We start from the raw sequence: 68,230 nt of genomic DNA, 5'->3' as shown, positions 1-68,230 counted from the left end.
CTCCTTCCCATCTCCAATCTCATCATCCATGGTAATCAATGTGACTGGCATGGATCAGTTCATTGATGACAAATACCACATAGTCTGAGGCATTCTGAATATTTCTCCAGGCTACTCTGGTGGATGGCGAGATATTATTACTCTAAAGCTTGGGAGGATGTTTCAAATCCTTTAAAATATTTAGAGTAAGGCATCTATTTAAAAAATAATTCTTTTCCAAAATGGACTACTACCAAAAACATAAGTTTGATATGGCAGATTTAGAGCAAAGAAGATTGCCCTCCATAATGTGGGTGGGCCATGTCCAATCAGTTGAAGGACTGACTAGAACGAAAGGCTGACCTCCCACAAACAGGAGGGAATTCTTCCAGTGGACTTCATCTAAGCTTCATCTGCAATATTAGCTCTACCTGGTTCACCAGCTGACTGCTCACACATGCACACACTCTCTTTCAAATAAATAAATAAAATATCTTTAAAAATCTGATGGTGGAAATCATTTCACAAAGCATACATATGTCAGATCACCACATCATACATTTTAAACATATAAAATTTTATATTTTAATTGTAACTCAACATCAAGAAGGAAGGAAGAGAGTGAGGCAGAGAGGGAGGAAAGTAAAGAAAAAACACCAGATACTCAGGAGTTCTCACCCAAGAGTTTCCAGTAAGATTTCTAAGTCAAGTTCTGAAGTCAACATCTGAGATAATCTACAATTCTTACAAACTGCAACTTCCCTAATTAACTCATGTAGTTCAGGATCTAACTCCAGGGAATAAAGGCTATTTCTCCATCTTTCTCTTGATCTCCCAGTTTCAACCAGCCAATAAACTAACTGCAGGAACTATAATTGCTTTTCTGAGAGGTTAGAACTGAGCTTTACTCTCTTGAACATCATATTTAGTCACAGAGAATGCTCAATTAAGAGAAACTAAGTAACTAGTCCTAAAACCACCCGAAATCTCTCACCAAACTGCACTTACTGAGGATTGGAACATCTTTTCACTGTGGCCAATTGAGACATGGAAGACCAACACTTCAGAACAATCTAAATCTAGGACATTCTGTCTTCCTGCCCTCCTTGTGACTCCCAACTGGAAAAATAAAAGTTGCTGTTTTTCCTAAAGTTACTTCATTGAAGTATTACTTCTTAGGACCTCAGATAAGGTCGAGTAGGAAAACAGCTACAAAATGTCTTCTGTATCAGAAAATATAGGAGCATGGTAATATTTCCTGTGATTTTTCTTAAAGTTTTTTCCAAATGTTTTCCAGTTGCTTTACAGTTTTATTAACATCTCTCACTGGACCTTCTCTCTCTGGATCTCTGAGACACTTCTTTTCACTTTCTCACCTCAACTTCCACACAACAGAGAGACCTTTGCCTCTCAGTGCTCCCTAAACTGTGTCTGTATTTCTCAGTTTATTCAGTTTTGTCCTCCAGTTCTCTTATTGGGTAATAAGGCGGTCAGTGAATAATGCTAATCATTAGGGAAGGGGAGTCCTTGAATATTGGCAGAAAATATTGATGCCCTAAGGTACACTCTCCTTTATCAGGTCCTCAGACATATACGTGCAGAGAATTCATTTTTCTGCTATTATTACCCATTCCCACTCTGATCCCTGCTGAAGAATTAAGGTAAAGAACAATGGGAGACTTATTTATAACAATTCATTCTGGTCACCAGGCCCCTTCTATAAGTACTGAAGTATTTTAGCTTTCTCTTCTCCTAACCTCACTTATCAATTATTTAATTAAGGACCTCAACATCCTCTGAGTTGAACTATACCAGGACAAGTATCAGACACTTATTGAAATAAGTCTCATATTTTGATTATTAGTCCTTAACTACTTGTCACCTTGGAAAACGCTGGTGGTCTCATTAGACCTAACGACTTGACGACTGTTTCAATGTGCAACCCTTATCAAAATTGTCTAATTTTACTTTAGACACAGACTCACTCTGGCATAAACAATCTCCAATGTTGAAATTTCAGTAGAAGGGAAGATGGTGATTATTTATGATGCTACTTAATTTCAACTTTATATTCTAAAGTTGTTAAGATGGTCTTTGAAAAAAATGTGGAAAGCTGAGTTTGCTTTTCTTCTGTGTGCAATTCAAGGAAAATTGGTAAACAGTCTTGGGAGAATCCCTCAAGCTGCCCTTCCTGCCTCTACTTTCTCAGGAACTACTCCATGACTCCCTATATTCACACCATTTTTAAGTCTGGAACCACTCAAACTTCGGCCTGAATTGAATTCACTGTGTTCCTTCTTGGAGGTAAGTGAGAAGATTTTGTATTAACATTTTATCATTTCCTAAATATGAAGATAAAGACATTGTCCTACTTTGAAAGAACGTATCATTTGTCAGAAGATCTATGCTTTGAGCCTGGAGTGAGATGGAACATAGCATCACATGATGTAGCTGTCTCCCTGATAGACTGTGGTGCTTCCATTCCAGGATAAAAGTTTTCAGGCTTTGGATCCATGATAAGCAGCTTCTCTAATATCTTCTGAAGATGCTAGAGTATTTTCATGCTAATTAGTTCTTATAACCAGGTTAATAGAGAGTAAGCATAGAAGAACTGGACCGATTTCTCTCATTTGGATTAATTAAATGAGAAATTAATTAAATTCCAAATTCTTAAAAATGTTCATAGTCTTGACAAGAATGAATGTTGTTCACAGTGTTATTTTGTTAGTATAAAATCCAAAGAAATTGGGGCACCAAGGTGGCTCAGTTGGTTAAGCATCTGCCTTCAGCTCAGGTCATGATCTCAGGGTCCTGGGATCAAGCCCCACTCAGCAGAGAGCCTGCTTCTCCCTCTCCTTCTTGCTGCTACCCCTGCTTGTGCTCACTCTCATTCTCAAATAAATAAATAAAATCTTTTTTAAAAATCCAGAGAAGTTGTTTACTTTCAAAAGTATTTTATGGACTAGCTGAGGGATAATAAATATCAGCCTTCTATCCAACACAACCCCTAAAATGAGTAGGATAAGGCAGTTTAGAATGAGTACCTTGACACCTGATATGGCTGCATTCTGTACCTCAGTGAAGAAACAGAAAAATACTGACACACAGTAAGAGGACATCTCTGAGAAACTTTTGTGACAGTATATTAGCATGTGGTTGGTTTTTATTTATTTTTAAGCTAAACATTAAAACATATTACAAGTTAACAGCTCATACAACTCAGATTTAGTATTGTTCTTTGATTATCATAAAGCATATTAGGTTCCTGGTTTTTAAAAGACTTAAACTACAATTTATAAAATTTATTGTCATTTTTGCTGAATAGGATTAACTTAGATAAGAGATTTTTAAAAAGCAATGTATCAAAAATATTTTAAGAGTTTTATGCACTCAAAGATAAAACTGACTTTTGCAGGTAGTCCTTCTTCACTGCTGAGTCTTCATTAGTTTGAGCCAACCCACTGGACTACAGATTACACACTGGACAGAACTCATAGGTAATTCAGACATATTCTAAATAAAGGCTTAAAGTTTAGCAGTATGTATTTGATAAGCTTAGTAGCAGGAGTAGAATAGGGTAGAGAGGAAGTTCAAGGACTGGCAAATTTACCTTCTGAGCAATATTATACCTTTTATTGCAAGTCCTATGAGAGACATCAAGATTACATTTGTGTGGTAGACACAAAAGGTGGAGATCTCAGGAAAGATTCGGAGTTCAAGGGGCAGATTAGAACACTCTGATAGATAGGAAAGCACTCATGAGGATCCCAGGAAAGGCTGAATCTGACTGTATAACCACAGGTTGCTTTTGATGAGGAGGAAACAGGTTAGGAGGAGTGGTCACACCTAGAAATGCTCAGGTAGGTGCATTCACGCAAGAGTCAACAAAAAAACAATAGAGAATTGTCTTCAGCTGTATGTACAACACACTTACCTTAGTGAACAGAGACTCAAAAATGTTTATTCAGTAACATTATGGATGGATGGATGAGTGGGTGGATAGATGGATATTGAACACTTAAGCAAAGTGTGAAGTGATCTCTCTTAAGCAAAGATCTATAGGTATTAGTGATTTTAGAAGGAATAAGCCCTCCACAGCAAAATGGAGATATGTAGTCCACTTCTTCCCTTTCTCTTCCAATTCCAGGCCTCCTTGATGCTTTGCCCTTGACTACAACTTGAAGTTGACCTTCTAGACCTGGAGATAATCTCCAAGAGTGTTTACTACATGATCTGTTCAGTTTTCTTAATTTTTGTATTTACTTACTTAACAATGATTTATTTAAGATCCATTAAATATTGATGGGCGGTGTGAATAAGAAAATAATTCCTGCCCTCCATGAAACTGCACTGTCATTGTAGACACAAGAAGTGATACTCACACATATCGCTAGGTGATAAAGCAAACTAGTAATACCAAAAATGGCAAAACTTACAGTGTGTTGATGAATTGTTACATGGAAAAGGGAAGCAGGCAAGGTTTTGGGATCTTAGATTAGAGATTAATTAGAATCTTGAATTAGATTACTTAGCTTTATTTTCATCATCTGAAAAAATGTGGTTCATGATGATTATCCCAGAAATTTACGTGAGGACAAAGAAGGGCGTGATCAAAGGACTCATAGAATAGGTGGTAAATAAGGTGGGAATTCCAAGGTTTATTAGATGTAGATCAATTAATAGGTACACAAAATATATCGGCCTGAATCAAATCAGAGAAAACAGGAGTGACGGAGAACAAACAAAGCAATGCTATCTGGCCTCAGCAGTGGGACATCTAGAGAATCCTGGGTGATTAATGCTTTGAAATCCAAACTAGGGAGTTTGGCTTTTTCTCTAAGCAGGTCATATAGTAGATAAGCTCTTGTTCTACATCCAAATGCAACAGATTTATTTCCTTGCTCTTTAAAAAAAAAAAAAAACTGATCAGTGTAGAGATCTAGACAAGTTCTAGGATCACTGGGTTTAAATGTTTTCACCTGTAAAATGAGTTCAGTCTCTTATCTCACCATCCCCTGTACAAACACACACACACACACACACACACACAGTGGAAAACATGCAAGGAATTTATTTGTACAAGGCAAACTTCTCTATTAGCCCAGTTCCCAGTAGGGCTGATCCAGAGCTCAGAGACAGCACAGCAGAGAGCCAGGGAGGAGAAGGGACTCCATGGAACCATTAAAGGGGCTATGAAAATGGAGACCAGACCAGGCAGGAAGGAATATATAGGGAAAGACATAAGGAATAAATAGTAAAGAGTGATGCCTTCTGGAAACTATTATGGAAAGAAGAGATTTATATCTTCTTCCTAATTTTTCTCTAAAGAACAGTGACCGTAAATGGCCTCAGCGAATCACAGCAGAATCACGGAGTTCATCCTTCTTGGGCTGTCTGCTGACCCCTATGTCCAGGCTCTACTCTTTGTTCTGTTCCTGATGATTTACCTTCTGACTCTACTGGGGAATCTTCTGATAATACTTGTGATCCATACAGATGCTAACCTCCACATGCCCATGTACTTCTTTCTGGGCCATCTCTCCTTCCAAGACCTCTTCTACTCTACAGTCACTGTGCCCAAGCTGCTGGAGAACCTCCTGTCTCAGAGGAAAACCATCTCAGTGGAGGGCTGCCTGGCTCAGGTGTTCTTTGTGTTTGCCACTACAGGGATTGAAGCCTGCCTGCTTTCGGTGATGGCCTATGACCGCTATGCTGCCATCTGCCACCCTCTGCTTTATGGCCAGGTGATGAGTAAACAGCTATGTGAGAGGTTGGTGTGGGGCTCTTGGGTCGTGGCCTTTCTGGATGCACTCATGAACATCCTCCTGGCTTTGAATATGGACTTCTGTGAGGCTCAAACCATCCACCACTACTCCTGTGAGCTGCCTTCCCTCTTCCCTCTCTCCTGCTCTGATGTCTCCACCAACTCTGCAATGCTACTCTGCTCTGCCCTCCTGCATGCCATTGGGACATGCCTCCTGATCTTCTTCTCTTATGTGCGCATTGTCTCTACCATCCTGAGCATCAGCTCCACCACAGGCAGAAGCAAGGCCTTCTCCACCTGCTCCTCCCACCTCACTGCAGTGATCCTGTTCTATGGCTCAGCCCTTCTTCGCTATCTCATGCCAACCTCAGGGTCACCTCTAGAGTTGATCCTCTCCATACAATACAGTGTAATCACTCCCTTGGTGAATCCACTCATCTACAGCTGGAAGAACAAGGAGGTGAAAGCAGCTCTGAGAAGAATGATGATAAAATACTTACGATGTCTCAGCACAGAAGAGATATAACATGAAAGAAACAGAACTGCAGCAAGAAATCTCATGATTGACATTAAATTCCTGATTTCCTGTTTTGTCACATGTTGTAATGCATATTGCTGATGCTCCCTTTTTAAAAATTATCAAGGAAAGTGCTAGAAGGTATTTTGCTTGCATGGCTCAGAATCAATCCTATTCAGACATAGAGCACATAAGTCGGAAAATCTTCTCAGCTTCATAGATTTAGTTAATAATGTGTCAATTCAAGGTCCACATTTTTAAAAAAAGCATTCAAATTAGAGTGGATCCTAAAATGTTTTATGTTCTGAATGTTTAATTTGAATTACTGTGTCTGGGGAAAGATTTTATAGAAATAAAAGATCCTGGGTCTCTGAGAAATGGATAACAAAGACTTGGGCTTTACAGGGTGAAGGAAAGGGTCATGGGTAGTGGTAAGATCTCTGGAAATAGGCAGAAATAGAAAGTGTGGTCAACAGAGGGAAGTCACAATTTACCAGGCATATTAGTTCTCTGTTGCTTTCCGTTATTGCCATAATCAGTTATCAAAAATTCAACAAATTAAAATAACATCTAGTTATTACCTTATAGGTCTCTAGGTCATAAATTTGAGCAGACTCCCTGGGTTCTCTGTTTAGGGTCTCACAACACTGAAATCAAGGTTCTGGCTGGGTTGGGCCCTTCTCCACAGGCTCTAGAGATTCAGATTATTGGCAGAATTCGGTTTCTTGAAACTAGGTCTGAGATCCCCATTTCCTTGCTGGCTGTCAACTGAGGACCATTCTCTCCTTATTAGGGCCCCTTCACTTCTCACCTGGCCCTCTCCATTTTCAAAACAGTGCATCACCTACTTCTCACATTCCAAATCCCTCTCATGTCCCCTTCTGCTAACATCTGGAGAAAACTCTCTGCTCCGAAAGGGGTGTGATTAGATTAGGCCCACCAGCATAATCTCATATTTTAAAGCCAATTGATTTGGGACTGTAATTATATCTACAAAATCCCTTCATAGCAGTCTCTAGATTCATGTTTGAAGAACCATGGATCAGAAATCTCGAAAGGCCATCTTTAGAATTCTGCCTTTCAACCAAGTAAACATATAACACTCCTCCTACAGGAACAGAGTACAGCGGGCAGTAAAGCTAGAATGAGGAGGAGAGGGGAGGAGCAGTGTGGAAAGGGAGAGGACTCGGTACCAGCAAATAGTGATACAGGGAGACGGGGAAGAAATCAGTCTGGAGAGGAAGATCACTGAGAAGCTGTCAAATACAGAACATCTGTTTGTCCCAGAATATGGATGGATGCAGGGAATTCGCTGCATCCATCCCTGGGATTGATAATGAAGAAAGACTTTTGCTCTGGATTTAAATGAAACCAAAATACACAAATATGTTCTTACAAAAGGCCCATGATGACCTCCTTCCACTTTGGAGGACTGTAAGCCCTGTGGTCCTTCTTCTCTGTCTGTATGCCTCCCTCTTCTTTATGTCCCTTTGTTCTCTTGGTGCCCTCAAATGCCCTTCTGCAGAACTCCACTGATTTTCCACTTAAAGGACATTTGTCTAAGCCATTTTTGCCAATTATCAATTCTTCCTACAAAACGTTCTCTTTGGATCTATAATTGTCAAATGTTAGGTTTTCATATAAAGTGAACATGTTTCAGCCCATTTAAACATTCTGTTTCATTTTAGACCTATTTTCCTGTTTAGCTTCTTGCTTGAGTATTAGAAATAGTCACTTTTGACTGCACTATTATCCAAAATAACAATATTTTATAACAACCTCAGCAGAGGTAACATAGAACTAAGAAACTTTAGGTGTTCGTGACTATCTCTTGTCTTGCAGTTCACAAAAGCACAGCAAGAGTTAATATGTTAAAATTTTGAAGAGTACACACTTGCATGAAATACCTCATTAAAATGTACAGCTAGTGATTTAACCAATTTATAAGTTTCTCTTTGTTATCATTGATAGGGAAGAAGCATCTTGGACATGAGATTGTTAAGCTGTCTCTGAGAAATGTCAGAACTTACTAGGTTGGCAACAGAGGGGCAGAAGGAAGTATAGAGGGAGAGTTGTATGAGGATGTTTTCATACTTACATTTTAATAACTGTTAACGTATATTAGTCTCTTTGGGCTATAGGAATACATTAAGTGATTCAATGGAAACATACCTCCTTGCTAATTGAATATTATAGATTGGATGATGAATTCTTTTAGAAGCATTATATGTTGTGTACTCTGTTACTTTATGTCTCAGTTTTATTTTTTTTTTTAATTTTTTTATTTATTTATGATAGTCACGCAGAGAGAGAGAGAGAGAGGCAGAGACACAGGCAGAGGGAGAAGCAGGCTCCATGCACCGGGAGCCCGACGTGGGACTCGATCCAGGGTCTCCAGGATCGCGCCCTGGGCCAAAGGCAGGCGATAAACCGCTGCACCACCCAGGGATCCCTATGTCTCAGTTTTAATTGAACATTAAGGGAATGCAGTATTTTAATTGTAATTCTGCCAATATCTTTATCTAGAAGCCTGTTGCCATTTTTGTCTTTTATATTTTTGTCGCCAAGAAAGGCAGGATTACATTTTTTTTTTTCAGATGGAGTTGGTGTAGTGTATTCTTGGCTATCAAAATACTCATAGTTTGGGGACTTTGACATGATAAATATTCATGGTGTGTAAAAGCATGATACACAACTGTATGATCTTACATTAAAATGCTTACTTGTATAGATAGACACACACACAGGACCTAGAAGTCAAACTGTAAACTGCTTGTGATTATGGATGACTTTGTTCTTTGCTTCTTGTGTTTTTCAGTTTCCTTTTATGCACATATTAACTTTTTAAAAAATAAATTTTTTTAAAAACCTAAAAAAAAGGAAATACCTCATTACCTCATGCATACAATGTAAAGAAAGTGTTTTTTATTACCTCTTTCTAATCAGCATACTCAAAAGCATTTTCTCTAACCTACCATGCCACACTCCTCCAGGATACCATATTTGTTTTTATTCAATAACTTTAATGTGCTTTGGTATGTATTATGTATAATGTATGCTTGATATCTGTGTAATATATATACATGTATTTTTTTGTTTTCCCCTTTTTTATGTATTTTTTATTGGAGTTCTATTTGCCAACATATACTATAACACCCAGTGCTCATCCCACCAACTATCACCTGCAGTGTCCATCACCCAGTCACCCATTTCCCCGCACACCTCCCCTTCCACTACTCCTTGTTCATTTCCCAGAGTTAGGGAGTCTCTCATGTTTTGTTACCCTCACTGATATTTTCACTCATTTTCTCTCCTTTCCCCTATAATCCCTTTCACTATTTTTTATATTCCCCATATGAGTGAAACCATATAATGATTGTCCTTCTCTGATTGACTTACTTCACTTAGCATAATACCCTCCAGTACCATCCACGTTGAAGCAAATGGTGGGTATTCCTCATTTCTAATAGCTGAGTAATATTCCATTGTATATATATGCCACATCTTCTTTATCCATTCATCTTTCGATGGACACTGAGGCTCCTTCCACAGTTTGGCTATTGTGAACATTGCTGCTAGAAACATCGGGGTGCAGGGGTGCCGGCATTACACTACATCAGTATCTTTGGGATAAATCCTCAGCACTGCAATTGCTGAGTCATAGGGCAGATCTATTTTTAACTCTTTGAGGAACCTCCACACAGTTTTCCAGAGTGGCTGCACCAGTTCACATTCCAACAGTGCAAGAGGGTTCCCCTCCTCCACATCCTCTCCAACATTTGTTGTTTCCTATCTTGTTAATTTTAGCCATTCTGACTGGTATGAGGTGGTATCTCATTGTGGTTTTGATTTGTATTTCCCTGATGGCCAGTGATGTGGAGCATTTTCTCATGTGCTTGTTGGCCATGTCTATGCCTTCCTCTGTGAAATTCCTGTTCATGTCCTTTGCCAATTTCATGATTGGATTTTTTTGTTTCTTTGCTGTTGAGTTTAATAAGTTTTTTCTAGATCTTGGATACTAGCCCTTTCTCTGATATGTCATTGGCAAATATCTTCTCCCATTCTGTAGGTTGTCTTTTAGTTTTGTTGACTGTTTCTTTGGCTGTGCAGAAGCTTTTTATCTTGATGAAGTCCCAATAATTCATTTTTCTCTTGTTGCCCTTGCCTTCTTAGATGCATCTTGCAAGAAGTTGCTGTGGCCAAATTCAAAAAAGGTGTTCCCAAAATCCTCTAGGATTTTTAGGTATTCTTCTCTTACATGAAAATCTTGCATCCATTTTGAGTTTATCTTTGTGTATGGTGTAAGAGAATGGTCTAGTTTCATTCTTCTGCATGTGAATGTCCAATTTTCTCAGCACCATTTATTGAAGAGACTGTCTTTTTTCCAGTGGATCGTCTTTCCTGCTTTGTCGAATATTAGTTCACCATAAAGTTGAGGGTCCACTTCTGGATTCTCTATTCTGTTCCATTGATCTATGTGTCTGCTTTTGTGCCAGTACCACACTGTCTTGATGACCACAGCTTTGTAGTACAACCTGAAATCTGGCATTGTGATGCCCACAGCTATGGTTTTCTTTTATAATATTCCCCTGGCTATTCGGGGTCTTTTCTGATTCCACACAAATCTTAAGATGATTTGTTCCAACTCTCTGAAGAAAGTCCATGGTATTTTGATAGGGATTGCATTAAACGGGTAAATTGCCCTGGGTAACATTGACATTTTCACAATATTAATTCTTCCAATCCATGAGCATGGCATATTTTTCCATCTCTTTGTGTCTTCCTCAATTTCTTTCAGAAGTGTTCTGTAGTTTTTAGGGTATAGATCCTTTACCTCTTTGGTTAGGTTTATTCCTAGGTATCTTATGCTTTTGGGTGCAATTGTAAATGGGATTGACTCCTTAATTTCTCTTTCTTCAGTCTCATTGTTAGTGTATAGAAATGCCACTGACTTCTGTGCATTGATTTTGTGTCCTGCCACCCTGCCGAACTGCTGTATGAGTTCTAGCAATCTTGGCGTGGAGTCTTTTGGGTTTTCTATGTATAGTATCATGTCATCTGCGAAGAGGGAGAGTTTGACTTCTTCTTTGCCAATTTGAATGCCTTTTATTTCTTTTTGTTGCCTGATTGCTGAGGCTAGGATTTCTAGTACTATGTTGAATAGCAAGCACTAGGTGTTATACCATATGCTGGCAAATCAAACTGCAATAAAAAGATATACAAAAAAAAAAAAAGAAAATGAAGGCCAGAAGAAACAGTTAAACTTGAATGGGATATTTTCCCAGGTTTATTGAGATATAATAGACATACAACATTGTGTAAGTTTAAAGTGTATGACATATTGATTTGATACACTTATATACTGCAGTTTGTTTACCACCATAACTTAGCTGACACCTCATAACGAGAACATGTTGACCAAAGGGTACAAACCTAAGCATTTTTATGGAAAGACAGGAAAGTCATGGAAATATATAATAAAACAAAGGTGAGATACATATGGTAAATGGAAATGGGGAGATGGGGGCTGGTAATTAGCAAGGCCTATTCAGATTCCTCTCTGTGTCCCTTCATCTTTGGAAATAAGGTTGCCCCTTTCCTCCAAGTATAGGGAAGTCACCTCTCACATGAGGGTTTTATGATTTGCTTCAGAGGGAGGTCAGAAAGTGCTTCCCTACACCGGCCATTTCTCAAATTCCTTAGCATGAAATATTCAATATTCCAAGGGGCTCTATTTTGAGAGAGTGACCTCATCCTAGGCTAAAACCTCAACACAGAAGTTCCATACGACCATACTGAACAGAATCATCAGAGGCCCTCACAAATTTCAACTTATCTAGTTAATGAGTCTCAAACTGGACTTCAAGCTATGACTTCAGGGAATAAAGAACATTGGCTCCTTCATCTTCTAAGTTGCCATGTTCAGTCAGCCAATTACTGACTGCTTAATCTATATATACCCAGTTCTCAAGAGTTTTATGTAAGAATCACTCAATTCCCAGACTCTTTTATGACAGTATTTAGAATCAGAGAGGAAATTAAATAAAGAGGTGCCTGTGTAGCTGGGCCTATGACCATTGGAAGGAAGTTCCTTACACGTAGTCTTACCATGTAATGAGTAGGAGAGAAAGGCAGGACCAAGCTAGAGCTCAGAAAATGCTTGTCTTGAAGCTTCTACCTTTAAGAGTATCTAGGTCTGGGGTAATCAGTTTTCTGTTGTTACTATGACTTCCAATTAGATAGATAGATAGATAGATAGATAGATAGATAGATAGATAGATATAAATAGATAAATGGATTGGTTGCTTTTCCTTTAACTAGGCTACAGAAGTATTGATTCCTATGGGCATTGAGACCATACCAGTCCAGATGAGATCCCACCATGAAAAGACCAAAGCGACAGGAAATCTTCTGAATCAGAAAAAGCCTGGAACTTGGTAATGTCTGCTATGATTGCTCTGAAGTTCTTGTCTCTTTTTTCCTGGCCCCTACCTCTCTCTCTCTCCTGATCCAACCTTCTTTTCCTGTCTTCTCATTAACTTTCTGCCTGCTGGAGACTGAGGTCCCTGACCTAGGAATCACATTTTCCATAAAATGGGGCCTTGGTCCTAAGAAGCTACATGGAAAGAACTCTCTATCCTCAATGAGTTATGCTGAGCTCTGGGATCTGGCATATCTTTCATCCTAGTCTCAAATTCTGCCCTGGCTTACGTTATAGCCAGTGAAACCTGGGACCAGTAGGTGGAAGCACAAATGTCAAGGTGGATGGGGATAGTGGATAGTACACTGGACTAGACAGCAGATAATGGCAATTCTGAGGAAACGCTCTTCTTCTAGAATGCCAAACCACATATACTATTAAAAAGTTCATTTTTCTGCATAATAATTCCCCTTGGCCCCAGTAAATACTGATGATGTGAAGCACACAGAAAGAGGGGCAGGATCTGAACAGGTCTGAGGAAAACTATCTGGATTCAAAAAGTTCTTTTCAGTTCTCTCCTATTTTCATCTGTCTTCCCCAGTCCAGGTGCCTGTCTAGATATCCAGGGTCTTTATACCACTTACCACTGAGTATCCAAATTCCTACCCTGCATTTGGTCATACAGAACATCTCTATGTTCTCTCTATAGAGGAAACACTGCACTTCTCTCTCATCTTATTCTCAAGAAGATTCATCAATCACATCATTTGTTCAATTAACAAACACGTACAAAATTAAATGTGAGTGAGGCTACCAAGACTTTAAGCACTTTGTATTATATGTTTTTTGGCCCTTTCTCCAAGGAATGACCTCAGATACCTGTTCCCTTGGACAGGATATGACAATGTCATATGCAAAGTTCCTGAGCCCAAATTTCGGCTAACTCATACTATCTCCATGATCCTGACAAATTTACCTAACTTTTCTGTGTCCTAGTTTCTCATGTATAAAAAAGGTATGTGTCAGTAATGTTTTATTAACAAATAGAATCACAATAAACAGACTGCTTCCTGTCCCACTGTGGAGTCACATGGGCCCTCATTGTAGGACCAAAGTTCAGATTTTGGATCCTTAAATGACACTTCCCAATATCCTCTGCAGATGCTGGTATGTTCTTAAGTGCATGGTCAGAAACACATAAAAACAAGGTGGTCAGGTATACTTTAAAAAATACATGTAGCGGTCATTAGAGCATGTAACTCTTACTCTCAGGGTTGTGAGTTCAAGTCCAACACTGGGCGTAAAGCCTACTTAAAAAAAAAAGTATGTGTAGAATAATTGAAGCAATTATCTGTCTAATTCATTCAGAAAATTCCAAATACTTGGAGAAATTTACAAATTCTAGAAAAGAATGATCGAAATTAATTATGATTGTTTGTTGTGATTGTTATTTTGCTATTGAAGATAAGCAGAGAAAATATTCATTTTGAAAGAACTTGACAAACTCAGAGATGAGACAGGCTCCTTAAAATAGACTTTTTTTCCTGCAAGTTTCTCTCATTGTTTACTGAATCAGAGTTAATTTGGGCCATCCTAAACTACAGATTCCCCTACAGGACAGACTGAGACATAATCTAGATCTAAGTTCTAAGTAAGATCTCTGTGAATAGTCTGGGGATCTCTGTGAATATTTAATATTAATAGTGGAGAAAAGACTTCTCCGCTTTTTTGTCCAAGTAAAGAAAATGACAAAGACTGGAAAGTTGGCCTAGTTTTTCATGAATTTAACTTTTTGTTGTGAGTCCTTTGGGCAATACGAACATCAGACTCTGGTATCAGAACAAAGCTAAAGAATAAAAGGTAGGCTAAGAGTTCAAGGGACTGGTCAGAAGACTGTATGAAGTTACCAACCAAGGGGTGTTTCATAAAGAAGCATGACTTGCATGTATAGTGCCATATCAAGTTTCAAATTAAGCATAAGGAACTAGTCTAGAAAGATAAGTCATTCCTGGATCCTGGACAAGACTGACTTAAAATTTAGAAGACACATTCATTTGGGGAATATAAAAATTAGTGAAAGGGAATAAAGGGAAAGGAGTGAAAATATCAGTGAGGGTGACTAAACATGAGAGACACCTAACTCTGGGAAATAAACAAAGGGTAGTGGAAGGGGAAGTGGGCAGGGAAATGGGTGACTGGGTGACAGGCACTGAGGGGGGCACTTGACGGGATGAGCACTGGGTGTTATACTATATGTTGGCAAATTGAACTCCAATAAAAAAACTAAAAAAATTTAGGAGACAAATGTGCATGCATATAAGAGTTCAACATATTTGTGATGTGGTCTTCTCTAAGCCCAGCATACCCCAACATATAGCTGGCATCTTATGAATGAATGATTGAGTTATGGAAGGATAGATGGAAGAATGATCAAAGAATAAATATATAGAAGACTAAGTTCATGGAAAGGATATATTAAAGAACCAACAGGTAAACTAAATAAATTAATGAATGGATAAAAAGATGTGGTCTATATATACAATGGAATATTACTCAGCCATCAGAAATGATGAATACCCACCATCTGCTTCAACGCGGATAAAACCGGAGGGTATTATTATTATGTAGGGTATTACTTCACTGGAGTGAAGTAAACCAATCAGAGAATGACAAACATTATATGGTCTCATTCATTCGAGGAATATAAAAAATAGTGAAAGGAATTAAATGGGAAAGGAGAGAAAATGAGTGGGAAATATCAGAGAGGGAGACAAAACATGAGAGACTCCTAACTCTGGGAAACAAACAAGGGGTAGTGGAAGGGGAGGTGGGCGGGGGGTTGAGGGGACTGGGTGACGGGCACTGAGGGGCACTTAACCGGATGAGCACTGGGTGTTATTTTTTTTAATAATAAATTTATCTTTTATTGGTGTTCAATTTGCCAACATACAGAATAACACCCAGCACTGGGTGTTATTCTGTATGCTGGCAAATCGAACTGCAATAAAAAAATATACAAAAAATAAAATATGATTAATTAATTAATTAATGTTCAGAAACATGGGTGAATGAACAGGGAATTTCATGGTTTTTAGCCTTTCTAGGTTGAAATGGGATAGTAGGCATGGAATATATGTTAAGTACACCACTGGTTGCTTAAAACTGTACACACACATGCAAACACACATACCATTTCTTTGCTTCCTACTTTGTTGTCTTCTTAGTGCTGAACCTTTACCAGGCTTATGAGTCTGAAGACTTTTCTAAAGAAGGTTAGCTAAACAGTCTGTTCAATTCACTTCTTTGCTTTCTTTTTTCATCCAACAAAAAGCGATAAAGGACCCACCATATGTGCTTCTCATTGGGTGAAGTGTTATGGTATAGAGATACCAAGTAATTTAGAGCATAATCACCTTCATCAAAGAACTATAATATCATTGCTTGAGGGAAGAAAAGAAAAATAAAGAAACATGGCATAAATATTCTAACCACTAACTGTCAAAACAAGATGGTGATTCAGCAATGGCATAAAATGAAGAGTCGCCAATGGTGAGTTAATGAATTAGCACAGAGCGGAAGTATAGCAGGTAAGGTCCTTCCGGAAGAGTGTTGATGTAGGATTACATGAAATTTGGTGAGGAGGGGCCTGTGAGAGATAAAGAGGAGGAATCAGTATTGGGTCAGAAAAGCCTTCAGACAATGATCCAGACGTGACCTTGGCAACAAGAAAGACAGAAGGAAAGCAGAATTGTCTCTAAGAGCTTCAGACTGCAATACAGATATGAGAAACATTCATACAAGCCAGTGGGAGGTCTGGAGCAAAGACTGCCCCTTAGAGAAGGCGTGCTCAGTTCACTGACTCCCTGGGAACAGTTTGGCCTCTGCTAAAGCTGCGGTTAATCTCAAAGGTACTGCAACTGGATTCTGTCCACTAACTGGATCCATCACTGATGAATGTTAGGTTCTTTCTTTAAGGTAGACCCAAGTGAAGCACCTCCATGGCTGCCACAGGAGGAGACGGGCATGACAGGAGGAGATGACAGGAGGAGAGCTAACATGACAGGAGGAGAGCTAACACCCTTGAAAAATACATAAGAAAAGGGGAGGCAGAAGTACCAGATGAGAAGCAATAGTGAAAATGCAGGTGAAAATAAAAATAATTAAAATTAAAAAAAAGAAAAGTTAAATGCAGGTGAAATCCTGATATAGCCACGGATTAACTCTGGCAAGGCAAAATTCTAGATTTGAAAAATTAGGATAGAATGATTTCCCCAAAGTGGCTTGTGAAATTAAATGAGAAAATGTCAAATTTTTAAGAGTGCCAAAGACATATTAGGCCCTCAGTTAAAAAAAAAGAAAAAAAGCTAGTTGTTATTATCATTATGTACTATGGGAGTTCAGAGAAGCAAATGATCAAAAAGGATCTCAATAAGAGATCAAAATTAAGATGGGGTAAGATAATAAATAAGATTTCAATTAATTACCCTAAAGGCAGGGCATTTCAAATAGAGCAGATGCTAAAGTAAAAGCAGAGAGAAAGTTATTCCCAAGGGGTGCTCAGGAGCAAGTACACCTTTCTGCCCACAGCAACGAGACCAAAAGAGCTGAGAACAACCATAACATTATCTAAATGCCTTATGATGGAGAATTTGAAGGCAGGCCTTGAATGAAAGTCACTGTATGTAAGAAAGACCTGGTGTCTCAGGATCCTGTAATAGTCTATGTAGACAAATGATGGCATTGAATGAGTTACATCATTTATAATACTTTTTTTAATTTGCAAAAAAAAAATAGTTGCAATAATTCCCTTATTCTTTTGTCCCACACTCAACACTCACACACACACACACACACACACACACACACACACACACAATCATCTTTCAATCTTGTCCCAAAGGGTCAATAATATATGTTAATGTGTGGTATCAATGACAAAAAACTATAGAAAGACAAAATGATACTATTTAAAGCAATTACGAATCTTAGGAGGGTTTTGAAATGGGGTAAGAATAGGTTGGGAAAATGGAGAAGAGAAGACAAATGCTGAAAGAGCCCCCTAAAAATTCTACTACAATGTGTAAAACGTGTCCAGAACACTGCCGACAAAGCAGTGCTCAGCTGAAGAACATAGAATAAATTAGTCATGGACTAGGTCTGTACAAATTCACAAATTTCCTCAGCAGTCTTTAAAGTAAAATTAACAACTATATGGCAATATCATAGAGACTTTGAAACCAAATACTAGACAGGGAAGAGGGGATTCTAGATAGTTGATAAGGGCATATGTGAAACCTAAATAATTAAGAGTGGGAACATAAAAGGAGGTCCCTAATTCTGTAATTGGGTGTAATCAAGACAAGTTTTGAGTCCATCCTATATTTATTTCTAGGAAACGTGCTCTCTAAATGGCCTTGAGAAACCACAGCACCAGCACTGAGTTCATCCTCCTCGGGCTGTCTGCTGACCCCAAAGTCCAGGCTCTGCTCTTTGTGCTCTTCCTGGGGATTTATCTCCTGACTGTGATGGGGAACCTGGCAATGCTGCTGGTGATCAGTGCTGATTTCCACCTCCACACACCCATGTACTTCTTCCTGAGTAACCTGTCCTTCCTAGACCTCTGCTTTTCCTCGGTCACTGTGCCCAAGATGCTGGAGAACCTCCTGTCTAAAAAGAAAATCATTTCAATAGAAGGATGCCTGACTCAAGCCTTCTTTGTGTTTGACGTTGGAGGAACAGAAATTTTCCTGCTCTCTGCCATGGCCTATGACCGCTATGCAGCCATCTGCCACCCTCTGCTCTACAGCCGCATGATGAGCAACCAGCTGTGTGTGAGGCTGGTATGGGCTTCATGGAGCCTAGGTTTCCTGGATGCAGTTATCAACATCCCCCTGGCTATGAACTTGAACTTCTGTGAGGCCCATACCATCCCCCACTACAGCTGTGAGCTGCCCTCCCTCTTCCCTTTGTCCTGCTCTGATGTCTCTACCAACCTCACTGTCCTGCTCTGTTCCACACTCCTGCATGGCTTTGGTACATTCTTCCTGATATTCTTCTCTTATGCACGCATTGTCTCCACCATCCTGAGCATCAGCTCCTCCTTGGGCAGAAGCAAGGCCTTCTCCACCTGCTCCTCCCACCTCACTGCAGTGAGCTTCTTCTATGGCTCAGCTTTCCTCCGTCATCTCATACCAACCTCAGGCTCACCTCTGGAGCTGATCTTCTCCATACAGTATGGTGTGATCACTCCCCTAGTGAATCCCCTCATTTACAGCCTGAAAAACAAAGAAGTAAAGGCAGCTCTAAGAAGAACCTTGGGAAAGTGTTTGCAATGGCACAGGTAGCAAACTACAAAGAGATGACCAATTAGGAAACAACTACAGGCTTCAGGATATCTGTTGAATTGATACTACAATCTTCCTGATGGTTTACTGTTTTAGATCCTAAAAGATACCAGAGAAGAGCTTATGAAAGAGGCACAGAGGGGCACCCGGGTGGCTCAGTCAGTTAAGCATCTACCTTCAGCTCAGGTCATGATCTCAGGGTCCTGAGATTGAGCCCCCCTTCCAGCTTCCTGCTCTGTGATGAGTCTACTTCTCCCTCCCCTCTGCCTGCTGCTTCACCTGCTTGTTCTCTCTCTCTCTCTCTCTCTCTCCCTCTTTCTCTGTCTTTCTGTCAAATAAATAAAATCTTTAAAAAAAGAGAGAAAAGAGGCACATAGGTACCTTGAGCGTGGGGTCAGGGTAGGGGAATGTGGTTCAGATTAAATCCTGCTCAAAGGCAGATCATGGAATATATACTCATGTTGATTAAAAGTTTTAATCATAATTCATTCTTCTGTTGTTTCATTGATACTGAGTAAAACAATGTGTGTGTATTGGATTATTTTTTAGGATTAAATGTACTGAAAGGCACTGAACATTGTAAGATTTACCAAAAAGTGTTGAATGTCAGGAAAGAAAGTTGACTTGAGGTCTGTGGAGGCAACTGAAGAGGAAGCTTTGCAGTTAGACAAAAGTGCTAAAATTCTGGACAGCACAATTAGCAGGTCATTGATTTGGGTGATACCAAGAACTCTATTGTTCTGTTACTTGGAAGTTGGAACATGAGGGAAGACGTCGCTCATTCTAGGTAATACAGGAAAATGTAGCCTTCTGCAACAATTCACCTCCTTCAAGCTTTTTTTGTCCATTTAGTCCATTTGGGGAAAGCAAGGGTTTTGAGTCAATTGTTTTGAAGTAATTTCCTTTTCGTATATTCTAGCATGGGTTTATGAAATATGCAATATATATATATATATATATATATATATATATATATATATATATAACCAAATCTGTATCTTCTGAGAAAATTTTCTATACCATTTATGACTTTCCTCAAAATAGATTGTTTTAAAATGTGGTAGCTTATACTCGTTCAATGTTATTTATTAACATAATTAATGAAACCCCCAATAATACATGTTATTGATGAGGGACAGGAGCAGGAAAATGTTTACCCTTAGCCAGGAAGGCTGATTTACAGCCTGCATAGTTTCAATAAGTATCAGGCATGTTCTGGTTACTACACTCTTTTAGGGTCTCACTACTGCTTATATATCTCACAGATAGTTAATATTGAACTGATGATAAGCATCAGAAGAATGTCACAAAAGTAGTTTTATGAGTAGGAATTTAAACAAATTTGAAAAAACTTTTGTAACCTGATACTCCCTGCAGGCCCTCTTCCCTTTGGTTACTAAATAGATAACCACCAGCCTCACACACCAAAAGTACAATTCTTTCTGTCCATGGGTCCTGTCGCAGTGCTACTTAAATAAACTCACTAAGTTACACCATACGATGTCTCAAGAATTCTTCCTTGACTCGCGTTAGATGACCCCACATCATTTTGATTAATAGGTTAAAATACAGTAGTTCTATTTTACTTCATTTTTTCATAAACATATGTTATCATAAAGCATATCAGGTACTGAATCATGCAGTAATTAAGAACACAACTGCATTTCCAATTTTTTTAAAAATTTAATTTATTTATTCATGAGAGACACAGAGAGAGGCAGAGACAGAGGCGCCATGCAAGGAGCCTGACGTGGGACTCGATTCCGGGTCTCCAGGATCACACACTGGGCTGAAGGCAGCGCTAAACCGCTGAGCCACCTGGGCTGCCCCAATTTTTTAAGTTATATTAAAGAAGCAGATAGGTTAAAGAAAAGATGGTAGTTATCAAAAATAATTCCATCACCCATATTTGGGTATACTTTCTTCTACTGTCCTTTGCACATGAAGATTTTAATGTAATCCATTTACCAAGTAGTCCCAACTCCATGGCAAATACACATGAAACTGATTTTTTTCTAGTTACTTAATTCAACTGGGATCTATAATCTCCATTTCCTTACATTTAAAGATATATCAGCAGATCCTTAATGTTCTGATCACTTTGTTTAATATATGCACATTCTAATATAAGACATATATCTCATTAAAGTCTCACTCCTCTCCTTCTCCAAATGCAGGTTTGAGCTGGGATCTCACAATTCTGAAGAGGCTTAATCTGGCCCATACACATCCCCTCTACCACCTCCTCAAGGTCAGTTCTCCCAATCTGGAGGACAAAAAAGGCAGAGGGAACAAAAAAAAAAATTCCTGTAATTTGCCCTATTGTTATTTTCTCACTGTTGATTGTCACTTATTTTCTAGTTATCAATGGCTGACCGCCCCCCCAAAAAAAAATAAAAAATAAAAACAACCTCAGGACAGACTTTATACAAACTGGCTTTGGTGGAGGCACATGGGAATTCTTTGTAAGATCCTGCTAATCCTTCTCAGTGCCTCACTTCTTGGCCTTTTGGCTAAGATCAAGTGTGATCCGCCTCTGCAAGTTCCCTGACTCAGAAGACTTGACTCCTGTTCACTCTCCTCTCTCCTGCCTCTTCTTCTATACCTGCAGCACCCCACAGCTCCTTGTTGCCAAGGGAAACTCCCTAACAACCATCCTAGATGTGACAATTAGGGTCCAAAATCAGCTTTCTACCAAGATGACCAATTGACTCCCCCTGCCAAGGAAATTCATGTATCCTTGCCATGCTAAACAGTGGATAGGCTGGCTGCTGTATATCTACACACACACTCACACCTCTCACACCCATCCCACTCCCACCCCCATCTGTCAGCTTTTCCAATTCTTCTCTCTCTGGCTCAGAGAGGCATAGCGGAAAGATCAGCAAGTCTACTTCTGAAACATGTCTAACAGGACTGAGATCTCAGTCTCTTCCGCTTTGCAGGCATTATCTGTTTTTGTGAGCATTTCTCTTAGGACCCCATTCATTTGGATTCTACAAAAGAAAAGCAATCCTTCCTTCCCTCATGAGAAAAGAAGGAAATGGCTTCTCACAAAAACACTAAACTTCCTGGAAAGGCCAATGAAATGAACACCCTCTCCAATTTGTTCCAATCCCAAACTTTGTATATAAGCAGGGAAGGAGAGGGTTTATTATAACTAGTAGTAACAACATAGGTTCTGCTATCTCTTACTAAGCCTTGTAAAAGGTGTCTGATGCCATTATTGGTAGATATTACCAAATGTAGGGTATTTATGCTGTGGGAATATAAACTTGTTCAGACACTATGGAAAACATCACAGAGGTTCCTCAAAAAAAGTAAGAAGACTGCTAACTCTGGGAAACGAACTAGGGGTGGTAGAAGGGGAGGAGGGCGGGGGGTGGGAGTGAATGGGTGATGGGCACTGGGAGTTATTCTGTATGTTAGTAAATTGAACACCAATAAAAAATAAATTAAAAAAAAAAGAAAAAAAAAAGTAAGAAGAGATCTACCATATAATCCAGCAATCCCACTCCTTGATAGATACCCAAAGGAAATGAAAATAGGATATCAAAGAGATATATGCAATTCTGTGTTTACTTCAACATTATTCATAATAGCTAAGATATGGAGGCAATCTAAGTGTCCATCAAGAAATAAATTGATAAGGAAGATGTGGTATATGTATACAATTGAATGTTATTCAGCCGTAAGAAAGGGGCATCCTGCCATTTGTAACAACATAAATGAATCTTGACTACTTTGTGTTAAGTGAGATAAGTCAGACAGAGAAAGACAAATACTGTATATCACTTATATATGGGATCTAAAAAAGCCAAAGTCATAAAAACAGAATAAATGATGGTTCCTAGAAGATGGGAGCTTGGGAAATAGGACAGATGTTATTTAAAGATACAACCCTCTGGGGTACCTGGCTGGCTCAGTTGATAGAACATGTGACTCTTGATCTCAGGGTCATGAGTTCAAGCCCCAGGTTGAGTATGGAGCCTACTTAAAAAAAAAAAAATTAAAGATACAACCTTGGGGCGCCTGAGTGTTTCAGTCGGTTAAGAGTCTACCTTCACCTCAGGTCATGGTCCTGGGGTCCTGGGATTGAGCCCCACATCAGGCTTCCTGCTCAGCAGAGAGCCTGCTTCTCCCCCTCCTTGTCCCTCTGCCCCTCCCCACTGCTGTGTTCTTTCTTTTTTTTTCTCTCCTGTCAAATGAATAAATAAAATATTTTTAAATAAATAAAGATACAACCTTGCAACAAGTAGTAAGTAAATCCTAGAGATCTATACACAGTACAGTGAATATAATCAACAGTATGGTACTATAATGTAACATGACAGAGGTGCAAATTACCACTACAATGGCAATAATATTACATAAATGTATCAAAGTAATATGTTGTACACTTTAAATTTATACAATGTTATATGTCAAATATATTTCAATTTAAAAAATAACTCCTAACAATGATAACAAAGAGAAACTTATAAATTGGTTAATTCACTAGCTGTACATTTTATCATACATTGTCACCTCAGGACATCCAAAAAGCTTAGATGTTGCAAAATAACGAAACTTCTCCACAACAAACACAGGTACTTCATAAAAACATACATATAGACCTATGGTTATAACCTAAAACTGTCTTCTAGATGTGGAGATACTAGCAAAAAGCCCTTCCCTTCACCCCTCCTCTGCTCCCTCCACCATATTAACAACTAAGTATAGGACTACATCTAGCTCTAAGAAGTGGATTAACAGACACTCCCAGAACAGTCCTTCCTAAAAACTAACAAAAGGACATTTATAAAGGGATTATTTTACTACCTCTACTTTTAAACAGAATTTTAGTCTAAAGACTCAAGGGCACAGAACCCTTCTCTTCTCACTTCTTCCCTGCCCCTGTCCCCCAGTGAACAGTCAGCATATTCTCCAAGACATCAGGTTTAACAATTCCATTCCCAAAGTAACAACCATTCCTGTAAATTAATACTTAAAGGGTGTTGTTACTTTAACTCTCTACTCCTAACATGTTGTTCTTTTAGAAGCATTATATGTTGTGTACTCTGTTACTTTATGTCTCAGTTTTAATTGAACATTAAGGGAATGCAGTATTTTAATTGTAACTCTGTCAATATCTTTATCCAGAGTCCTGTTGCCATTTTTGTCGCCAAGAAAGGCAGGATTACATTTTTTTTTTTTTTCAGATGGAGTTGGTGTATTCTTGGTTATCAAAATACTCATAGTTTGGGGACTTTGACATGATAAATATTCATGGTGTGTAAAAGCATGATACATAACTGTACAATCTTACTTAAAATGCTTACTTGTGTAGATAGATACACACACGGGACCTAGAAGTCAAACTGCAAACTGCTTGTGATTATGGATGACTTTGTTCTTTGCTTCTTGTGTTTTTCAGTTTCCTTTTATGCACATATTAACTTTTAAAAAATAAATTTTTAAAAAACCTAAAAAAAAAAAAATAATAACTCCTAAAAAAAATAAATAAATAAAATTAAAAAATTAAAAAATAACTCCTAAAGAGCAGATTGGTGATTGCTGGAAGCCAGAGGGTAGAGGGTGGGCAAAATGGGTATAGGTGGCCAAAAGGTACAAATTTCCAGTTATAAAATAAATAAGTCTTTGGGATGTAATGTACAGCCTGGTGACTATAAGAATACTATATTGTAAGGGAGCCTTGGTGGCTCAGTGAGTTAAGCGTCTTCCTTTGGCTCAGGTCATGATCCCCGGGTCCTGGGATCAGCTCGCATCAGGCTTCCTGCTCAGTAGGGAGTCTGCTTCTCTGTCTTTCTCTCCTTCTGCCCCTCCTCAGTGCTCATTCTCTCTCTGTCTCAAATAAATAAGTAAAATCTTAAAAAAAAAAAAAAAGAATACTGTATTATACATTCAAAAGTTATCGAGACTAGATTTTAAAAGTTCTCAAGGAAAAACATTTTTTGTAACTATATATAGTGGGACGTCAACTACACTTATTGTGGTGATCATGTTATAATATATATGAATATTGAATCATTATGTTGTACACCTGAAAAAAATGTTTCATGTCAATTATATATAAAGTAAAAAGGGCATGTTGTTTAAATTCCAAATGTTTAAGCTAGCCACAAAAAACACGAGTCAACAACAAAAAAAAAAAAAATACAATACCAGATGGCTTCACTGGTGAATTCTACCAAACATTTAAGGAACTAATGACAATTCTTTTCAAACTCTTCCCAAAAAATAGAAAAGGAGGGGATACTTCCACATTCATTTTACAAAGCCAGCATTATCTGATTCTAAAACCAGATAAAGACACTATAATAAAATTATATAGATGCAAAAATCCTCAACAAATATTACCCAAAAAATAGTACATATATTCATCTACACACACACACATATATATATACACACACACACACACTACAGAGAGAGAGAGAGATTTAAAAATGCTTTTCTTATTCTCCAGTTTCTACTAGCCTAATAAAATTCTCTTTTAGGCTTTAAATAATTACTTTAATTCAGAAATTTCAAATAGTCCCCTGTGCCTCTTACTGTTTACCTTTCTAGTTAACTGAAAACTGTGTTAATTAGTGAGTCCAGAACTTGGTTTCAGACTAGACTTCAGAGAATACAAAGCATTGGCCCAGCTTCCCCTGGGTGCCAAACCCAGCCTACGGCTGCATAAGCACAGATGGCCTCTGATTGGTTCTGTTAGATTGTTCTTTCTTTATGTATTATTCTTAAGACAGTATTTAGAATTTCAGAGGAAATAAATGAAGAGATGGCAGGTTACTAGATCTGATGATGTGAGGAAGTTTTAATGAAGTATATGCCAGTTGGAAATAGGAACTTCTTTAAAGATATTCTTGTCCTTCCATATAGTGGCCTGCATTGCAGAATGACACTACTCTAGGCTAAGGTATTCAGTAAATAATCTTGATATCCTGGCATCCTCAATGTTTCTAAAGTTTGAACTATTCTGATGCCTATTATCCACTGACAGCAAGAAGAAATCGCTATCTGTTCTGTCAAGGGTCAGACATAGGTTCTCTTATGGGGAGACTTTACCTATGATGTGTCTATTTGAATGGGAAAGCCAGAATACACAAGAGCTGCCTCCTCCAGGAAAAGCCAAGAGCATGGTAATACCCTCCAACGTATTGGATATCCCCCATTTTTTCCTAACAAGTTCTATATGTGTTTTAATTTTGCTCACCATGCTCCATCTTTACTCCATCTGCAGAACTTCCGGATACATCCTACTAGTACTAGATCCTGAGACTCCTGTTCAACCCATTCTTCTTTCCCAGCTTATGATGGAAACTTCTCACCCCTTCATAGGCCACCTCCTTCTCTGGATTGGCCCCTGATGTCTCTGTTAATGTTCATTTGTCTCAGATGCTTTGGAAAGATCTTAGAAAGATCTGTCTTCACTCCCTTATAACATTGGTGACATGGACATCTCAAGCATAGACATAAATCCTCTTATTTGTCAGGATCCCCAAAGACTGCAGAAAGCTGACACCTGGAATGAAATATCAGAAATAGATGTTGACTTGTTGAAGCTACTTATTTCCTTGCTTGCACAGACTTCTAGTTGTATTTTTTCTATTATTAGAACAACCTTTCCATCTAGTCACCACTATGACAATGTGAATAGTGTGAGAGATACTGGAGAGGACAGCAATGAGAATAGTTTCAAGTGGATTAAATTGACCTTTGGTTTCCTCCCGCTTCCAGCACTGATATCCTTCTCCCCTTTCAAATTCTTCCTCATGAATATAAGGTCAGGACATGGCATGCAGCCCCAGTAAGCCTCAAGTCGCTTGGAAACTGACCTTCCAAACCACCCTTCATTCACTTCTTTCCAAATATATCCAAAAACCAGTGTGGTTTTTGGATGTGTCTAGAACACTTCTGATATCCTCTTATTTACATAATAAGCTACCCCTTGTTTAATTTTAGTCCTTTGTTCTTGTCTACATGTAAATCTGGCATCAGTCTCTCTCATGTCAGTATGAAATAAAGCCAATGTCTTTCATTCTAAATCGTAAATGAAAGCTGATGTTCATTTTCCTGGTTGAAACTGATTTATTTTCATGCTTGTAATGTAATGTAAAATTAAATGGAAGACTTTGTCCTTGGTCATTAAAGAAATGCCTGGACTCAGTTTGAGTTTCTCTTTAGGATGAGGAGGAGGATGATATCCCAAGATCATATGATACAAACAGCTGCTGCCTTCATCTACACAAAATGCAGATGTTAGCACATCACCAAAAAATAGTTTTTCAAAAATGCTACAGGCTTCTTAGATGAGACCCTGAACTCTCCAAAGATCCCGTGGTCAAATAACCCCTTACAAGTAAAAGTAGAAAAGTAGAAACCATTTTCAATATAGTCCTACCTGCAAATACTTGGTGTTCTCTAATCTTTGAAGAGCACAGAACAAACTTTTCATTCCACTTCACTTGAGTAGATTCCAAGTAAAATGTGTGCTTTCAACCATGTTTACATTTTTATCCATGCAGGATTCTCAAAAGTAAATTCTCCAACTCTTTATACTTCACCACCACTGGATCTAGCTGACGTCACCCGAAGGAACAGAGTGCACTGTTTGCACAGGGACACAGGTAACCTAGACTTGGGTCTAAGATGAGCTTGAGCCCTGGATGATAGAGTTATTAATAGAATCAGGCTTTTAACTATACTTGACAAGGAAATACTCGGATTTGAGAGGAAGCTAGAAAGCATATGAAAATTTGGGTCAGTGGATTAAAGAAGGAGAACATCTGAAAGGAGAAAAAATGTAATCAAAGACAAATAAATAGGCCCTTCTAATATCAAAAGGGGCCAAAAAAGCTAAAAAATAGGTTAAGGACAAATGAGAAAAATCTGAATGTCAAAGCAAGAAAAGTGGTCTTTATTCCTGGAACCAGGCCTAGCCACTGGGATGAGAATTTGGAAAAGTTTATTTCCTGGCTTTCTACTGGTTCTCAATGGAGCTCAGTAGCATATTCCTCAGGGGTAAAATGGGATAAATTTCTGTTCATAAAATACACCAAAAATTGTAAGAACAAATAAAATTTTTGGAAACACTCTATATACAAATAAAAACTATTAAAGTTTAAAGTGCTGTTTAGGAAGTAAGTAACTTGATATTTTGAATAAGAAGAATGACAAGAAGAGAAAAGGTTTAGTACATTCACTGTGGATATGTCATATAATGGTTTTGGACACATGATTGTAAGGATTTCTGAATTTTGGAGCATGAAGTGAAAAGTCAATAAGACTAATGTGTAAGTGAGCCAGCAATGTTATTTATCAGGTAAATTCCTATGAAACAGGAATAGAATTCTCTAAAGAACATGAATACTGAATGAGGAAGGATAAAAACTCTTCCTGATATACAGCGAAGGCAGCCTTGAGAGGTCTGAGCACAAGGTCAGACTAAGCAGTGGGGGAGGGATATATAAGATGACATGATTATCCCCTAAAAAGTGGGAACAATCATGAGTGATATCACTCCTTTTTCTATCTTATTCCAAGGAAACCCCCTCCACAAATGGCCTGGAGGAACCACAGCACCATCACGGAGTTCATTCTCATTGGGCTGTCCGACGACCCCTACATCGAAGCTCTGCTCTTTGTGTTCTTCCTGGGGATCTACCTCCTGACTGTGATGGGGAACCTGATGCTGCTGCTAGTGATCAGGGCTGATTCTCACCTCCACACTCCCATGTACTTCTTCCTGAGTAACCTGTCCTTCATGGACCTCTGCTTCTCTTCTGTCACTGTGCCCAAGCTACTGAAGGACCTTCTGTCTGAGAAGAAAACCATCTCAGTGGAGGGCTGCCTCACCCAGGTGTTCTTTGTGTTTTTCTCTTCAGGGACTGAAGCTTGTCTGCTCTCGGTGATGGCCTATGACCGCTATGCTGCCATCTGCCACCCACTGCTCTATGGCCAGGTGATGAGCGGCCAGTTCTGTGTGAAGCTGGTGTTGATCTCATGGGGTCTGGCCTGTCTCAATGCATTTGTCATTGTGCTCTTGGCTATTAACCTGGACTTCTGTGAGGCCCAAACCATACACCACTACACCTGTGAGCTGCCTGCCCTTTTCCCTCTGTCTTGTTCGGATATCTCCATCACTACCGATATCCTGCTGTCCTCCAGTTTATTGCATGGGCTTGGGACCTTCCTCCCAATCTTCTTCTCCTATGCTCGCATCATCTCCACCATCCTGAGCATCAGCTCCACCTCAGGCAGAAGCAAGACCTTCTCCACCTGCTCCTCCCACCTCATTGCAGTGACCTTGTTCTTTGGCTCAGGTTTTCTTTGTTATCTCATGCCTCCCTCAGGTTCCTCCCTGGATTTTCTCATCTCCTTGCAGTACAGTGCAGTCACACCCCTGCTGAATCCCCTCATCTACAGCTTAAAGAATAAAGAGGTGAAGGCGGCTGTGAGAAGGACACTGGGGAAATATCTCTAAGTAGTGAACAAAGACACAGTTACAAAGACTGTGTTCCTTTGCATTTCTTTTTTTGTTCCCACCTTCTCCTACACACCGTGTCACATCATTTGGAAGAAAGATTCCAGAGCTTGTCTAAATAGAGCTTGACTATTATTCTAAGGCATTAGTTCTTGACTAGGGCTCCTTATTTGGAAAGTCTGTGCTCCATTGGTTGGAAGGGAATGTGAAGACAGTTTTCCACAAGACAAATGGATAAGACAACAAAATAATTAGGTTGAAAAGATACGATGATCATTTCAGGCGATTCAGCATCTGACTAGGAGGAGTTGTGGAAAGAACTAAAAACAAAGGCATTTATTAAATTGAAGGTAACTTTTGCAAATCCCAACTTCTGGTAAGTTTTTAAATAAAACATTGGTAAATAGAAAAAATCCCATGTCAACAAAATATTCAAAACTCTATATAGAGTATTACAAACATGAGAACATTATATACTAAAGTTACAAAACATTGCCAGTATAACCATTATCTTAATCGATCTCTCCTTACTCATTAGTAAACAAGAAACAAATTTAAGTTTCTAAAAGCTCAAATCCAAGCATTAGAAAGACAACAAAAGGTAACATACGAAAAGAGGGATAAAGGAACTAATACCACAAATTAAGAAGTCAAAAAAACAAAAAAAAAAACCAGAATTGAGAAATAAATGAAAGATGTAGTCACTCAAAAACATCTAGAAAAAATAATATAATTCTGTAGAATATATTCAAAAGAAAGAAAACCAATAATGCAACACTGATATAAAAAATAAAAAATTTGGGCACCCGGGTGGCTCAGTGGTTGAGCATCTGCCTTTGGCTCAGGTCATGATCCTCCCTTCCTGGGATCAAGACCCTCATCAGGCTCCCCACAGGGAGCCTGCTTCTCCTTACACCTGTGTCTCTGCCTCTCTCTGTGTCTTTTATGAATAAATAAATAAATAAAATATTTTAATAAATAAATATTTTAAGGAAATACAAAGATTCATCTCTTATGAATTCCCACTCTTGTGTTAAAATTCACCATCACAGAGAGAACCCAAGAAACTTCAGGCTGCCACTCTTCACCCTAAAATAAAAGAGAAACCAGGCAATCTCTCCCTCTCCATACCCCTAACACCTCACCATGCGGGCCCAGGGATCTATGTAATTTCTAGATCCTGTAAGTAATAAATCTTTATTTTTCCCAAGTTTCCTGATGACTGTTGCTGAAGGGCATCTCCAGTCATAATAAGAACCACAAGGAGCCACCCAGTCATAAAATTGGTTTGGAAAGGGAAGACTGTGGGAAGCTCATGGGGCCTAGACATTTCTAGCCAACAGTTTAAACTATCCATAGGCTGAGACTGGCACAAAACGCTTGTCCGAGCACCTTCAGATCTAGGGATCATGGTCTTATATAACAAAAAACAAAGCTAGAAGAAGGAAAACTATTACCTTAGCCTGTTCTTGAACTTTACATAAATGAAGTTATTCAAAATGCCAAAAACTTAAAATATTCCATCTTCAAGTCTTTTAATTTTTTTAATTCAATTTAGTTAACATATAGTGTATTATTAGTTCCAAGTATAGAATTTAGCAATTCATCAGTTGCATATAATAGCCCATGCTCATTACATCAAGTGCCCTCCTTAATACCATCACTCAATTACCTATCTCCCCACCCACCTCCCCTCTGGCAACCCTCAGTTTGTGTCCTAAAGTTAAGAGTCTTTTATGGTTTGCCTCCCTTTCTGTTTTTATCTTCATTTATTTTTCCTTCCCTTCCCCTATGTTCATCTGTTTTGTTTCTTAAACTCCACATATGAGTGAAATTATATGGTATTTGTCTTTCTCTGACTGACTTATTTTGCTTATTGTAATACCCTCTAGTTCCATCCATGTCACTACAAGTGGCAAGATTTCTTTCTTTTTGATGGCTGAGTTATATTCATGTGGGGTGTGTGTGTGTGTGTGAGAGAGAGAGTACCAGATATTCTTTATCCATTCATCTGTTGGTGGACATCTGGGCTCTTTTCCATATTTTGGCTATCATGGACATTGCTGCAATAAACATTGGTGTACATGTACCACTTTGAATTGCTCTTTACATACCTAGTAATGCAATTGCTGAGTTACATTATAGTTCTATTTTTAACTTTTTGAGAACCTCCATACTGTTTTCCAAAGGGCCTACACCAGTTTGCATTCCCACCAACAAGGTAAAAGGGTTCCCCTTTCTCCATGTCCTTGCCAGCATCTGCTGTTTCCTGAGTTGTTAATTTTGGGTGTTTTGACCAGCGTGAGGTGGTATCTCATTTGGTTTTGATTTGTATTTCCCTAATGCTGAGTGATGTTGAGCATTTTTCATGTGTTTGTTGGCCATTTATATGTTTTCTTTGGAGAAATGTCTGTTTATGTCTTCTTCCCATTTCTTAACTGGATTTTTTTTGTTTTTTGAGTGTTGAGCTTGATAAACTCTTCATACATGTTGGATACTAGCCCTTTATGATATGTCACTTGGGAATATCCTTTCCCATTCCATAGGTTGCCTTTTAGTTTTGTTATTATTTCCTTTGCTTTCTTGATGAACTCCCAATAGTTCATTTTTGGTTTTGTTTCCTTCACCTCTGAGACATGTCTAGCAAGAAATTTCTGTGGCTGAGGTCAAAGAGTTTGCTGCCTGTTTTTCTTCTAGGATTTTGATGGATTCCTGTGTTGCATTTAGGTCTTTCACCCATTTTGAATTTACTTTTTGTGTACGGCTTAAGAGAGTGGCTCAGTTTCATTCTTCTGCATGTGGCTGTCCAGTTTTCCCAACACCATTTGTTGAAAAGACTGTTTATTTTTCACTGGATATTATTTCCTGCTTTGTTGAAGATCATTTGACCATAAAGTTGAGGGTCCATTTCTGGGTTCTCTATTCTTTTCCATTGATCTGTGTATCTATTTTTGTGCCAGCAATCTACTGTTTTGATTACAGCTCTGTAATATAGCTTGAAATCTGTAATTGTCTGAAAGCTATAGAACACTTATGAAAGAAATTGAGGAAGACACAAAGAAATGGAAAAACAGTCCATGCCCATGGATTAGAAGAACAAATGTTGCTAAAATGTCTATGCTACCCAAAGCAATTTACACATTCAGTGCAATCCCTATCAAAATGCCATCAATATTTCTCACAGAGTTGAAACAAATAATCCTAAAATGTGTATGGAACCAGAAAAGACCTTGAATAGCCAAAGTAATGTTGAAAAAGAAAACCAAAGCTAGAGGCAGTAGTCTTCAAGTCTTGATGAGGAGATGGTAAACTTCAATCTCCTTTCACCTGTGTTTTGCTTTTTACACCCATTATGTCAGCCAAAAAAACAAGATAAACTATAATTTTTGTCTCCCAACTTAGAAGAGAATGTTCTCCAGATGAATTTATCTTCAGCTTTGCTACTTAGAGTTGTCTATTCGCATGTTCTTAAGGAATCTATTTGCATGACCTTGCTGCTTAAAGAATCTACAATATTTGTTGGTCTATTGCATTAGAGGTATCAGATTTTAAAATCCTGAAAATGCTAAAAGGAAAAAAAATGAAAAATAAAAACAGTGTTAAGAATGGGTCCAGTCCCCAGAGCAATTGAACCTACCCTTCATATGTGAAATCTAATTTGCTAGTAGAAATTTTAGGCAAATGCACATTTATATAAATGAGTTTTTCAGTGATTAGACTTGAGAACTGGTTTGGGCCGATTTAAACCTGGGCAGTATATACCTACTGAGTGGCTTCTCACACGCTGAAATATTCTCTTCCATAAATGTATAAAATCAGTAACAGTAGCAGTGGTAGTGGTTGGAAGCCAGACTGCAAAATGTTGAGTAAATAGGATACACAAAGGAAGGCAGTAAGTTCATACAACACTCTCAAGGTGTTCAGATTTAGAATAAGAAAGAAGAAAGTAAAAAGGAGTGCAGAGGTTGAGGACTTTTTTAAAAGATTTATTTTTTAACTTATTTTTTTTAGAGAGAGAGAAGAGAGAGAAAGCAGGGGGAAGGGCAGAGGGAGATGAACAAGCAAACTCCCTACTGAAAATGGCACCCAGTATGGGGCTTTATCTCATCACTCCAAGATCATGGCCTTAGCCCAAATCAAAAGTCAGATGCTTAATCAACTGAGCCACATAGGCACCTGTATATTTTCTCATTTAAAATAAAGAGCTACAAAGACATTTAAAATAAAGAGCTATAAAGACTACCAATATATTAATTCAAAGGGATCCATGCACCCAAATATTTATAACAGCATTATCTACAATAGCCAAAATAGGGAAATAGCCCAAGTGCCCATTGACTGGTGGGTGGATAAGGAAGATGTGGTATATAAGTACAGTGGAATACTACTGTACCATAAAAAAGGACGAAATCTTGCCACTTTCAAGGACATGGATTGAGCTGGAGAGAATGTTAAGTGAAATAAATCAGAGAACAATAAATACCATATGATTTCATTCATATGTTGAATTTAAGAAACAGAACAATCATGGGTGGGGGGAGAGAGAGAAAGGAAAAAAATAGATTCTTAACTGTAGAGAACAAACTGATGGTTACCAGAGGGGAGATGGTTGAGGGGATAACTAGAGGACAGGGATTAAGGAGAGCACTTGGCCTGAAGAGCACTGGGTGATGTAAGTGTTAAATCACTCTTACGTACCAGAAATTAATATTACATTATATGTTAACTAGCTGAAATTTAAATAAAAACTTAAAAAATAAAATTAGATAAAGAGCTAAACCAGATCAAACATTTTCAATTCAATTTTAACTCTGATTATACTATTATTTTTTAAAGATTTATTTATTTATTTATTTGTGAGAGAGTGCACACAAGCAGGCAGGTCAGAGGGAGAGAGAGAAAGAATCTGAAGCAGATTCCATGCTGACAGTGGAGCCCAACTCAGGGCTCAGTCTCATGACCCTGAGATCACAACCTGAGCTGACACCAAGAGTCAGATGCTCAATGACTGCACGACCCAGCTGCCCCTTTACTTTGATTATATTATTGTTTAAGTCCTACACAGAAACAGTAACAAATAAAAGTGATTAGTCCCACAGCAGCAGTTCCAGTGGCCAAAGCAGGATGGGTCAAAGACAGAGTGGTGGTCATGTTTCTGGACATGAAGAATGACAAGGACAAGAAAAAGAAATATGAACCTCCTGTACCAACTAGACTGGGGAAAAAGAAGAAAACAAAGGGACCAGATGGTGTCCGTTAAGCCACCAATAGTGACACCTCACATTTAGTGCCCCTTAAAATTACTGAAGTTAGAATTAAAGACTATCTTCTCATGGAGGAAGAATTCATTAGAAATCAGGAACAAAAAAAGCCTTTAGAAGAAAAGCAAAAGGAGGAAAGAACAAAGGTGGATGATCTGAGGGGACCCCAATGTCAGTGCGAAACATGGAAAAGATCATTGATGAAAATCACACCATCACGCCTATATCAGTGGGTTCAGAACACTACACAGCATTCTTTCCTATGTAGACAAGGATCTGCTGAAACCAGGCTGCTCCACCCTGCTCAACCACAAGGTGCATGCTCTCGCACAGGTGCTCATGAGTGACACAGATCCCTTGGCCACAGTGATGAAGGTAGAAAAGGATTCCCAGGAAACCTATGCTGATACTGGGGAGTTGGACAACTAAATTCAGGACACTAAGGTATCTGTGGAGCTTCCTCTCACTCATCCTGAGTATTATGAAGAGATGGGTATAAAGCCCCCAAAGAGGGTCATTCTCTATGGTCCACCTGGCACAGGGAAAACCTTATTAACCAAAGCAGTAGCAAACCAAACCTCAGCCACTTTCCTGAGAACTTATTCAGAAGTACCTAGAGGATCAGCCCAAACTCATTCGGGAATTGTTTCCATATGTGGAAGAACATGCACCATCCATCATTTTATTGATGAAATTGATACTGTTGGACAAAAATTGTGACTCAAGTGTTGGTGTCCTACTTGTGTGGATCTGAAAGATGTGCTACTCAGTCTTTTTGTGGGGCAAGGGGAGCTCAGTTTCTCTATCAATGAGGCTTTGTCTGACAAGCACTGGATCCAAAGTTTCTCTTTGGTTTGTGGTCATGACAACTTTCGTGTCACCCCTTGGATCAAAGTAGATCTTCTCTGGATTAACTGGGGACTCGAGAAGATATAGCCCCACTCACCAATGCCCTCCTTTTCCTTACTTCCCAACAAGGATGAGCCAAATCACTACCAATCCACCAGCTTTCCACTGCTCACCCAGTCATGTCAAGTCCTAAACTGCCTCTTGCCTTATTTACACTCATATTTTATAGATGGATCAAAGCTTTCCAACACCATCAAGGATCAAAGTTTTCCAAAACCACAAAAATCACAATAAGATGGTCTTTATTACAGAGAGTACCATTTGCTTCCTAGAATTGAGATATTATTTCCTGATGCACTATCAGATATTAAGCTTTATAGGAGCTAAAAGAGATAAACATTTACAGGCAGATGGTCTAAGGGGTGCTGTCCTCAGGATGTCCTCCTAGCCACCCAGGCACACTAATTGGAATAGTCATTCATGCCTCGGCCCACTCCAGCCTTATGGCTCTCCACCACCCCTGCAACAAGACGGCCAGGACACTACTCAGAGGCCCTCGCACAGGTGTCTCCTTCTCCAGGAAGCCTTCCCTGATCCCCTCCAAAGTTGGCTATAAACGGGTACTGGAAGATGTGGTTAGACAGTTTTTAAAAAGGGGGTGGGAGATCACAAAAATGGAGGCCCCAAGGGAGAGCATTCCTGCCACTCACCAGCCCAGGCATACTTATCACCTCACTATAGATGAGGCCTGTGTGCACCATCACTTACATATCCATTCCTCTGGAGAGCGACTGTGAAGATCACTGCAATGCAGCAAATGGTCCAGAACAACAATAAACACCAGGTGGACCAGGCAGCTTCGTCATCACAGCACTCTAACCAGAAGCCCCAATTTACACTGTAGGGGATAGAAAGGCAGAGATGGAAGGTTGCCTGCCCAAAGTCACACAACCAGTCACATGACTAAGGTCAAAAAATCTATCTCCAAACCCAGGGCTTAACAATAATGCACTACTGAGGTCAGATCAAGTGGGAGAGAAGATTATTTTGCCCCCAGCCCCAGCCATGTCTGCTTCACCTGTCCAGCCTGGAGCTGGGAGCAGAGAATTCAGAAGGGATATACAGGTCCCCCCCAACCCCAGACACCCAACATAATCACTTACACATACACATATGGGGACACATACCCAGTGGTCAGGGAACCCTGCCCTCCTAGTAATTGGCCCTCATTGTGATGGCTTTAGGATTGCAGGATTGTAGGCATCACTCTAGGCAGGAGTACAGCTCCTGGAGTCAGGGAGATGAGTGTCCAACTGCTCTGTCCTATCTAGGTCCACCCACATGGCCCATCTATCCTGTCCCCCACACATGGACCCACTATATTAGAGAGGTGTGCAGAAGCCATGTATGGGATCTGGGAGCTGTACATGGTAAGGACATACAGTCAAAAACCAACCTCTGTGCTCCAGAGCAGAAATATGTAATGCAAAGACAGACTCTGGTGATAAAGAAGGAAGATAGTTTATTACTTAGTCAGGCTAAGAAGGCTATAGCAGGCTAATGCCTCCAAGTCTGAAAGCCTGACTGAAGTAAAAGGCTGAGGGGTTTCTAGGAAAATGCAGGATCTGAGCAGTTTCCACATTAATCTGGTTAGGTGGGACCAGCCATGTTCATCATGTCTTCAAAGTAGCCTCATGACTAGCCCTGCCACCAGCCAGCCAGATCATTAGTAACTTTGCATGGACATCAACAGGATGTCAACATCAATACCAAGGATTTTATAGGAAAACAAGAAAAGGGAATGGGACACTTCAAGAATGAGGAAGTGAAAAATGTGTTCAAAGTCAAACCTTGCCAAGGCAATAGTGTGTCCAATTAATTTGCTCCTGTCTTTATGCTTCCATAGCAATTCAGTCATGCCACCCGACAATCAGGGGAGTCCTGTGGACATAAACCAGGTGGGTGAGTAGGGCCCCTCATCACCCATCAACCCTCTCCTGGCCCTGCCCTGGCCCAGGACACTGTGGTGAGCAAGGGATCCTTAGAGATAGTCTGGCAGGTGGAGTACGGCTCCATTTGGACCATGGACTCCGTGGCAGCCTTCACTACACCAGTGAGCTCTGGTGGGGAGGCAGGAGGTAAGGTTGGGTGGGGTTCTCCTTCACCATGCCCTCCCCAGGCCTCCACATGGCCTCCCAGGTCACCTCTTCAGGGTCCCTGGGAAATGTGCACCATCTAGCTGTCCTGGCCCCTGTTCATGCCTCACTGACCTGGGAGGGAGGAAAATGTCGCTCGTCCCCAGGGCTGTGTTCTGCCCTCATATGTTGTGACCACAACATACATAGTACAGCGGGAAGAGATATGATGGCAAGCACCAGAAGAAAAACAGGATAAGGAAGGAATGATGGGAGTTCCTGCTTTGATAAAGGAGGTAAACAAAGGCCCTTCTGAGGAGGCAACATTTGAGCAGGGACCTGAATGGAGGGACAGAGAGCCACGTGGATATTGGAGTGGTAGGGGTGCAGCTCAGGTCATGGTCTCTGGGTTCTGGGATGGAACCCACCTCACAAAATACACTGGGCATCCAGTTTGGTTGAGATTCTCTCTCCCTCTCCTGCTCAAATAAATAAACAAAAATTTTACATATATATATATATATATATATATATAATAAAAAATTTTCACTGTTCATTTCAAAAACCCTCTCTTCAACTTACTAAAAACAATTAATTATATACCTCAAATATTACTCTTTAATAAACTCTCCTTACAATTCCTCCTATGCTTAACATGGAAAGCCTACAAACCTAACTTAGTAATATTCCCCTGAATGAGTTATCTCATGTCCTCTCATTGGTATAATGATGATCCTGTTGGAGAAATAAGGAAAACGCAAATGTCTTCTCGAAATGACTTGGACATTGGTCAATAGTATATGCCAGCTGTGCTCCATCCACTATTTCTCAGGGCATTCTCAGACCTGTGATGCCATCAGGAAAATGTCCATTTCCCAGAAGTTTTCCCTTAAATCTCTATGTTATTCTCTACTTGTTCAGCATCCCCATCTCCACCCCAGCCAAATAATAGTCTCTTCTAGAAATTAAAAAATGGTCTTAATTCATAAACTTGAAAAACTGCCCTGGAGAGAACCCCTGTGCCTCCTACTACATGTACCTTTCTAGTTAAGTGCAAGCTGAGGTTAATGAGTCCAGAGCTCAGCTTCAGGCTGGGACTTCAGGGATTACAGGGCAACAGCCCAGCTTCCCCTGGGGGTCCACACCACCCCATGGCTGCTGAAGTACAGGCAGCCTTTTGATTGGTTCGGGTCAATTCTTCCTTCCTTAAGTGACACTCTGAGAAGAGCATTCAGAAGCACAGCGAGCAAAAAGGAAGACCTAGCACACTACTGCCCCTGAGATCAGGAGAGAAGGTATTCATGAAATGTGTGTCTGTTGTTCAGAATATGAGCTGTTTGGAAATGTTGTCCCTGTCCTTCCATAGAGTGGCCTCCATTGCAGAATGACACCCCTCTCTTTAGGTATTCTGGAAAATAATCCTGATGCTCTGATAGATCCAGTGCTTCCAGAGCTTCCCCTATTCTAACTTCCTTCACTCACTGACAGCCAAGGGAACAGGCTATGTGCTCTGTAAAGAGATGCTTGTGACAGGACTTCTCTTATTGGGATTACCTACCAAGTGTCTGGTCCTGAAGGTGAAGACGGAACACGTGCAGTTGCCTCCTCCAAGAAAAGCCAGGAGAATGGTAATATTTTCTCTGTGTTTCGGTGGTCCTCCTATTTTTCTGCCTGGAATGTTCTCTGTATGTTTTAATTCTGGTGGGGTTTTTTCCTCCTCCATCTCCACCTCAGGATCCCTTCCATTTGTCCTAAAACCTCAGGCTCCTGCTCCACACATTCCTTGTCCCTAAGCTAGAGGTGGGAACACCTCACTCCTTGGCAGACCATCTCCCCGGGTGAGACTCTGTATCTCTCTCTCTGTCCAAATGGTGCTTTTGTACCAGCTGCCTTGGACACATTCTCTCCGTCCCTGCCTCACCTGAAGACAGTGACACCTTAAAGTCTAGGCATCAATCCTCTCATGCTTCAGGATCCCAAAGCATTGAAAAAGGCTGACAGCTGGATGAAAAGAGGGCATCAGAGATAGGGCTCACACTGTTGGAGCCACCTGTTTTCCTGCTTGCCCAGTACACAGTAGAAGCACAGTAGACTTCCATTACTTGAGATTCAAGTCACCTGAGAACTAGTCACCATGAGACACTGTGAATAGTGTGAGAGAGGAGAGGAGAGGACAGCTCTGAGAATCACTTCAGGTGGATCAAGTTTGTCTCAAGTCCCACCTGCTCCCAGTGCTGATATGCTTCTCCTCCACACAGGTTTCACCCCATGCACCTAGCACCTAGGGTCTGCTTGCCACAGACCAGCTCACAGGATCCCTAGAGCCACCTTGTCTAGTCTGACCTTCTGCACACAACCTTCAGGCGTTTCTTCATTCTAAAGACAGCTTTATGGCAGCCAGTGTGCAGGTAAGTTTACACACACTAATGACTCTCTCATTTAACAGATACCTGCTGTCAAATAGCTTCCTCTGTGGGCAAGATTGGGTGATCATAGCTCCATCAGAGTTGTTCTCAACTTTGGGCTTGATCCTTAAGTCCGAAAAATAAATGTGTGATTTGCTATGTTAACAGCTGAATTGGAAAAGATGCTGATCTTAGTTAGCCTCCTGAGAGCCACAAATCATAAACATACACATTATCCTGCCACATCTCTTTGTAAGAGAAATTGATCAAGATGGCAAATTGAATTTAACTAAAATATTTTTAAAAAGAAAGAAAATAAAGCTGACCATTGACGTAGCAGTCAAGAGAAAGAAGAAAAAAGAAAAAGAAAAAGAAAGAAAGAAAGAAAGAAAGAAAGAAAGAAAGAAAGAAAGAAAGAAAGAAAGAAAAAAGAAAGAAAGAAAGAAAAGAAAGAAAGAAAGAAAGAAAGAAGAAAGAAAGAAAGAAGAAAGAAAGAAAGAAAGAGAAAGAAAGAAAGAAAGAAAGAAAGAAAGAAAGAAAGAAAGAAAGAAAGAAAGAAAGAAAGAAAGAAAGAAATACATCAAATGTACAGGTGTCTGATAGATGTGAAATGTCCATGTTGGTAAAATGCTGACACAAACGTTCATCTAAGATACTACTGAAATCCTCTCCTTTAACAGTTCCCACTTCTCGACACCAGTCTCCCAACTTTTCCTCAATCCTCTCCTGCTCGCAATCCATGTTCTGCCTCTGGCATCAGTCTGGTATAGCTCAGGATTAAATGAAGCCTGCAAGTGTTTTATTTTCATGCTTAATTGATCTAGGATGTAAATGGAAAGAATCATTCCTGGTCACTAAAGAAATCTCAGGCATCAATTTGAAGTATCCTTTAAGAATGGAGATGGGACAATAGCCAAACTGTGGAAGGAGACTCGGTGTCCATTGAAAGAGACATGGGTAAAGAAGCTGTGGTCTATGTATACAATGGAATATTCCTCAGCCATTAGAAATGACAAATACCCACCATTTGCATCAACGTGAATGGAACTGGAGGGTATTATGCTGAGTAAAGTAAGTCAATCGGAGAAGGACAAACATTATATGGTCTCATTCATTTGGGGAATATAAAAAATAGTGAAAGGGAATAAAGGGGAAAGGAGAGAATATGAGTGGGAAAAATCAGTGAGGGTGACAAAACATGAGAGACTCCTAACTCTGGGAAAAGAACAGGAGGTAGTGGAAGAGGAGGTGGACGGGGGGTTGGGGTGACTGGGTGACGGGAACTGAGGGGGGCACTTAACGGGATGAGCACTGGGTAATATGCTATATGTTGGCAAATTGAACTCCAATAAAAAAAATAATTTAAAAATATAAAAAAGAAAAAAATGGTGATGGAGAGGAAGATTCCATTCTGTGAGACAACCTGAATTTCACATGAGAGAAGTAACTGGTGTCTTTGTACATAATATGACCTCCAACAGGACAGAAAAGGATTCTGCACAACTACTACACTGTTCTTCAGATGAGAACTTGAACCCCCTGTAGGCACTGTAGCCCGGTACCCCTTGTGAGTGTCAGTGGAAGAAAGGAAGTCATTTTCAAGGTAGACATATCCATAAATATTTTGAAATGCATGAATCTTTGAAAAGAATAGCTTCCATTTATCATATCATTTTGTGTGGATTGCATAGATTCACCCAGAGTTTGCTCTCAGCAGTATCTGCAATTTTATCCATGCAGGATCCTCAAAAGTAACTTCTCCAGCCAGTTATGCTTCACCATCACTGGACCAAAGCTAATGTCCTGCAGGCACGTAACAGTGAACATCTCACTATCTGTCCTGGCACACAGGTAACCTAGACTCAGGGCTAAGATGGACTGAGGTGGGACTAGTGGATTTGTTATTAGATCAGCAGTTAGGCTTTCCTTAATGTAAGTTAGCACCTGGTCATACATTGCTGGCAAAGCCCAAAGGGTCAGAAGCAGGGTTTTCTGCGTTGGTGTGATTAAATAGTTCTATGAGGACAGAAGCCTACTGTGGGATTAGACTGTGGACTGACAGACAAAAAAGAATACTGATCAGTTAGCTTTAAATGTCCAACTGAGAGAGACATATTCTCGTAGGACAGTGACTCCCTATATAGTCCAAAAGTAAGGGGTCAAAATGAATCTTAGTATCCTCATTCACCTAAATGGCTCACCATCTGCTCCTCCTGACTACACAGCTGAAATATGGAGAAAGAGGATCCAAGAACGTTGTTTAAAAGAAAATTATAGGGCAGCCTATAGGGTGGCTCAGCGGTTTAGCACCACCTTCAGCCCAGAGCGCGATCCTGGAGACGAGATCAAGTCCCATGTCAGGCTCCCTACAGGGAGCCTGCTTCTCCCTCTGCCTGTGTCTCTGCCTCTCTGTGTGTGTGTGTGTCTCTCATGAATAAATAAATAAAATTTTTAAAAAAGAAAATTATAAGCCCTTTGCCTCTGAACCTAGGGGGGCAAAAAAGAATAACATGTCCACAACAAGAACACAAGCAGATTCTTGCAATGGTGGCCACAGTGCCCTTGAGTCTACCAGTATGAGAGCAGAAGAGACAGGATGGCAGCAGCATGAGATGGTGAGCTCTGTGCAGATGATAACAACCTCTAAATTCAGCAGCTGTGGCCTCCGATCTTCGTAAGTGGGGGGCCTGGCAACAGGGGCAGACAGCCATGTCCATCGTGCTCCCTCCAGGCGCCAGTGCTGTGGGGCCTATGGAGGAAGGGATGAGATGGTGCTAAGCACTGTCAAGAGGTCTCTGAGGAACACAGGAGATGCCTCAATTGGACAGAGATTGGAGAGGTCATCAGAAGCTAATGGGTGGGACAGAGCCCGAGATATGCCAGTTTGTGACTGTGCTTGTCCAGTTGTGGCCCTGCTCTCATGGAGCTCACAATCGGGAGGGGAAAACCCAGTTAGATGTCCCCCATGAGCCAGACACAGAATCAGACCATAACATAAAACACCTGAGAGCAGGTGGCCCCGTGATTTGAACAGAGAGCTGGGAGTTCAAGGAGGGAGAAGTGGGGTCAGGCTATAAGGAATTGAGCAGGGCTATAGGTGACATTGGAAGGCCCATGAGAGTCTGCATCTCTGGAATTAAGAGGAGGACATATAGAGGAGAAGGTGAGCAAAGACAGAAACAAACGGACCTTTCTGGTATCAAAAGCAGCCAAAATGGCCAAAAGTTGAGGGCAGATGAGGAAGAATTTTAAGGTCCAGGTAAGAAAAGTGTTTCTCATGATGTGGACTAAGCCTAGACATTGGATTGTAATTAGAAAAATAATGGCATGTATTTCCTCTTTCTTCTACTTGTTGTTATATGACATTGCAAATATCCCTTAATATGAGACTTCTCACAGGTAAAATAGGGATAAACTTCCTTACCCTGAGGCTAATAATTCCCTCTCCAATCTTATGGAACTACCTTGAAACAATTGAGATAGTCATTAAGAAAGCGTTTTAATGAAGCCTTAATATGTATGGACTTGTTTACAAAGTAAAGAGCAGGGACTTGACTTCCATGGCTCCCAGGCACTTTTGCTTTCATAGGCCCCTTTTTAATAAAATTTTATTAAAATTTATATTACTGAAGCAATTATGAGGCACAATAACAAGCAAGCATTTCTCTGGCTCTGTCCCACCCATTATAAATATAATCCAGCCTATATTGTATTCATTTTTTCTTCAGATCTTAAAGAAAATTTATTTTCTTTCATTAGCCTTCTAAGATCCGCACCTCCTTTCCCTAATGGTTATCAACTCTGGTAAGGAGACATTGGATGATTTTGAACAAAAAATTATGATTTAGAAATTAAAGAGAAGTTTAGAATATCCCTGCAGATACATGCAAGAAATTTTAGGTTTCTAAATGCTAGGAAGAATGCAATAGAACCATAATGCACGGGGATACCTGGATGGCTCAGCGGTCTAGCCGGGCCATCAACACAGGACAGGATCCTGGAACCCTGGATCGAGTCCCACATCGGGCTCCCTGTGTGGAGCCTGCTTCTCCCTCTTCCTGTATCTCTGCCTCTCTCTGTGTTTCTCTCATGAATAAATAAACAAAATATTTTTTAAAAGGAGGGGGATCATAATGCAGAGATATGGAGGTGAACCAGCAAGACTCATTTTTCCAGGTAAACCCTTATGGAAGAAAAAGAATATTCTCTGAACTATGCAAACACTGTGAACCAGATCAGTTATAACCAAACAAGATAAAAATTCTTCCCGATAGACAGTGAGGGCAGCCTTGAGATGTCCGCACAGAGTATAGGGAAGCAGGGAAGCATGTATGGTAAGAGGAGTGATGACGTGAAGGAGAGGGATCTCATCACTATTTCTCTATTACTCCAGGGAAACCCCCTCCACAAATGGCCTGGAGGAACCACAGCACCATCACGGAGTTCATTCTCATTGGGCTGTCCGACGACCCCTATATCGAAGCTCTGCTCTTTGTGTTCTTCCTGGGGATCTACCTCCTGACTGTGATGGGGAACCTGATGATGCTGCTGGTGATCAGGGCTGATTCCCGCCTCCACACTCCCATGTACTTCTTCCTGAGTAACCTGTCCTTCCTAGACCTCTGCTTCTCTTCTGTCACTGTGCCCAAGCTCCTGAAGGACCTTCTGTCTGAGAAGAGAACCATCTCAGTGGAGGGCTGCCTCACCCAGGTGTTCTTTGTGTTTATCACACCAGGGACTGAAGCCTTTCTGCTCTCAGTGATGGCCTATGACCGCTATGCTGCCATCTGCCACCCACTGCTCTATGGCCAGGTGATGAGCCCCCAGTTCTGTGTGAAGCTGGTGTTGATCTCATGGGGTCTGGCCTGTCTCAATGCATTTGTCATTGTGTTCTTGGCTATTAACCTGGACTTCTGTGAGGCCCAAACCATACATCATTACATCTGTGAGCTGCCCTCCCTCTTCCCTCTCTCTTGCTCAGATATTTCCATCAGTGTTGACATCTTGATCTGCTCCATCTTACTACATGGGCTTGGGACCTTCCTCCCAATCTTCTTCTCCTATGCCCGTATCGTCTCCACCATCCTGAGCATCAGCTCCACCTCAGGCAGAAGCAAGACTTTCTCCACCTGCTCCTCCCACCTCATTGCAGTGACCCTGTTCTTTGGCTCTGGTGTGATTCGCTACCTTATGCCCACAACTGATTCCTCCCTGGTTTTGCTCCTGTCCTTGCAGTACAGTGCAGTCACACCCTTGCTGAATCCCCTCATCTACAGCCTAAAGAATAAAGAGGTGAAGGCAGCTGTGAGAAGGACACTGGGGAAATATTTCTAAATAGTGGCAGAAACACAGTTATAAAGCCTGGGTTCCTTTGCATGTCTTTTTTTGTTCCCACCTTCTCCCACACGCAATGACACACTATTTGGTGAAATATTCTTGAGCTTGTCTAAATAGAGCTTGACTATTATTCCAAGGTGATAGTTCTTGACTAGGGCTCTTATTTGGAAAGTCTGTGCTCCACTGTTTGCAAGGGAATGTGAGACAATTTTCCACAAAACATTTGGATAATACACCAAAATAATTAGGTTGAAAAGATTCGATGATCATTTCAGGTGATTCAGCATCTGATGAGGTGTTGCACAAAGAACTAAAAACGAGGGAGACATTTTAAACAGAAGTTAACATTTGCAAATCCCAACTCCTTGTAAGTTTTTAAATAAAAAATTGGTAAATAGAAAAAATCCTATGTCAACAAAACAATCCAAACTTTATATTGATGTGCTAAATACCATAGGATACCTAGGAATAAACCTAACCAAAGAAGTAAAAGATCTGTACTCTAAAAACTACGGAACACTTATGAAAGAAATTGAAGAGGACACAAAGAAATGGAAAAACATCCCATACTTTTGGATTGGAAGAACAAATATTGTCAAAATGTCCATACTACTGAAAACAATCTACACATTTAATGCAATCCCATTCCAAACACTCCTAGCATTTCTCACAGAGCTAGAACAAGCAATCCTAAAATTTGTATGGAACCAGATAAGACCGCACATAGCCAAAGCAATCTTGAAAAAGAAAAGCAAAGCTGGCAGCATCACAATTCTAGACATCAAGCTATATTTCAAAGCTGTAGTCATAAGACAGTTGGTACTGGTACAAAAACAGACACATAGGCCAATGGAGCAGAATAAAACCCATTAATGGACCTACAACTATATGGTCAACTAATCTTCAACAAAGCAGGAAGAATATCCTATGGGGAAAAGACAGTGTCTTCAACCAATGGTGTTGGGAAAACTGGACAGTAACATGCAGAAGAATGAAACTGCGCCACTTTACTACATCATACACAAATTCAAAAGTTATGAAAGACTTAAGCATGAGACAGGAAACCATCAAAATCCTAGAAGAAAACACAGGCAGCAAACTCTCTGACCTCGGCCACAGCAACTTCTTGCTAGACATGTCTCCAGAGGCAAGGGAAACAAAAGCAAAAATGAACTATTGGGACGTCATCAAGATAAAAAGCTTCAGCACAGCAAGGGAAACAATCAACAAACTAAAAGGCAACCTTCACAATGGGAGAAAATATTTGCAATGACCTATATCTGATAAATTAGTATCCAAAATCTATAATGAACTTATCAAACTCAATACCAAAAAAACGAATAATCCAGTTAAGAAATGAGCAGAGGACATGAATAGACATTTTTCCAAAGTAGACATGCAGATAGCTAAAGGACACATGAACAGTTGTTCAACATCATTCATCATCAGGGCAACACAAGTCAAAAACCACAGTGAGATACGTCCTCACATCTGTCAGAATGGCTAAAATTAACACAGGAAACAACAGGTGTTGGCAAGGAGGGGAGAAAGGAGAACCTTCTTGCACTGTTGGTGGGGATATAAACTGGTACAGCCATCTGGAAAACAGTATGGTAGTTCCTCTGAAAGTTAAGAATATGGGCACTGGGTGGCACAGCCAGGTGCTCAGGTCATGATCTCAGGGTCTTGAGATCAATGAAGATCCACTTCAGGGATCACTGGATGGCTCAGCAGTTTGGCACCTGCCTTCAGCCCAGGGCGTGATCCTGGAGTCCTGGGATCGAGTCCCACATCGGGCTTCCTGCTAGAGCCTGCTTCTCCCTCTACCTGTGTCTCTGCCTCTCTCTCTCTCTCTCTATCTGCATCTCTCTCTGTCTCTCACTCTCTCTGTCTCTCTCTCTCATGAATAAATAAATAAAATCTTAAAAAAAAAGGATCCACTTCAGATTCCCCACTCACCTGTAGTCTGCTTGGGATGCTCTCTCTCTCTCTCTCTCTCTCTCTCTTTCTCTCTCTCTCTCTCTCTCTCCCTCTTTCTCAAATAAATAAATATTTTCCGAAACAAAATTAAAAATAAAACTACCCTACATTTTAGCAATTGCACTACTAGGTATTTACCCAAACGATACAAAAATAACAATTTAATAACAATTTAAAGGGACACACACATCCTGATGTTTATAGTAGCAGCATCAATAATAGCCAAATTATAGAAAGAGCACCAGAGGAAATTGACTGATGAATGGATAAAGAAGATGTGGTATATATATATATATATATATATATAAACACAGAATACTATTCAGCCATCTAAAAGAATTTCAAGGAGTATAAATTACATTAGGAAAGGCAGACTATAAGCAATGACTATGAAAGACCCCTCTTTAATCATTTATTACTTGATATTTAATGTAATAATATTTTATATGAAGTTGGATATGCCTCCAGTTGACAAATGACAATGTGATATGTAAATGTAGTAAGTAGTGTCAAAACTAAAAAAATAATATTAAGAATTTAATGAACAAGAAAATATTATGTACTATAGTTTTAAAAAAGTATGAGGGCAACCATTATCTTTATCTATCTTATATGCATTCACTAATAATCAAGAATAATTTATGCTTCTGAAAACTCAAATACAATCATTACCAAGATAACAAAACCAAACATAAGAAAAGGAGGATAAAGGAACTCAAAAGCACAAATTAAGTCAGATACAGAAAAATATAATTGAGAAGTAAGTTCAGATATTCAAAAAGATCTATAAATTTGACATAACTCCATAAATATATCTAAGAAAAAAGAAAAATAAATCAATAATACAACTCTGATAAAAGAATAAAAATTGGGCAGCCTGGGTGGCTCAACATGATCCTAGAGACCCAGGATCCAGTCCCACATCAGGCTCCCTGCAGGGAACCTGCTTCTCCCTCTGCTGGTGTCTCTGCCTCTCTCTGTGTGTCTCTCATGAATGAATGAATAAATAAAATCTTTAAAAAAAGAATAAAAATTTTAAGGAAATACTAAGATTCATCTCAATATATTTGTTTAATTTAGAGGAATATGTAACCCAAGAAAAAAAATTGAACAATTACTCAGCCATTAGAAATGACGAATACCCACCATTAGCTTCGACGTGGATGGAACTGGAGGGTATTATGCTGAGTGAAGTAAGTCAATCAGAGAAGGACAATCATCATATGGTTTCACTCATACAGAAAGTATACCGAGAAGCTCCAGAGTGACACTCCTATAAATCCCAAGAAAACAGAGATAAAGCAACAAAAACAGAGAAAAGGAAGTACCCCTGGCCCCCTGGCTCCAAAATGTTATCTTTCCTTGACAGCTACAAAGTAATCACAAAGACTCACCAGACTAAAAGACAGCCTTATGTCATTCACTCAAGACAGCGCAAGAAATCTCAAGGCCATAAGTTGCCTGATTAGGCTCTCAATAAAAGGCCAGCCAAAAAAGCCCTCAATGGCAACTCTGTCGGGAACCCCCTCACTCCTTTAATAACAATTTAAAGGGACACACACATCCTGATGTTTATAGCAGCAGCATCAATAATAGCCAAATTATAGAAAGAGCACCAGAGGAAATTGACTGATGAATGGACAAAGAAGACGTGGTATATATATACCACATTATATATATATATATATATTAGCATTTTCTGTATCCTTGCATAATAAGCTTCTATCATCTTTTCTCACTCTCTTTTGTCCACGAGATTCATTTTCCCACTCCCTGAGACAAGAACTAAGCTCTCTTGCAGCAGAAGTTCCTCAAAAAGTTAAAAATAGAGCTACCCACAACCCAGCAATTACACTACTAGGTATTTACCCAAAAGATACAAAGATAATGATCCAAGGGGGCAACTGCACCCCAATGTTTATAGCACCAATGTCCACATGGTCAAATATGGAAAGAGCCCAGATGTCCATTGGCAAATGAATGGATAAAGAAGATGTGGTACATATATACAGAGGACTATTACTCAGTCATCAAAAAAAAATGAAATCTTACCATTGGCAATGAGATGGATGGACCTGGAGGGTAAGTCAATCAGAGGAAGACAATTATCATATGATTTCACTCATATGTGGAAATAAAGAACAAAACAGAGCTGGAAATTAAGAAGCAAAACAGAGGATCATAAGGAAAGGGAGGAAAAAATAAAGAAGACAAAATCATAAAGGGAGACAAACCATAAATGACTTTTAACTATAAGAAACAAATGACAGTTGCTAAGGGTAGGAAAGCAGGGGGATGGGGTAACTGGGTGATAGACATTAAGGAGGGCATGATATGTAATGAGCACTGGGTGTTACATACAAATGACGAATCAGTGAAATCTACCTCTGAAACTAATACTACACTATGTGTTAATTAATTGAAAATAAATTAAATTAAGTTAATTTTTCTTTTTTTAATATTTTATCTATTTATTCATGAAAGACACAGACAGAGGCAGAGACACAGACAGAGAGAGAAACAGACTCCATGCAAGAAGCCCAATGTGGAACTCGATTCTGGGACCAGGATCATGCCCTAAGCAGAAGGCAGACACTCAACCCCTGAGCCACCTAGGTGCCCCTAAAATAATTTTTCTTAAAAAAGAAGTAGCTCAAAAGGGCAACAAGCACAGACAGTTTTTCAGGTAAGTTCAAACTTCTATGTTATATGTATTGTTTGGAGTACAGAATCATAGGGAAAACTATCAATGCATTTTCAGAACTATGGTAAAACCATAGCTTTTTCTGTTTCAAAACCTGAAAAAACCATTTATCTCTAATGAATATATAGACAACAATTCTTTTTTTAAAAAATAAATTTATTTTTTATTGGTGTTCAATTTACCAACATTCAGAATAACACCCAGTGCTCATCCTGTCAAGTGCCCCCCCACAGTGCCCGTCACCCATTCACCCCCACCCCCCCCCGCCCTCCTCCCCTTCCACCACCCCTAGTTCGGTTCCCAGAGTTAGGAGTCTTTATGTTCTGTCTCCCTTTCTGACATTTCCCACACATTTCTTCTCCCTTCCCTTATATTCCCTTTCACTATTATTTATATTCCCCAAATGAATGAGACCATATAATGTTTGTCCTTCTCCAATTGACTTACTTCACTCAGCATAATACCCTCCAGTACCATCCACGTTGAAGCAAATGGTGGTTATTATAGACAACAATTCTAAATGATATATTAATCCACTGAACCTGAAAGTATACTGGAAGAATAACACCTACCTAAATAGTAATCCATGACCAAACAAACTTTATTAGGGTTTGAATTCTCAAATCAATAGGTTAAATGAGAATACTATGACCACCCTATAGGATCTTAATAGGCATAAATATAAAATTCAACATTGTGACCTCAAATATTTAACAAAAAAATTCTGATGATTCACTCTTCAAATAGAAAATATGTAACATTCAATAATATTCAACCACATGCTTCATGATAACAGATAATACCAGACTGAAGTAATTACACTGTAATAAAACAACACTGCTACTCATATTACTTGAGAAGATGATGCAATTTCCCTCCAAAGCAGTGAGACAAGATGAGAAGATGACATTTACAATTGCAAGAGTGGGATCTACAAATATCAGAGTTCATCATGATTATCTACCCAGAAATCTAAGAAATCTCGATCAGAAATGAGAATTTATTAGCATTCCAGGAGAATTCAGAAAGGGAAAACAATTGTTCAATATTCTTACAATCAGTAGTTTTTCTATTAGTCGATAGCAATTGTGAACCAAAAAGATATATCATACAAAACTCCATTTGCTATAGCAAGATCAATATAAAAACATCAGGAGTAAACTTCATAAGCACACAGAGATCAAACGAGCAGACCAAAGCAACAAAACTGAACAAAAATGACACAAGACGTGCTTGACTCAGCAGAGTATGTATTCATTAGGCATCTTCAAGTGACCAAAATGTGATTAACAATAACAGAAACTTAAGATTTATCATTGAACTAGCAATAGGTCTGGAGATACATAGCTCCAGTTAGTTGAGTAACTCAATCAAATCATCAATGAAGTGGCTTTTTCCCATCCATCTCCTGTGCCATCTTCATGCATTAGATTTCATCCTCCTCCTTGCTGTAGGGTAAGCCTTGAGAGCTGTATTCTCTCTTGTAATGCAAAGGCCTGACTTACGCTTTGGTTGCTTAGGCATCTTGAATAAACCCACTGCCAGGAGTGGAATCCACCAGATACAGAGATATTGGTTGTTTTCCACAGCTGACTATTTCAACTACATATTGTTTTGTTTTGTTTTATTTTTTTCTCTTCTGGAACTTTACTATTTTTAATAAATTTATTTTTTATTGGTGTTCAATTTGTCAGCATACAGAATACATCCAGTGCTCATCCCGTCAAATGCCCACCACCAAGTCACCCCCACCACCTGCCCACCTCCCCTTCCACCACCCCTAGTTCGTTTCCCAGAGTTAAGAGTCTTTCATGTTCTGTCTCCCTTTCTGATATTTCCCGCTCATTTTTTCTCCTTTCCCCTCTATTCCCTCCACCACTTTTTATATTCCCCAAATGAATGAGACCATATAATGTTTGTCCTTCTCCGATTGACTTATTTCACTCAGCATAATACCCTCCAGTTCCATTCACGTCAAAGCAAATGGTGGGTATTTGTCATTTCTAATGGCTGAGGAATATTCCATTGTATACACAAACCACATCTTCTTTATCCATTCATCTTTCGATGGACACCGAGGCTCCTTCCACAGTTTGGCTATTGTGGACATTGCTGCTAGAAACATTGGGGTGCAGGTGTCCCAGCATTTCATTGCATCTGTATCTTTGGGGTAAATCCCCAGCAGTGTAATTGCTGGGTCAGAGGGCAGATCTATTTTTACTCTTTGAGGAACCTCCACACAGTTTTCCAGAGTGGCTGCACCAGTTCACATTCCCACCAACAGTGTAAGAGGGTTCCCTTTTCTCCATATCCTCTCCAACATTTGTGGTTTCCTGCCTTGTTAATTTTCCCCATTCTTACTGGTGTGAGGTGGTATCTCATTACGTTTGATTTGTATTTCCCTGATGGCAAGTGATGCAGAGCATTTTCTCATGTGCGTGTTGGCCATGTCTATGTCTTCCTCTGTGAGATTTCTCTTCATGTCTTTTGCCCATTTCATGATTGGATTGTTTGTTTCTTTGCTGTTGAGTTTAATAAGTTCTTTATAGATCTTGGAAACTAGCCCTTTATCTGATACGTCATTTGCAAATATCTTCTCCCATTCTGTAGGTTGTCTTTTAGTTTTGTGGACTGTATCCTTTGCTGTGCAAAAGCTTCGTATCTTGATGAAGTCCCAATAGTTCATTTTTGCTTTTGTTTCTCTTGCCTTCATGGATGTATCTTGCAAGAAGTTACTGTGGCCAAGTTCAAAAAGGGTGTTGCCTGTGTTCTCCTCTAGGATATTGATGGAATCTTGTCTCACATTTAGATCTTTCATCCATTTTGAGTTTATCCTTGTGTATGGTGCAAGAGAGTGGTCTAGTTTCATTCTTCTGCATGTGGATGTCCAATTTTCCCAGCACCATTTATTGAAGAGACTGTCTTTCTTCCAGTGGATAGTCTTTCCTCTTTTATTGAATATTAGTTGACCATAAATTTGAGGGTCCACTTCTGGGTTCTCTATTCTGTTCCATTGATCTATGTGTCTGTTTTTGTGCCAGTACCACACTGTCTTGATGACCACCGCCTTGTAGTACAACCTGAAATCTGGCATTGTGATGCCCACAGCTATAGTTTTCTTTTTTAAAATTCCCCTGGCTATTCAGAGTCTTTTCTGATTCCACACAAATCTTAAAATAATTTGTTCCAACTCTCTGAAGAGATTCCATGGTATTTTGATAGGGATTGCATTAAATGGGAAAATTGCCCTGGGTAACATTGACATTTTCACAATATTAATTCTTCCAATCCATGAGCATAGCATATTTTTCCATTTCTTTGTGTCTTCCTCAATTTCTTTCAGAAGTGTTCTGTAGTTTTTAGGGTATAGATCCTTTACCTCTTTGGTTAGGTTTATTCCTAGGTATCTTATGCTTTTGGGTGCAATTGTAAATGGGATTGACTCCTTAATTTCTCTTTCTTCAGTCTCATTGTTAGTGTATAGAAATGCCACTGGTTTCTGGGCATTGATTTTGTATCCTGCCACCCTGCCGAATTGCTGTATGAGTTCTAGCAATCTTGGGGTTGAGTCTTTTGGGTTTTCTATGTAAAGTATCATGTCATTGGTGAAGAGGGAGAGTTTAACTTCTTCTTTGCCAATTTGAATGCCTTTTATTTCTTTTAGTTGTCTGATTGCTGAGGCTAGGACTTCTAGTACTATGTTGAATAGCAGTGGTGAGAGTGGACATCCCTGTCTTGTTCCTGTTCTTAGGAACAGACACAAAAGTCTCCCAAGACACAAAAGTCCAGGGCCAGATGGCTTCCCTGGAGAATTCTATCAAACGTTTAAAGAAGAAACCATACCGATTCTATTAAAGCTGTTCGGAAAGATAGAAAGAGATGGAGTACTTCCAAACTCGTTCTATGAGGCCAGCATCACCTTAATTCCAAAACCAGACAAAGACCCCACCAAAAAGGAAAATTAGGGACCAATATCCCTGATGAACTTGGATGCAAAAATTCTCAAGAAGATACTAACCAATAGGATACAACAGTACATTAAGAAGGTTATTCACCATGACCAAGTAGGATTTATCCCCAGGATACAAGGCTGGTTCAACACTCGTAAAACAATCAATGTGATTCATCATATCAGCAAGAGAAAAAACAAGAACCATATGATCCTCTCAATAGATGCAGAGAAAGCATTTGACAAAATACAGCATCCATTCCTGCTCAAAACTCTTCAGAGTGTAAGGATAGAGGGAACATTCCTCATCATCTTAAAAGCCATCTATGAAAAGCCCACAGCAAATATCATTCTCAATGGGGAAGCACTGGGAGTCTTCCCGAACTTTAAATTCCCACTCTTGTGTTAAAATTCACCAACAGAAAGGGAGCCCAGGAAACCCCAGGTCCCCAACCTTGATCCAAATAAAAGGAAAACGAGGCATTCTTTTCTTCTCTCCCTTCCCCCAAAGACTTCACCAGGTGGGCCTAGTGATCTATGAAATTTCCAGGTCTTGTAAGTAATAAATCTTTGTTTTTTCAGGGATGCCTGGGTTTATCAGTGGTTGAACGTCTGCCTTCAGCTCAGGGTGTTGTCCCAGGGTCCAGGATCAAGTCCCACATAGGGCTCTTTGTGGGGAGCCAACTCCTCCCTCTGCCTATATCTTTGCCTCTCTCTCTCCCTTTCTCTCTCTCTCTCTCTCTCTCGCTCTCTCTCTTCCTGTCTATCATGAATAAATTTTAAAAACTTTTTTAAAAATATTTTTATTTTTTTCAGTTCATGATGATTGTCACTGAAGGGCATCTCCAAATATAAAAGAAACCATAAGCATACAACCAGGAAAAAAGTTGGTTTGGAAAGGAATACTGGGTAGTTTATGGGGCCAAGGCATGTCCAACCCACAGCTGAACTATCCATAGGCTAACACTGGCACAAAACACTTCTCCAGGTGGCTTCCTCCTAGGGATCATAGTCTTATAAAACACAAACCAAAGCTAATAGAAGAAATACCGGTACTTTAGCCTGTTCTTGAGCTTTACATAAATGAAACCATTTGAAAATGCTAAAACTCTAAAAACTCAGTCTCCCAAGTCTTGATGAGGAGATGGTAACCTTCAATCTCCTTTACCTTGTGTTTGCTTTTTACTCTCATCATCTCAGGCAAAAGAACAAGTAAGGAGTGCTGGGAACATTGGACATCCACATGCAGAAGAATGAAACTAGACCATTCTCTTAGACCATACACAAAGATAAACTCAAAATGAATGAAAGATCTAAATGTGAGACAAGATTCCATCAAAATCCTAGAGGAGAACACAGGCAATACCCTTTTTGAACTTGGCCACAGCAACTTCTTGCAAGATACATCCATGAAGGCAAGAAAACAAAAGCAAAAATGAATTATTGTGACTTCATCAGATAAGAAGCTTCTGCACAGCTACAGAATGGGAGAAGATATTTACAAATGACCTGTCATTTTTGTCTCTCACCTTACAAAGCAATGTTCTCTAGATGAATTCACCTTTAGCTTTGCTACTTACAATTGTCTATTAGCATGTCCTTAAGGAGTCTCTTTGCATGACAATTGTCTATTTCCCTGATCTTGCTGCTTTTAAGAATCTACAGTGTTTGCTGATCTAACACGTAAAGCCGTGTTGGGTCTTAAACTCTGAAAATGCTAAAAGGGAAAAATGTTAGTAGAGATTTCAGGCCAGTGCACATTTATATACATGGGCTTTTTAGTGATTAGCATCCAAAACTGGTTTGGACCAATTTAAACCTGGGCATTCTACACCCAATGTAGAATTGGTGCTCTGAAATAATCTCTTCCCTAAACATGTAAAATCGGTACCAGTGGCAGTGGTTGTCAGTGGAAGCCAGACTTCAATATGTTGAGTAAAAGAACACAAAAAGAAGGCAGTTACTTCACACCACACTCTTAAGGTGTTTCGATTTAGAGAATCAAAGAGAAAAGTCACGAGAAGGGATGTGGTCCTTGAAGGTTTTTTAACAAGGAGAAAAAGACATGACTGTACTTAAAGGTGGTGAGAGCCAAGGAAGCACTTTGTATTAGGCTGATGAAGTCCATTCCCCCCTCCTAGACTAATCACCCAGGACCAAGGTAGACTTGAGCATTATGAAGGTCTACACGCAGGTTACAGGGCTATCAGAGAACAGAGGTTGGGCTACCACACTCCAGGTGTAGCAAAGCCCAGAGGTTGAGAGGTCAGCTCTAAAACACACCCTCTGTTTGCCCCCATTGTTTTGATGTACCCACTGTCCTCAGCCTCCTCCAACTGCTACTGCACTTTGGTGTTGGGTTCACAGAGTTTTGTAAATCCCACTCCCAATGTCTTAACCACCAACTTCAGCATTAATGTTGGTAAGTCATCCAATACCCTGATCTCAAATTCCTGTAAGATCTAACCTAAGCCCCCATTGCTCAACTTGATTTCAGCCCTGTACTCACAAGGTGACCCTTGAGACCCAAACATTCATCTTATCTGAATGATTCCACCACTATTGTCTCTAACCTCTGATGGTAATCTTCTATCCTCCTAACTCTTCATTTTTCACCTGCGCTATGGCTTTCTAGAAATTCTAAATTCTTCAGTCCATCCCTTCCTTCTGTCCATCACCATCAATCCCCCGGAAGCTTCACTTGATTTATTTCTGTGCATTGATTTTAGCAGCTCACATGTCTGCACCCTCAGAGACTTGTCATTTGTTCTTTCATTGTACTCACAAGCCCTCCCTACTCTCTCCATTTCTGTACCCAGGACATTAACCTCCAAGAAATTTAGTTTATGCTTCAAACATAGCTTGACCCCTCACAACTAAAGTCTCCTTTCTCCTTAAACCTAACAAGAAGATTGTAGTCCATGAACTTCCTTTACACTTGACAGAGAATCACTTAATCCTTTCTTCCATGCCCAAAACTCTTTCTAATTATGCACATGACTTGACTTTAATGCTTTTCTTAGTTCCCGTGAAATACTCTATAAGGATAACTTCTGAACCTGGACTTACATGTGTGTGTTTGGGTTGTGTGATCTTTGACCACCTTTCCCTGGACCCTCAGTCATAATTGTTTACCATTTCACTCTACATTCTGAACTTCTTCTGCTCTCTAGGCATAAACAATACTTACAGGTAAAAACATATTCCTATAGATATTCCATTTTGGAATACTACACAGCATTCTTTGCCATGTAGATAAGGATCTGCTGGAACCAGGATGCTCTACCCTGCTCAACCACAAGGTGCATGCTCTCACATGGGAGCTCATAATGAAGAAGGTAGAAAAGGACTTGGTCACCGTGATGAAGGTAGAAAAAGACTCCCAGGAAACCTATGCTGATATTAGGGAGTTGGACAACCAAATCGAGGACATTAGGGCATCTGTGGAGCTTCATCTTACTCATTCTGAGTATTATGAAGAGGTAGGTATAAAGTCCCCAAAGAGGGTCATTCTCTATAGTCCAACTGGCACAGGCAAAACCTTATTAACTAAAGCAGTAGCAAACCAAAACTTCAGACACTTTCCTGAGAGTGGCTGGCTCTGGAGTTATAAAGAAGTACCTAGAGGAGCAGCCCAATCTCATTCGGGAATTTTTTCCATATATGGAAGAACATGCATCATCCATCATCTTTATTGATGAAATTGGCACTATTGGAACAAAAATATGTGACTCAGGAGCCAGTGGTAAGAGAGAAATTCAATGAACAGTGTTGGAACTCTTGAACCAGTTGGATAGATTTGATCTGAGAGGTGACATGAAAATGTCACTGTCAGTCCTAGCCTCAGCAATCAGACAATAAAAAGAAATAAAATGCATTCAAATTGGCAAAGAAGAAGTTAAACTCTCCCTCTTCGCCAATGACATTATACTTTACATAGAAAACCCAAAAGACTCAACCCCAAGAATGCTAGAACTCATACAGCAATTCGGCAGGGTGGCAGGATACAAAATCAATGCCCAGAAGTCAGTGGCATTACTATACACTAACAATGAGACTGAAGAAAGAGAAATTAAGGAGTCAATCCCATTTACAATTGCACCCAAAAGCATAAGATACCTAGGAATAAACCTAGCCAAAGAGGTAAAGGATCTATACCCTAAAAACTATAGAACACTTCTGAAAGATTGAGGAAGACACAAAGAAATGGAAAAATATTCCATGCTCACGGATTGGAAGAATTAATATTGTGAAAATATCTATGCTACCTAGGGCAATTTACACATTTAATGCAATCCCTATCAAAATACCATGGACTCTCTTCAGAGATTTGGAACAAATTATTTTAAGATTTGTGTGGAATCAGAAAAGACCTTGAATAGCCAGGGGAATTTTATTTTTTTTCCAGGGGAATTTTAAAAAAGAAAACTATAGCTGTGGGCATCACAATGCCAGATTTCAGGTTGTACTACAAGGCGGTGGTCATCAAGACAGTGTGGTACTGGCACAAAAACAGACACATAGATCAATGGAACAGAATAGAGAACCCAGAAGTGGACCCTCAAATTTATGGTCAACTAATATTCAATAAAAGAGGAAAGACTATCCACTGGAAGAAAGACAGTCTCTTCAATAAATGGTGCTGGGAAAATTGGACATCCACATGCAGAAGAATGAAACTAGACCACTCTCTTTCACCATACACAAGGATAAACTCAAAATGGATGAAAGATCTAAATGTGAGACAAGATTCCATCAAAATCCTAGAGGAGAACACAGGCAACACCCTTTTTGAACTCGGCCAAGGTAACTTCTTGCAAGATACATCCACGAAGGCAAGAGAAACAAAAGCAAAAATGAACTATTGGGACTTCATCAAGATACGAAGCTTTTGCACAGCAAAGGATACAGTCCACAAAACTAAAAGACAACCTACAGAATGGGAGAAGATATTTGCAAATGACATATCAGATAAAGGGCTAGTTTCCAAGATCTATAAAGAACTTATTAAACTCAACAGCAAAGAAACAAACAATCCAATCATGAAATGGGCAAAAGACATGAACAGAAATCTCACAGAGGAAGACATAGACATGGCCAACACGCACATGAGAAAATGCTCTGCATCACTTGCCATCAGGGAAATACAAAACAAAACCACAATGAGATAGCACGTCACACCAGTGAGAATGGGGAAAATTAACAAGGCAGGAAACCACAAATGTTGGAGAGGAGGTGGAGAAAGGGGAACCCTCCTGCACTGTTGGTGGGAATGTGAACTGTTGCAGCCACTCTGGAAAACTGTGTGGAGGTTCCTCAGAGTTAAAAATAGACCTGCCCTATGACCCAGCAATTGCACTGCTGGGGATTTACCCCAAAGATACAGATGCAATGAAATACCAGGACACCTGCACCCCGATGTTTCTAGCAGCAATGTCCACAATAGCCAAACTGTGGAAGGAGCCTCGGTGTCCATCGAAAGATGAATGGATAAAGAAGATGTGGTTTGTGTATGCAATGGAATATTACTCAGCCATTAGAAACGACAAATACCCACCATTTGCTTCGACGGGGATGGAACTGGAGGGTATTATGCTGAGTGAAATAAGTCAATCGGAGAAGGACAAACATTATATGGTCTCATTCATTTGGGGAATATAAAAAGTGGTGGAAGGGAATAAAGGGGAAAGGAGAAAAAATGAGTGGGAAATATCAGAAAGGGAGACAGAACATGAGAGACTCCTAACTCTGGAAAACGAACTAGGGGTGGTGGAAGGGGAGGTGGACAGAGGGTGGGGGTGACTGGGTGACTGACAGGCACTGAGGTGGGCACTTGACGGGATGAGCACTAGGTATTATTCTATATGTTGGCAAATTGAACACCAATAAAAAATAAATTTATTTTACAAAAAAAAAAAAAAAAGAGAGAGAGAGAGAAAGAAAATGTCACGGTCACAAACCAAACAGAAACTTTGGATCCAGTGCTTGTCAGACCAGGTCTCATGGACAGGATAATTGAACTATCCTTGCCCCGAAAAGGACTAGAAGTACATCTGTCAGATTCCACAAGCAGGGTGATGTTGGCTGACGATGTAACCCTGGATGACTTGATCATGGCTAAAGATGACCTCTGTGGGGCTGACATCAGGCAATCCATACAGAAGCTGGTCTGATGGCCTTGAAAGAACTTAGAATGCAAGTAACAAATGAAGACCTCAAAAAAATGTAAAGAAATGTTCTTTATGGAAAACAAAAAGTTACATCTGAGGGGCTTGATCTCTAACAGACTAGAAGTGCCTGAAGGAAATGGTTGGAAGTTTCCCCCACCACCCTTTTGAGGGATGAGAATATAAAGTTGCCCAGAGGAACCTGGGTTCCAGTTGATCTTTCTTAGCCAAAGTAGGAAGTGTAAGATGCCCACTGGGCTGCCGTCATTTGTTGGGCAGGTCTCTCCAATAAAGCATAATCATTCACAATAAAATATATATATAAAAGAGGACCTCCTCCATGTTCTCTGGGGGCTCAAAAGATGTCCTCCACCACATAAGACCCTTTTCCTGTCCCTTCCAGGCTGAGCCAAAGTGCTCTAGGGCTCCAGCAGCTATTCCACTGCTCACCTATTCATGTCAAGTCCCAAACTGCCTCTTACCTTACTTACACTCATATTTTACAGATGCAGTGCCAGCCAAGGATCAAAGCATCCAAATACCAAAAATCACACTAAAATGGCCTTTATTACAAGGAGTCCTGCTAGCTTCCTAGAAGTGAGATTTTCATTAGCTGAGGCGCTGTCACATATTAAGCAATCAGGATTTCAGGTCTGATGTAACCTTACTCAAGGAATGACATTTACAGGGCCCAAGAGAAACAAAAGGCTACAGGCAAGAAGGCACAGGTGTTCTGGCCTCCCGCTGTCCTCTCCTAGACTTTAAATAATTGCCTTAATTCAGAAAATTGAAATATCACCCTGGAGACAACTCCTGTACCTCAGACTACATGTACCTTTCTAGTTAAGTGCAAGCTGTGGTTACTGAGTCCAGAGCTCAGCTTCAGGCTGGGACTTCAGGGATTACAGGGCAGCAGCCCCGCTTCCCCAGGGGGCCCACACCACCCCATGGCTTCTGAAGTACAGGCAGCCTTTTGATTGGTTCGGGTCAATTCTTCCTTCCTTAAGTGACACTCTGAGAAGAGCATTCAGAAGCACAGCGAGCATAAAGCAAGACCTAGCACACTACTGCCCCTGAGATCAGGAGAGAAGGTATTCATGAAATGTGTGTCTGTTGTTCAGAATATGAGCTGTTTGGAAATGTTGTCCCTGTCCTTCCATAGAGTGGCCTCCATTGCAGAATGACACCCCTCTATTTAGGGGTTCTGGAAAATAATCCTGATGCTCTGATAGATCCAGTGCTTCCAGAGCTTCCCCTATTCTAACTTCCTTCACTCACTGACAGCCAAGGGAACAGGCTATGTGCTCTGTAAAGAGGTGCTTGTGACAGGGCTTCTCTTATTGGGATTACCTACCAAGTGTCTGGTCCTGATGGCAAGGATGGAACACGTGGAGTTGCCTCCTCCAAGAAAAGCCAGGAGATGGTAATATCTTCTCTGTGTCTCTGGTGGTCCTCCTATTTTTCTGCCTGGGATGCTCTCTGAATGTTTCAATTCTGCTGGGGGGTTTTTCTCCTCCATCTCCACCTCAGGATCCCTTCCATTGGTCCTAAAGCCTCAGGCTCCTGCTCCACACATTCCTTGTCCCTAAGCTACAGGTGGGAACACCTCACTCCTTGGCAGACCATCTCCCCGGGTGGGACTCTATATCTCTCTCTGTCCAAACGGTGCTTTTGTACCAGCTGCCTGGACACATTTTCTCCATCCCTACCTCACCTGAAGACAGTGACACCTTAAAGTCTAGGCATCAATCCTCTCATGCTTCAGGATCCCAAAGCATTGAAAAAGGCTGACAGCTGGATGAAAAGAGGGTATCAGAGATAGGGCTCACACTGTTGGAGCCACCTGTTTTCCTGCCTGCTCAGTACAACAGTAGAAGCACAGTAGACTTCCTTTCCTTGATATTCAAGTCACCTGAGAACTAGTCACCGTGAGACACTGTGAATAGTGTGAGAGAGGAGAGCAGAAAACAGCTCTGAGAATCACTTCAAGTGGATCAAGTTTGTCTCAATTCCCACCTGCTTCCAGTGCTGATACGCTTCTCCCAGAAACAGATTTCATCCCATGCACCTAGCACCGAGGGTCTGCATGCCACAGACCAGCTCACAGGATTCCTAGAACCACCTTGTCTAGCCTGACCTTCTGCACACAACCTTCAGGCATTTCTTCATTCCAAAGACAGCTTTAAGCAGCCAGTATGCAAGTAAGTTTTCCACACGCCAAACACTCTCTCTTAACGGAAACTGGCTGTCAAAGGCTTCCTCTGTGGGCAAGATTTTGTGATCATAGCTCCAGCAGAGTTGTTCTCAACTTTGGGCTTCATCCTTAAGTCTGAAAAATAAATCTGTGATTTGCTATATTAGCAGCTCCATTGGAGAAGATGCTGATCTTAGTTAACCTCCTGAAAGCCACAAAATCATATACATACCCGATATCCTGCCATATAGCTTTGCAAGAGAAATTGATCAAATATCCAGGTGTCCGATGAATGTGAAGTGTCCCAGGTGGCAAAATAATGACGCAGGTGTTCATCGAAGACACTGCTAAAATCCCCTCCTTTAACAACTCCCAACCCTCCATCACCAGTCTCCCTACTTTCCCTCAATCCTCTCTTGCTCATGATCTATGTTCTGCATCTGGCATTGGTCTGGTATAGCTCAGGATTAAATGAAGCCAATATCTTCCCTTCAGAAGGGTGACTGCAAGTGTTTTATTTTAAAGCTTAATAGACCCAGGATGTAAATACTAAGAATAGTCCCTGTTCACTAAAGAAATCCCAGACATCAAAATGAAGTATTGTTCAAAATTGGTAATGGGGAGGAAGATTCCATTCTGTGAGCAACCTGAAAATCACATGAGAGAAGTAACTGGTGTCTTTGTTTATACATAATACAACCTACATCAGGACAGAAAAGGATTCTACACAACTACTACAGTGTTCTTCAGATGACAACTTGAACCCCCTGTGGGTACTGTAGCCCGGTACCCTTTGTGAGTGTCAGTGGAAGAAAGGAAGTGATTTTCAAGGTAGACATATCCATAAATATTTTGAAATACATGAGTCTTTGAAAAGAATGGCTTCCATTTATCATATCATTTTGTGTGGATTGCATAGATTCACCCAGAGTTTGCTCTCAGCAGTATCTGCAATTTTATCCATGCAGGATCCTCAAAAGTAACTTCTCCAACCAGTTATGCTTCACCATCACTGGAACAAAGCTAATATCCTGCAGGCACATAAGAGTGAACATCTCACTATCTGTCCTGGCACACAGGTAACCTAGACTCAGGGCTAAGATGGACTGAGGTGGGACTAGTGTATTTGTTAATTGAATCAGAAGTTAGGCTTTCCTTAATATAACTTAGCACCTAGTCATACATTGCTATCAAAGCCCAAAGGGTCAGAAGCAGGGTTCGCTGGGTCAGTGTGATAAATAGTTCTATGAGGACAGAAGCCTACTGTGGGATCAGACTGTGGATTGACAGACAAAAAAGAATACTGATCAGTTAGCTTTAAATGTCCAAGTGAGGAAGGAATCTTCTCATAGGACAGTGACTCCCTACATAGTCCAAGAAGTTAGGGGTCAAAATGAATCTTAGTATCCTCATTTTACTAAATGGCTCACCATCTGCTCCTCCTGGTTACACAGCTGAAATCTAGAGAAAGGGATCCAAAAAACTTTGTTTAAAAGAAAATTTGCATCTGACCCTAGAGGGGGGCCATAGAGGAATAACATGTCCACAATAAGAACACAAGCATACTCTTGCAATGCTGGCCACAGAGCCCTTGGATTCTATCAGTATGAGAGCAGGGGAGAGAGGATAGCAGCAGCATGACCTGATGAGCTCTGTGCTTATGATAACAACCTTGAATTTGAGCAGCTTGGCCTCCAATCTTTGTGAGTGGGGTGTCAGGCAACAGTGGAAGACAGCCATGTCTACCGTGTGCCTCCAGGCGCCAGTGCTGTGGGGCCCATGGAGGAAGGGATGAGATTGTGCTGAGCATGGTCAAGAGGTCTCTGAGGAACACAGGAGATGCCTCAATTGGACAGAGATTGGAGAGGTAATCAGAAGCTAATGGGTGGGACAGAGCCCGAGATATGCTGGTTTGTGACTACTTGTTGAATTGTGGCCTTGTTCTCATGGAGCTCACATCGGGGGTGGGGGGGGACCCAGATAGGTGTCCCCCATGAGCCAGACACAGAATCAGACCATCACATAAGGCACCTGAGAGCAGATGGCCCCGAGATTTGAACAGAGAGCTGAGAGTTCAAGGAGGGTGAAGTGTGTCAGGCTATAAGGAATTGAGCAGGGCTATAGGTGACATTGGAAGGCCCATGAGAGTCTGCATCTCTGGAATTAAGAGGAGAACATATAGAAGAGAAGGTGAGCAAATACACAGAAACAAACAGACTTTTCTGGTATCAAAAGCAGCCATAATGGCCAAAAGTTTAAGGGCAGATGAGGAAGAATTTAAAGGTCCAGGTAAGAAAAGTGTTCCTCATGATGTGGACTAAGCCTAGAAATTGCATTGTAATTAGAAAAATAATGGCGTTTATTTCCTTCTTCCTCTACTTACTGTAACATGACGTTGCAAATATCCCTTAATATGAGACTTCTCACAGGTAAAATGGGGATAAACTTCCTTATCCGGAGGCTAATAATTCCTTCTCCAATCTTATGGAACTACTTTGAAACAATTGAGATGGTCATTGAGAAGTGTATTTAATAGAGTTTTATTTTACTTAAATGCTTGTTATGAAGTAGAGAGCAGTGACACATTATGACTTCCATGGCCCCAGGTACTTTTGCCTTCATAGACCCCTTTCCATAAAAATTATTATAATTTATACTATTGAAGCAGTTTTTAAAATGGATACAATCCAGACTGTACTATGTTCACTTTTTCTTCTGATGTTAAAAGAAATGTATTTTTTTCATCGGCCATGTAAGATAGGCGCTTACTTTGCCTAATGGATGGCAACTCTGGTAAGGGGACATTGGATGATTGAAAAAAAATTATCATTCAGAATTTGAAGAGAAAGGTTTAGAAGATCCCTGCAGATACATGCTAGAATTTTTAGGTTTCTAAATGCTAGAAGATTGCAATAGAATCTTAATGCAGGGATGTGGAGGTGAACCAGCAAGACTCATTTTTCCAGGTAAATCCCTATGGAAGAAGAAGAAGATTCTCTGAACTGTGCAAACACTGTGAACCAGATCAGTTATAACCAAACAAGATAAAAATTCTTCCCGATAGACAGTGAGGGCAGCCTTGAGATGTCCGCACAGAGTATAGGGAAGCAGGGAAGCATGTATGGTAAGAGGAGTGATGACGTGAAGGAGAGGGATCTCATCACTATTTCTCTATTACTCCAGGGAAACCCCCTCCACAAATGGCCTGGAGGAACCACAGCACCATCACGGAGTTCATTCTCATTGGGCTGTCCGACGACCCCTACATCGAAGCTCTGCTCTTTGTGTTCTTCCTGGGGATCTACCTCCTGACTGTGATGGGGAACCTGATAATGCTGCTGGTGATCAGGGCTGATTCCCGCCTCCACACTCCCATGTACTTCTTCCTGAGTAACCTGTCCTTCCTAGACCTCTGCTTCTCTTCTGTCACTGTGCCCAAGCTCCTAAAGGACCTTCTGTCTGAGAAGAGAACCATCTCAGTGGAGGGCTGCCTCACCCAGGTGTTCTTTGTGTTTATCACACCAGGGACCGAAGCCTTTCTGCTCTCAGTGATGGCCTATGACCGCTATGCTGCCATCTGCCACCCACTGCTCTATGACCAGGTGATGAGCACCCAGTTCTGTGTGAAGCTGGTGTTGATCTCATGGGGTCTGGCCTGTCTCAATGCATTTATCATTGTGCTCTTGGCTATTAACCTGGACTTCTGTGAGGCCCAAACCATACAGCACTACACCTGCGAACTGCCCTCCCTCTTCCCTCTCTCTTGCTCAGATATTTCCATCAATGTTGACATCTTGATCTGCTCCACCTTACTGCATGGCCTTGGGACCTTCCTCCCAATCTTCTTCTCCTATGCCCGTATCGTCTCCACCATCCTGAGCATCAGCTCCACCTCAGGCAGAAGCAAGACTTTCTCCACCTGCTCTTCCCACCTCATTGCAGTGACCCTATTTTTTGGCTCAGGTTTGATTCGCTACCTTATGCCCACAACTGGTTCCTCCCTGGATTTGCTCCTGTCCTTGCAGTACAGTGCTGTAACACCCTTGCTGAATCCCCTCATCTACAGCCTAAAGAATAAAGAGGTGAAGGCAGCTGTGAGAAGGACACTGGGAAAATATCTCTTAAGTAGTGACAGACACATGGTTACAAAGACTGGGTTCCTTTGCATTTCTTTTTTTGTTCCCACCTTCTCCCACACACAGTGACACACTATTTGGAAGAAATATTCCTGAGTTTGTTCAAATATAGCTTGACTATTACTCCAAGCTGATAGTTCTTGACTAGGGCTCCTTATTGGAAAGTCTGTGCTCCATTGGTTGGAAGGGAATGCGGAGACAATTTTCCACAAAACATTTGGATAAGACACCAAAATAATTAGGTTGAAAAGATTCGATGATCATTTCAGGTGAATCAGCATCTGATGAGGTGTTGCACAAAGAACTAAAAACGAGGGAGACATTATTAAACAAAAGTTAACATTTGGGGCAGCCCCGGTGGCACAGCGGTTTGACACCGCCTGCAGCCCAAGGCGTGGTCCTGGAGACCCTGGATCGAGTCCCACGTCCGGCTCTCTGCATGGAGCCTGCTTCTCCTCCTGCCTGTGTCTCTGCCTCTCATTCTCTCTCTGTGCCTCTATGAATAAATAAATAAAATCTTTAAAAAAAAAAAAGTTAACATTTGCAAATCCCAACTTCTAGTATGTTTTTAAATAAAGCATTGGTAAATAGAAAAAATCCTATGTCAACAAAACAATCCAAACTTTATGTTGATGTGTTAAAAACCATAGGATACCTAGGAATAAACCTAACCAAAGAAGTAAAGGATCCGTACTCTGAAAACTATTGAACACTTATGAAAGAAATTGAAGAGGACACAAAGAAATGGAAAAACATTCCATGCTCTTGGATTAGAAGAACAAATATTGTCAAAATGTCCGTACTACTGAAAACAATCTACACATTTAATGCAATCCCTATCCAAACACTCCTAGCATATCTCACAGAGGTAGAACAAGCAATCCTAAAATTTTTATGGAACCAGATAAGACTGCACATAGCCAAAGCAATCTTGAAAAAGAAAAGCAAAGCTGGCCGCATCACAATTCTAGACATCAAGCTATATTTCAAAGCTGTAGTCATAAGACAGTTGGTACTGGTACAAAAACAGACACATAGGCCAATGGAGCAGAATAAAACCCATTAATGGACCTACAACTATATGGTCAACCAATCTTCAATAAAGAACGGTGAATATCCAATGGGGAAAAAGACAGTGTCTTCAACCAATGGTGTTGGGAAAACTGGACAGTAACATGCAGAAGAATGAAACTGCACCACTTTCCTACATCATACACAAATTCAAAAGTGACGAAAGACTTAAGCATGAGACAGGAAACCATCAAAATCCTAGAAGAAAACACAGGCAGCAACCTCTCTGACCTCGGCCACAGCAACTTCTTGCTAGACATGTCTCCAGAGGCAAGGGAAACAAAAGCAAAAATGAACTATTGGGACGTCATCAAGATAAAAAGCTTCAGCACAGCAAGGGAAACAATCAACAAACTAAAAGGCAACCTTCACAATGGGAGAAAATATTTGCAATGACCTATATCTGATAAATTAGTATCCAAAATCTATAATGAACTTGTCAAACTCAATACCAAAAAAACGAATAATCCAGTTAAGAAATGAGCAGAGGACATGAACAGATCTTTTCCAAAGTAAACATTCAGATAG

At 40.2% G+C, this 68,230-nt stretch overlaps 5 protein-coding genes and 1 pseudogene across 5 annotated transcripts; all 6 read left to right on the top strand.

The window, feature by feature from the left end:
* Positions 1-5,321: 5,321 nt before the first annotated feature.
* LOC140616940 (olfactory receptor 8S1-like) lies at positions 5,322-6,269 on the top strand. Its single transcript, XM_072797592.1, has one exon. It carries the CDS (start codon positions 5,322-5,324, stop codon positions 6,267-6,269), a length of 948 nt encoding a protein of 315 aa, XP_072653693.1.
* An 11,820-nt stretch (positions 6,270-18,089) lies between these two features.
* On the top strand, positions 18,090-19,025 carry LOC140616799 (olfactory receptor 8S1-like). Its single transcript, XM_072797550.1, has one exon. It carries the CDS (start codon positions 18,090-18,092, stop codon positions 19,023-19,025), a length of 936 nt encoding a protein of 311 aa, XP_072653651.1.
* Positions 19,026-28,590: 9,565 nt separating this feature from the next.
* LOC140616798 (olfactory receptor 8S1-like) lies at positions 28,591-29,514 on the top strand. The gene has a single exon (XM_072797549.1). The coding sequence runs from the start codon at positions 28,591-28,593 to the stop codon at positions 29,512-29,514; it is 924 nt and encodes a 307-aa protein (XP_072653650.1).
* A 5,124-nt stretch (positions 29,515-34,638) lies between these two features.
* Positions 34,639-60,417, top strand: LOC140616797 (26S proteasome regulatory subunit 4-like; annotated as a pseudogene).
* LOC140616796 (olfactory receptor 8S1-like) lies at positions 44,575-45,498 on the top strand. The gene has a single exon (XM_072797548.1). It carries the CDS (start codon positions 44,575-44,577, stop codon positions 45,496-45,498), a length of 924 nt encoding a protein of 307 aa, XP_072653649.1.
* Positions 60,418-65,695: 5,278 nt separating the features above from the next.
* On the top strand, positions 65,696-66,700 carry LOC140616939 (olfactory receptor 8S1-like). The gene has a single exon (XM_072797591.1). It carries the CDS (start codon positions 65,696-65,698, stop codon positions 66,698-66,700), a length of 1,005 nt encoding a protein of 334 aa, XP_072653692.1.
* The last annotated feature ends 1,530 nt before the right edge of the window (positions 66,701-68,230 follow it).

The sequence above is a fragment of the Canis lupus genome, chromosome 25 (genome assembly GCF_048164855.1).
Source record: "Canis lupus baileyi chromosome 25, mCanLup2.hap1, whole genome shotgun sequence".
NCBI lineage: Eukaryota > Metazoa > Chordata > Mammalia > Carnivora > Canidae > Canis > Canis lupus.
The sequence above is the reverse complement of the archived record's forward strand: the minus strand, read 5'-3'. Positions and strand labels throughout refer to the sequence as shown.

Excerpts from the sequence above, each read along its gene's own strand:
- LOC140616940 (XM_072797592.1), top strand. The coding sequence starts at position 5,322 with ATGGCCTCAGCGAATCACAGCAGAATCACGGAGTTCATCCTTCTTGGG.
- LOC140616799 (XM_072797550.1), top strand. The coding sequence starts at position 18,090 with ATGGCCTTGAGAAACCACAGCACCAGCACTGAGTTCATCCTCCTCGGG.
- LOC140616798 (XM_072797549.1), top strand. The coding sequence starts at position 28,591 with ATGGCCTGGAGGAACCACAGCACCATCACGGAGTTCATTCTCATTGGG.
- LOC140616796 (XM_072797548.1), top strand. The coding sequence starts at position 44,575 with ATGGCCTGGAGGAACCACAGCACCATCACGGAGTTCATTCTCATTGGG.
- LOC140616939 (XM_072797591.1), top strand. The coding sequence starts at position 65,696 with ATGGCCTGGAGGAACCACAGCACCATCACGGAGTTCATTCTCATTGGG.